At 43.7% G+C, this 72089-nt stretch overlaps 4 protein-coding genes across 13 annotated transcripts in view; 2 read left to right on the top strand and 2 right to left on the bottom strand.

Annotated features, from left to right (window-relative positions):
* Poli (DNA polymerase iota) overlaps positions 1–663 on the bottom strand; it is a 5076-nt gene extending 4413 nt beyond the window's left edge. For all 3 annotated transcript variants that reach the window (XM_078197186.1, XM_078197177.1, XM_078197196.1), the window contains exon 1: positions 1–663. This exon is cut by the window's left edge. The gene's annotated coding sequence lies outside the window, so the exon portion shown is untranslated.
* Positions 664–688: 25 nt separating this feature from the next.
* On the top strand, positions 689–4952 carry Su(var)2-10 (E3 SUMO-protein ligase Su(var)2-10). 8 transcript variants are annotated; one of them, XM_078197118.1, is made up of 10 exons: positions 689–966; positions 1282–1454; positions 2332–2498; positions 2718–2816; positions 2899–3034; positions 3084–3398; positions 3499–3600; positions 3680–3920; positions 4000–4419; positions 4728–4952. In XM_078197118.1, the coding sequence occupies exons 2-10, from the start codon at positions 1431–1433 to the stop codon at positions 4934–4936; spliced, it is 1713 nt and encodes a 570-aa protein (XP_078053244.1). In that variant the 5' UTR covers positions 689–966; positions 1282–1430; the 3' UTR covers positions 4937–4952. The 8 variants fall into 8 exon arrangements, with proteins under 8 accessions (XP_078053244.1, XP_078053235.1, XP_078053227.1 ...); XM_078197109.1 differs by having other exon boundaries at positions 1076–1454; XM_078197101.1 differs by having other exon boundaries at positions 1064–1454.
* A 590-nt stretch (positions 4953–5542) lies between these two features.
* On the bottom strand, positions 5543–9520 carry Nachrbeta2 (nicotinic acetylcholine receptor beta2). The gene is made up of 12 exons (XM_078197216.1): positions 9263–9520; positions 8958–9115; positions 8834–8878; positions 8650–8759; positions 8298–8478; positions 7991–8147; positions 7795–7922; positions 7552–7727; positions 7208–7360; positions 6766–6878; positions 6395–6507; positions 5543–6055 (listed from the first exon to the last, which is right to left on the bottom strand). The coding sequence occupies exons 1-12, from the start codon at positions 9312–9314 to the stop codon at positions 5819–5821; spliced, it is 1623 nt and encodes a 540-aa protein (XP_078053342.1). The 5' UTR covers positions 9315–9520; the 3' UTR covers positions 5543–5818.
* Positions 9521–28583: 19063 nt separating this feature from the next.
* On the top strand, positions 28584–35851 carry LOC144470502 (uncharacterized). The gene has a single exon (XM_078181722.1). It carries the CDS (start codon positions 28584–28586, stop codon positions 35790–35792), a length of 7209 nt encoding a protein of 2402 aa, XP_078037848.1. The 3' UTR covers positions 35793–35851.
* The last annotated feature ends 36238 nt before the right edge of the window (positions 35852–72089 follow it).

The raw sequence follows: 72089 nt of genomic DNA, 5'->3' as shown, positions 1-72089 counted from the left end.
TTCACATGGTAGCCATGTTTTTAAATTGTCATAGATATCTCCATATATACATTACATATTTATAATTGCACACGAAATTTTACTGGATACAAATGTCTTAAGATAGACAAACGCGTTGCTTATTCTGCGATATAGGCCAACAGATTTTTCCACCAGAAGATAATATGATTTTCGTAACACCAACTAATAACATCTGTTACGCCATTGGACGATCGCCGAGGAGAAAAGATGTCAATCTGAAGTGTGTTTTTTCCCTAGATGGGAATCAATCGTTTCATCGAATACCTAGGTAAATTTTCGCATAGATGTAATGAAGTTAAAATCAAATTGTTATGAAAAGTTATGAACAGTTTGATCTTTTAGTAGTTTATAATAATAGAATTCATAATAGACTAAAGGTAGACTAAAGGTTAACGTAATGGTTCATTTCCATGATGTTTCTATGAAGCTAATTACTAGAATCTGCAACGACATTAGAAATGTTACTAGGATGAAAAGATATTTATCTGAATTGTGTTTTTCCCCTAGGTATAAACCAATCGGATAGCTGAACAGCTAGTGAAAATATCACATCGTTATAGTGGAGATTATCTATTATCTAAATCTGAAAAGATATGACCGCCATAAAGGGTTATAGGTTTACGTAGCATTGTATATTGGTGTTTCCATTATACGACAGTGTTTTATTAATGTAAGATGCATTTAGATAAAAGATTAGTGTAATAATTTAAATGCAACTTCGTGTCTTTGAAAGTAGACAGTCGAATTATAAAACGGAAAACATTATAAATTTGCAATATAGTTCTCATAGATATAGCAGAACGTAAAATGTTTAGTGCGATACATGCAATCTAACAGATGAAACATAACCAGTATGTGCACGTAAAGATTTTCCATTACCGTGTAGATTTCATAAAACAGTGAAAAATATAGAGAGAATTTAAACGAACAACCTTAATGTAAGATGTGAGTATCTTATTTAGCGCATGTTTAAGAAAGTAAACGTCATACCACGAAAGATCTTACTCGGCTTCTTTAAATTGTACCGATTTTACAAATTAAGCTCCGAATCCAGTGCAGGCGGCCATCTTGGAAAATCTCTTTTCACATTTCGAACGAACGAAGTGTCCAATATCGATATTTGCTTCGTTCTTATGCCGTTGAACAGAAAATTTTGCAGAAGAATTGAGCTTCCCAACGAAAGCCAGATTTTTCACTGCGATCATACAATTAGAACGTAAAAATCGATTTCGCGCCATTAAACGGTATTATTCACTATAGCTACATTTAAACGCAAGAAAAGTATACGATCCAGTTGCAATTGAAACAACTTGTACATACTATAAGAAACGGGTAGGAGAATTTTTCTGTCAAAAACTGTTGGAAATAATATAAGCAAAACGGCTTCGCAAAAAAAATCGTCTAAGAAGATGGCGGAGACCAAAGAATTAGAGGTGAGTGAAGTATTAAAAGTGGTGCAGTGCAGGTAGATTGCGTGTGAAATTTTTAGAGAAAAGTCGGCGGGTCTGCATTGTGAATTTATCGTGGTTATATAGGTGTTATTAGTGATTTACAATTCGCGTTAGTACATTGTATTAACAAGTCAATAACAGACGTTTAGTACACTGCCGTACGTGCTCGTACACCATTGTTGCGATGATTGTTTTCCTTTCGGCGTGAGATATTACGATAATTAGCTGGCTTTCTTTAATTACATTCGTACTGGCAATCATGTTCTATCTGCCGCACAATGATCCAGAAGACAAGCAATTCCCTCCTAATTATAGGTAATCTTAATTTTCACCTCGGTCCGTTTCAAAATCATATTGTGACTGTTTATCATCGTCTCGACACCATTTTCGAAAAACTAGTATCATTTGAAAACGTACGTGTTTTGTCACAAGTGTATCATGACACATATAAAACTCACTGAAAATTGTGAAAGTAAAAATGTATTTTGGTATTTGATGTGTTCGTCTTAATGCAACATGTATATTGACGAAAATGGAAAAAAGAAAATTCAATGTTAATTTCTTGTAGAATAGAAAAACTTGAAGTATGATTTTTATGCCTAGTATTTTCATATCTGATTTCATATTTTTGAAATTACGTTTGTATACTTTGAAGCAGTATATGAAACATGCATATTAATTACCTGATCAAATCTGACAATGTATTTGAGGCATCATATTTTCTTCTGTTAGAGATTACTTTTTTTATTGTAAGTAATTCTATTTCTGTTTTTTTTCTTTTCAATCGAGGTAAACATTTTAGGAAAAGTTGTATGTACAGTAGTTGAAATACATGAATATTTTAATTTTGTGATTGCAGAATATGGTATTGAGTTTTCGAGTATCTGAACTTCAGATGCTTCTTGGTTTCGCTGGTAGAAATAAATCCGGTAGAAAAACAGAGTTACAAACACGTGCACTAGAATTGTTACGTTTGAGATCCCATCCAGTTCAGCTCAAAATACGTGAACTATATAAAACCATACAGTGAGTATAATATTAATGTGAATACAAGTATACGTTCGAAATTTTGTTTATTTGTAAAAATTATTACTTTTATTTAACAAATACACGAATATATTTTTTCTATTGCATTTGTTCTTTTATATGTACTATGGCATACTATTATACTTTAAGTACTATACGTATCAAGATACATCTGTAACAAAGCACTATTACCATTATTTTGTTCAATGATTTGTTTAGAGCTGATCAACTTGCATCACACCAAATGTACGGTCAAACGGGTGGTTCTGGGGAACCACAAATTGATCAAAACATGCAGTCCAGAAATTATTACACGAGGTGAGCCTTCTTTAACCTTGACCTACTCTGTAAAGAAGGTAATTGTGTCGGATGTTGTTACTTTTCTGTATTCACTTCAAAGGCAAATCAGCCAGCAGTTGCAACAGTCAGCAGTCTCCAGTGGGAAAGACCTTCCCCCAGCACATCAGGCATCCCTACCAACACCTAGAACAAATCCAGTTTATCAAACCACAGGCTACACCAGTGTAACACCACAAGTTAGTTTAACAAACTCAATGTGGATTGATTGAAAACTTTATTTATTAGCATACATCTGATTTAATATTACAGCAGACAGCAAGTGCTGCTTATAGTCCATATCCATATCCTCCAAAAGTTCTACCATCACCATTACAAATACAACCTAGAAGTCAGTATCCTGTTCATCCAGATGTTAGACTTAAAAAGCTGCCATTTTACGATTTACTTGCTGAATTACTGAAACCGTCTGGCTTGATGCCTCAGGGATCTATGAGGCTTCAGGAGAACTCGTTTATGTTTCATTTAACTCCACAACAATCGACAGACATAGCTAGTTCACGGGATTGCCGGGCCGGTAGTAAAATTGACTATAGTGTACAGGTATCATTGGTTAATTCAGTTCTGCATCAAATAGAATTACCTATCCTATCTGTACTTTATAACAATCTCGAGTAAATTCATGTTACTTTCTAAAACGCAGGTACAAATGCGATTTTGTTTACAAGAGACCACATGCGAACAAGAAGACTGTTTTCCACCTAGTATTGCAGTGAAAGTTAATGGAAAACTGTGTCCTCTACCTGTGAGTAAACCAAGAACAGTATAATTTTATTTTATGATAAAATATTCTACTATTGTCCAATTATTCTCAATTCGACCAGAATCCTATACCCACAAATAAACCAGGAGTGGAACCAAAGAGGCCGCCGAGGCCTGTTCAAATTAGCGCTTTAGTCAAATTATCGCCAACCGTAGCGAACCACATTCACGTCACGTGGTCAGCCGACTATGGAAGACGGTACGCAATTGCAGTGTACCTAGTTAGAAAATTATCAAGTGCCGAACTATTATCAAGATTAAAATGTAGGGGCGTGCGACACTCGGATTACACAAGGGGCTTAAGTAAGTAACAGATACTCGTCCTCAGCATCTCGTCTATCCTAGAGAGTAACTGGTATATTATCAATTTTTTTTTACACAGTTAAGGAAAAACTGAACGAGGACGCGGATAGCGAAATAGCAACAACGTCACTGAGGGTGTCGTTAGCGTGTCCATTAGGAAAAATGCGAATGAGCACGCCCTGTCGCTCGTCCACGTGCTCTCATTTGCAATGTTTTGACGCATCGTTGTTTCTGCAAATGAATGAGAGGAAGCCCACATGGAGCTGTCCAGTTTGCGATAAGCCGGCGTTATACGATAATCTCGTTATCGACGGTTATTTCCAGGAGGTTCTCAACTCCAAAAAATTGCTACCAGACGTCAACGAGATTCAACTTCTTCAGGACGGTTCTTGGGAAAATTTGGTTTTGAAGAAAGAGAAAGACAAAGACAAAGCCGAGTCTGCGAAAGTAGTTACAAACTCGCAGGATCGCAAGATCGATGTGGACACGGTGGATCTCGGTGAGTTACTTTCCTCAGCCATTAATTTATTTATTTTATTTATTTAGTTTTGATGTACGTATTATTTCTTTTCGCATTTATACATATACATGTATTATAATCGCATTCATCCGGACGTTGACTATTATACAACATTTATAAGAATTTATTGCCCATTTAAAAGACAAACATAGATGATCTTAAAATCTGGAAAGCCATGATCCTGGGAAACAATTTTTGCTTACGACGATGTTTGTTAATTTAAGACATACTATCAGACATAAAAGACGTTCAATTATTTTTAGCTAATATCTGGGTTTGCAATTTAGATGAAAGTAATCCTGCGCCGCCGAAGGAAAAGAGACGAGCCGTTGTAATTGATTTGATATCGGACAGTGACGACGACGATGAAAACAATACGCCGACACAGAGTACAAAGAAGCAGGCTTGTGGAACATCTTCGCCAAAAAAATCACAGACCAGCTCCATCAGTAGTACTAGCGACTCGCCAGAATTGATGATAATTGATTTAGAATAAAGCAAAGTTTTTTATATTTATCTCTACACATGACACTATCAAATGTTCGATATTCGTTTGAGTCGCCTATAGAACAAATATAAGTCAACCGTTGACTTGTTCCGCGATTGTCGGAATTTAAACTGTATTGTTCAGGGGCTAATATAGGTAACGTCATGATCTTTTTACTTTTGGTACTAAAAGAGAAAGAAATGCTCTAATAAGCGAGTTGAGTTATTTTCAATTACATTCCGTCATTAGCATTCGATAGTATAAGAAAATCATACAAAAAAAACGACAGAGAACATTTGGGGATGCTGATGGGTTTCGTCGAAATGGAAAAAAGATATTTTAATACAGTTTTAATCGTTGCGGAGTAGTGATTCCGTCAGTATCGATCAATGGAATAAAAAGAGTAATCGTTTACTTCGTAGCTCAAGCCTTTTATTAACACGTTAAACGCCATGCAGGCACCTAGGATTTCCCATTCAGGCCCATTCGGTTTGCAGGGACCGGCCGTAGACTTTAGGTTCATATTACACGACCGCGGGTCTCGGTCCTTGAGTACTGATGTGAGGACTAAGCATTTTGCTTAGGCGACGTCGGTTTTTGTACAGTCGAGGCTTAAAAAAAAGAAGATAATATTTAAAAAAAGATTAATGTAATTTATTGACACAGGACAAACACAGGTGAGTTTGTTTTTACATTATCCGGCTCATCCGTCCGTGATCCTCTTGAGGCCGAGTCTGGGCCTGAACTGAACGACTTGCAAACCGGGCTGGGCGTTTAACGTGTTAACCTTGGTGTTAGGTGTCTTGGAGTTCAATGCAATCGATAATGAGTATTTATTTTATTTTCTATACTATTCGATCCTTTATTGATTTTTCGTTTAGCGGATCATGGTTAATAATTATTTGTTATTGGACTTTCGGTTCCTTTCTGCGGGATCTCTTCTAAGTTTGGATACATATAGTTGCGGAATGATATTCCGGTGAGTTGTTGGTCCACGGGTTCTCTTGTATCATATAGACTAGGTGCCTGGAATATTATACCGAGGGTTCCTCCGATACACGCTAAAGTAAAAACCCAAAGAAACAGTCGGTCCAACACCATTGCTACGAATTTCCAATCTTCTATTACCTGGGAAATATTAGAGCAAAATCTTATTGTTAATAATTCGTGAATTCATTTGTTTATACGTTGACTGCCTATCGCCAAGCCTATTATTACTTATGAGTTATTCCGGGGTTTCATTCACTTCCTATTCCTTTAAACTGTAGAATTATAAGTGGAGGATAATTTATTCCTTAAACCATAATTAGCGAAGCAATGTATTTTTTACTGATCATCTTCAATTCCCCAGTCTCCTTGAAATTCGAATGAAATCCATTTCTCTGTCTCATTAACATGGCAGTCAACTCGAAAAAAATTAAACAAACCGTGTGCTAGATGAAAGTTCTTACTGTGAACTCTACTCACTTCGTTGTCCTTGTCCGCATCTTTTATATGTTGAGCAATAAAACGCACACCCTTCAGGGCTGATATGACGTCCGGAGACAAGTGTCTTGGCATAGTATTCTCACTATCAGTAACTGTAATCATAAGTCTCATTGTTAGCGCATCGTTCCGCTTAAACAACATTACATTGTGCCTCACATTTTCATGTATGAGAATAGCGTTTATTTTCGTGATTAAATCATTTTTCCGTGTCATGTGTTTTTGACAGGATATCAGGCAACGCGATTATCCAGTCTCGTTTGTAATAGTTCTTGGGAACGCCAAGAACGTTGTTGTTTTTTGAGATGCTGAAATAAACATTTTTTTGTATGGAGCATTAAAAAATGATTTACCTGATGCGTGTGGAAAGTGTCGGGCGTCGTCCTCTCGAATATTTTTTAACTGCGAGGTAACGCTCTCGAACCTGTCCGGACTTCCTTTCAATTCCAATGGATAATCGCTCACGCTGTAGAAAATTAATACCAGATGCCTCTGAATTTGATTGCTCGCTACCGCGAATGACTTCATAGATTTTTAAGACGTATAATTTTATGTTTGTACAGAAAATTGTTGCTTTCTTCTATTTTAACTATTACTTTGGATACATGGACAAATTCGTAAGATATACGAAAATATTTGTCTTATTAATAAGTGTCAGTATTTGTCATTTAAATCTGTCTATTTTTTAGGAAGCAAGCTCCGCAATCTAGTAAATCGTTTCATCGTACGGTTTAGAATGTATTTAGAGTCTTCATTCAAGCTTTCGAGGATAACTTTCCTGCATGAGCTACCCACCTAAAATCTATTTCGTTAGTATAGCCGCTGTCCATGTAAGTGTCGTCGTATTCAGGTGTTGAGTACGGTGTCCGACGCATCATCAGCATCCGAGGCATCCAATTTAGAAATACTTGTCTAACCCAGTCAGACATGTTGTGCGTGGATGGAGATCTATTAAAAGAGAACCAGAATTTGACAATGTTCTCGACGATAATTAGCTTTAACTCTGAACATCGAAGCGTTGAAATTAAGCCTAGCTATCGTTTAAAAGCTGTCAGAACCTTGTAGAAGAGCCGATAAGTTTGCAATGTATGAAAAATGTGAATTAATGCAATTGGAAAGTTTGATTGAATTTTAGTCACCGGAAGTGGACGTTTAGAACGCATACGGTGATCCATATCGATAGAGTGACCAATATCATGGTGAACAGCAAGTATTTCCCTAAAAGTGGTATGGCCAGCGATGTCGGCGGTATAATTTCGGCTAGTAGTAAAAAGAACACCGTCAGCGAGAGCAGAATCGAGGAACACAGCGAGACCTACGTGAAAAACATACTCAATATGAGTCATATTCTGTAAAAGTGGTTAGGTAAATGTGTTTTATACTTTTTCGCCCGAGTCGCTTGGCAGGTAAAAAACGAGGACAGTGAGAAAGGTGATGCCCACGCAGGGGATGATCAAATTGACCGTGTAAAACAACGTCTTCCTCCGCATCGTGATGTTAAATGTGATATCTGCATATGGAAAAATTAAACGTAGAAGATCGAAGAGGATTATTGAGACCAAACAATGGAAGACTAACCAGAATATGGTTCTGTGCAGCATGGATAATACTCTTCGTTTCTGGAGGCTGGAACTTCGAGGATGTCCCATTCTACCGACAAGTAGAAGTCGCTCAAATCGATGCCCGACTCTACCATATTGTTGCCTTGTATCTGCTTCATGTGCTTCAGGTCTACCTGTTGGCAAAAGTCTTTACAAAGCATCTCTTCGAAATACTATCCTAACACTAATTATTTGCACCTACGGGACGATTTGTCCTGCCTCAATTTATTAGATAATGGAAACGAGATTCGTTAACGGTGGAGGTATAATATTGGAGTTATCACCTGAGCGCCGTTGTACGTCCAAGAACCGAATTTCATGATGCATGATTGCTCGTCGAAGGGAAAGTATTCCACGTTGATCTCGCAGGATGATTTATAAATCGCCGGAGGCTTCCAAGACACCTCGCCCGTGTACTTCAGTGTTGCCTTCGTCATCAGCGTCACTTCGTAGTTACCATCGGCACTGAACAGCATCAATACAAATATAGAAATAGATTTATTATAATAGTAATAAAAATTTAAAAGTGGTACGAACGAATGCTTGCCATAAATGTGATTTAGGTATCAATTACTATGTTTAAAATATTAAAATTCTTCGAAACGACTAACTTATCTAAATGATCATGATATTTACTTATTGTATAGAACGATATCTGGCAGCCAAATGTTTTCTGAAGGCACGTAAAGCATCTCCACGCCGCCGTACTCCTCTGGGTCCCATTGTAATTTATAATCGAACCATTTCTGCAAAATGAAACCGTATAAATTACAATACAATCCAAACAATGATCCTAACAGACTCTGTAAGTAGATTATACCTGTTCCACCCAGACGTTCGTGGTCATCACCTGGTTTTTTAAGTTCTAGAAAAATTAGCACCCGATTAGTCGAACAATTCTGTCGCCGTTTTAACAAAATAATACAACCACAAATGTTTTTTACCATTTCTATCAGTTGTGACAATTTTAGGCCGAGCCAAACTGTCAACGTTTCGGTGTTATTGATGACTGGGCGGATGAGTCTGTTATAATTAGACAGCAGGTCATCGTAAAGCCTCTTCGTGTCAGGGTTCGCCTCGAAGGTTTTCATCCCCGCGGCACCTGAAACCAAGATCCCATGAAATATTAAAAAGGGCGTATACAAGAGGACGAAGGCTGATCGAGACAACAACAAGCTCCGCGAGGGTGACAACAGGGATCCGCCCGATTAAAAACGACAGTATAAGAACGGTATTAGAGCAGACTCACCGTACACGATGCTAATGTAATTTAGAAATATCCCGAGCGCACATATTCGCATTTTAATCCCCGACTATTTACAAAACTGCGTAGGGGCGAGATGGCAGTGGCCACTCCCAGCAAACGAATTACGCGTGGTTCACCTGCTGACACCGCACACCACGGTTCCGCAAGTTGACATTATCACGCCGAGAGGTTGTTTAGTGCGAAGAAACCGTTCCCTCCCGGAAAATAACAGTATGAAACGCGATTAACGGGACACGAGCGTTCTGCATCCCACTGGACCAAAATCGATATCTGAAGTTAGCGCCATCGTGCACACTGCGGTCCACATTTCCCAGTCTCCGTTTGTTATCAACCCCCGATTGCGCTTGCGTGCTTCCCTCAGCGCGGAAATGTATTTTCAAATAGCTCGGTCAACACGATTAATAATTAATTAAAGCGTTCGGGGACTTTAATCGGCTCCGGATAAATTTTACACGTTTTCGAGAACGACTCAGTGAATTTTAATCATTCTTTTGCTACGAAATTGTAAACGGGCGTGACTATCGATTAGAAGGGTGGCTCGTGGTGGGCTCTAGGGGTTGCAGTTTGCATTTACCGACGTCGGGGAACTCTGTCTTGGTAGCTGGCGCACTCTTCGTTAGGTTTGGGTCAACTATTTGCTCACACCCCTTTGATTCTTCTCTGGTAATTAAATTTGTTTAGCAATGTGGTTTAGCATGCCTGGATAATAGAATAATTAGATATATCCTCAGAAGCATAAAGTAGAAATACTTCTGTCATATTTAAAGGAAATTAATTAATAGGAAACTAATTATAGTTCATTGTTTCTACTAAAATCTGAACAATTGAGTCAATAATTCTCCTAAATAGAGTAACACAGGATAAGATATAAATTTGTTTGAAACGTCCTCGACTTTAAAACTTAAATTGTGTACGCGGTTATTCCTTATCCAGGTTCGTTTCCGTGGTTTTGGTTTCTCGCAAGATGATGGAGTAGAAAACTTTCTCTTCTGCGCTGTCTAAATAAAGTTACTAAGTAGAGGAACCGATGGGTACAAAGGCGGACATGTTTGCAGATGTTGCACGAATATTTCGGAACTATTTAAAGGACTATTATTCACTGAGAAACGCAACAGACACGGAGTATAGGGTTTGTGCAATACAGCATGCAATATGTGCAGTTTGGGAATAGTACAAGAATACTTGGAGTGAGAGAGTGATGTGGAAAATGTTTATAGTTTCAGAGTAGCGTCGAAATAATTACAATTAATGCGTTAATAATTTTCTTAGAGGAAACAAAAATTAATAGAACGCGATTCTCCCAAGTCATTTAATTTAGTTAAAGTGCAAAGTACAAAAGAATTAAAACACGCAATTATTCTCTATCGAGACCCCATTACAATTAAAGGGGTCGAATCCGCAATCAGTACAATCCATAAAATCTCGCGCAAGTTCTGCCAACCCTTCGAACTTTCCCACATTGTTTTCCCATCCGGAAGACAGGTTAGCAGCAGATTTCCCAAGGAAACCCGCGTTTCCGCGCTTCTAATCCAAACCACCCCTTTCGACGTCCCCGGTGAACGACGATCCACCGTGATCGGTATTTCCCCGCAACGAACGAAGCACGCGATAGGATGTCCCGCGTGTCGGCTCGTTCAGAAAGCACAGTAATTATGTCGAACGAGTAACGGGGGAAGTGCAAAGCACACGGGATAGTTTGTATTCGGAAGCACCCCCGGAACGGGGATATATCCCGAAAAGTGGCGGGTCGGCGGTGTAAACGGGCCCGCGGAACGATCGATCCGTGGCCACACAATGTCTCGCACACGATTATCGATCAAGGATACGTAAACAGGGCGAGAGGATCGGAGTACCCGCGAGAGAAAGAGAGATGGGGAGAGAGAGAGAGAAAGATAAAGATAGAATGGTAGAGAGAGCGAGATAGTGATAGAAAGAGGTAGATAGATAGATAGAGAGAGAGAGAGGGGGAGAGAGGTTGGTAGATAGATGGGCAGATAGAGAGAGGATGAGAGTAAGAGAAGAGAAATAGAGAGGGTGTAGTTACGCGCGCACACGCGCCGGCCACTTAGCGTATGTTTGTTTAGTGCCTTTTACGACTATATCGTGCGGGGCATGTGTTAGGTTACCGAAGAGCCAGTGTCTGGCATAGTCTGAGGGTTGGGTGTACGCGGCGCCGCACTTCGAGAGGGTCATTTATAACTGTTATCGCGAGACTTACTAGCCCACTTACTACCCTACGTCTATTCTCCGCCCGCACTTCTATTCCGCCTCTAAGAAACGCCAGCGAAAGAGAGAGAGAGAGAGAGAGAGAGAGAGAGGAAGAGGGAGCTTCCACTAGTTCGCCGATCCCGCTGGTCATTCTGTCACGGTTTTTTAGCAGCTCGTCCTGTATCGCCGCGGAGACAGCCCTTTGAGTAACGACACCTCTGAAACCGATAGATTCCGAGTGGATCCCCTGTTTTCGCGCGTCGAACCCCTGGCGCCACTCGATGAGAACAATTTAGCAGACCCTCCGCAGTCCTTTTTCGCGAGAACGTCTTTTACCATCGACAAATATAGATCGAATATTGTGGTCCTAAAGGAGGACTCGGGCTTCCTTTCCAGCACGCTGCTTCTGCGAGCTCGTCTTGAAATATGGGGGCGGTTGTATTTTGTATCGGGTATATGTACGTTGGATGTTTCTCTTTGGATTTGCGCATTGAAACAGCAATGGAATACATATGTTTTTCGTCTTTCAGGTCTTTGCACTCGAGTAACATCCACCATCATCTATAAGACAACAAAATCTGTGCATGATCAACATGAAAACGCCTTCTATGAAGAATGAAAATGTTTGACAACGTAACAACGATCAACGGTGACAAGATTGCAAGAAGATTCATCAGCGTATCCGGAAGGGACGCGGCGTAACGCCGTAGTCTCGGAGTGCATTCTGCATCTGCCCATAGATCGTGATCAATGTTGAATAGGGAAGCGGGAGGAGCGGTTACTCACGTTATACGACGAAAGCATTTGGCACCTGAAGCCTCGCATTTGCAGATTTGTCCGCGTCTCCTCTAGACGTTCGGAATTCCTCTCCCGCCCCTCCGGGAAAATTGTAATGCGCCGTCTTCTTGCGGGCCGGCAGCTTTTAAGGGATTTATCGAGCTCCACATTAAATGGCACTGATCTTAGTAAATCCAGATGGAATTCCCGTGTTTCCGGCACTTGGCCTGGCTTCCAGGATTTGGCGGCAAACCGTGGCGCCTCCGCGCCAAAAATCGATTCGCTCGCATTAATCGTCGGCCCGCAGATCTGCCGACATATTTCCATATTAGGATTAAGTGCTCTTTCCTGCCTTGCGAGCAACACGCGGGAACGGACCGGTTGTAAAACTGTGGCACGCCACGATGCTATAAATAATATCGGCCGCGGCTGCTTTGATACCTGGCTTACTAAGAGATTCCATTAATCATTCGTTTATAAAATGTTTTCGACAATCGTTGCGACAATTACAGTTCTATCATTAGCTTTATCCAGTGGCTAGCTATATTTTACAGTGCCAAGTGATAGCAATTCAAATGTGAGAATTTTCACAATTAATAATCTCTTATTGGTCAAAGTGTAAAGACGGCGGTCTTTAAATAATTTATATTTGTTAAACACCGAGGATATTATGAAGCATTAGCCCGAATCCTTCGCGGGAAACGGTCGAGTTCGCCGAACGTACCTAAATGGAAGCAATTCGCAGGTGCGCCGGTGTATCCGCGATACTTCAGATTATTATTGTTATCCTTGGTAAAATCCACGTCAGTTGTAGCATTAAACGGGAAAGTTTACCCATAGTTATCACACAGATTTATGTAATGCCGGCATATTACCGTCCGTAAACACGGTATGTCCAAAGTTCGCATTCAGTTGAGTCAGTCCACCGCTCAAAGTGGCTTTGCGAGAACAAAGGATTAGAACTATGTGTACGGCTATTACGGTTACAAGTCCCAAAGCTAATGAAAACAGAATTGTAATTGACGTCGCGACAATTACACGTTCCGCGTAAAATACCGTGCCACCGGCCTTTCGCTGCGGCCGCGGTCGAGCAACTACGAAATGTGCCCCGCGTTCCGCGTCCCGCATGTTGGCGAATCGAATGATATTATATGTATATAATATAGTAGGTTCTAATTAATTATAATAGTTTAAATGATAGTAGTCCACCGAGCGAAGTATATAAATTGACCTCCGCAAGGGCGAGACGAAACCATTTCGACCATTATAATTGTTGAGGACAGAAAAAATTGCCGCAAAGGCCCGACGAGTTATATGCCGCGTCGGCGGTGCGAAAAAAGCGTTTTGTTCCGTGAAATAAGGGTAGAAAGAATAGCGTGCAGGAGCTCCCAAAAGTGTCGACGAGCGACGCGTTAATTCGCCTGTGCCGCGCACTTGGTGGACTCGCCGCGTCGGAGGTGCTTTTCATTGTCCTGGCCGGCAAATCCTCTTGTAGCCAATCTCGGTCGTCTCAGGACGAGCTGGGCGGTCGCGAGCGTCGATTGTCCCGGTGCAACTGTTAAACGTCGTTGCTTGCTTACGATTTCCATAATTCCACATACTTCGCAGGCACCAGCCCGGCTCTAAAGAGCCAATATCGGGCAAAGTAGGTGTGTACTTTAATTACTAGAGATAATTACGTCGTCACCGAGTTCGGTGAGGGATGGAGGTTTACTATGATAACAGAGTATCCAATATCCTGGTGAGTTACGTACCGAGAGCACGGCACAACGGCTGCCGATGTGCATGTATTCCGCACGTACGCTTCCACCCGGCCATATTCTCCCCCTCGATGTATTTACCAGCGCATGCTGGCCGGGCACATGCCGAGCGGTCGCGTTTGACCTCCATCCGTTATTAATATAATTATCCTCCCGATTATTGTCTTACGGTTGCTGCATTTAACTGCAGCCGGGCGCGTCGCGCGGCACCGATACCCCCCAGCGTTTTCCCGCTCCTCCGCTTTCGGATTAGCCGTCGTTTCCGGTCCCCGTCAAAGGCTGCGTCTTTCCGGATCTCGACAATGCTCCGCGGAATCATTTGTCCCGGTATCTGCCGGCAAACTCTAGAAAATACAGTGTACAATATCATCGTTAATAGTCGGACAACTTTTAATCCTTTGCGACCGTAATAAGAGTACAGTATTATACTGGATCGTAATTAGAAAGCTTTCTTTAAATCTTGCTATTGTGTGGAATTACAAAATTTACACGTGGAATTTTCAAGAGTGAAAACGACCATGCGTTGGAAAACAACTAATGTCCATAGTTACAATTAAATGTGTACACGTCATATGTAGGACAATAAATAACGTCCACCTGCGAGGCCAGCTACAATTGCGACACAGCTACGAGCACGCGTACAGCGTCCACGAAACGGTTTAGACTATTCATATTGTTCGCAGATAGAACAATGATACGCACGGTAGAGACTATTTTCCATGGACCAAAGAGAATCGTATCAAATTGTTCCTAAAGATAAATGAGGATCGAAGTCGTTTAATTAGAAGCCTGTGTAATCAAGTGAGAGAACAATAACCAGAGTTCTATGTAGAGTCGGCGTAACTATTCGTACACAAAATAACTTTTTTCTAATTTGTCCGAGAGACGTACATTTTTTCTAACCAGTCTACGAGGTCTAAAAAATATATTGTACTCTAAAAGGTCGTCCACGATTCAGCAGTTTCCCAAATTTTCCCTGCAAGGGAGGGTCGGTCTCGGGAACACCTTCGTGAGTCGAAAGGGTTAACCGGAAACGATGGCGACGTCGACGCGGAGGAATCACGCGTTCCAGAGCTCGGTCTGATACATTTTCCGCGCGTGCAGCGATAGGACGAAAGCCACGGGGTGGCACGCCGGAATAATTTATTTAGCTCGAGCAATGTAATAATGGCGGGGTCGCGCCGAGTGCAAACTGCAGAACGCGTTCATTACTACTTTAGTTGAAAGTGTATGGTGTGGACAAACCGGAGGTCGGGATATAGGGGGTGGCCGACGCCAGAGGGTGGCCGGCGAGGGGTCGTCGGAGGTCGCCGCGGGTGGAGACACATATATACAGGGTGGTTAACATCGTACTGGATCGGCGAGTCGCAATGTGCGGTTCACCAGACGGTGATATTACCAACGTTAGGTACACTGCCCCCCCTCCGAAACTCGGCGGGGGGTCTGCGGGGCAGCGCCGACCATAATTTTCGATTCCTGTTAGCCCGTTTTCAACTATTTTCATTGCGACCGGCCAACCGTTCACCCGACAAAAACACCGGCTGTTTTATAGGGTCGAGTCATGGGTACGATCCGTGGATGCACTCGACCAGAATTACCTCCGAAATACCGGTTTCTGGACGATGCAGTTTTATCGCGAAGACTGCGATAAAGTCTTCCGCATCGAGCTAGAATTCAATGAGAACCTCTAACCGTGTTCTATGTTAGGTTCACGTTGAAATTCAGTCACCGGTGCATTCGGTGAGATGAGTTCACAGTAGAATGAACCTTAGTCACCGGTAAGACCCGTGGATGCACTCGTCCAGAATCGTTCTGGATCAACGTGAAACGAATCGTTTCCATTCCAGGGTTCAAATTAGTTACCGAGGAATAAAACGAGCCCCTTACGGCCGTGCAAACAGCGCGGAAGTTGTTTTTTTTTGGTGGGAGCGAAGCAAAACATCGCGGGGGGGAAGGGTAACGATCGACTGCGATTGTTAGTTATGAGTACACACGGAGCCCCGGACGAGGCAGTCTCTCGGGAGTCGCGTCTGAAAATTGGAGAGCAATGGTCGTCGAGCTGGTTCACATCCCCGGTACGAGAGAGACCTTCGATCAATTTACTTTTTGCGGGAATTAGTAGCTGTCATCGGGATACCGTCGGCTTCTTTCGATTGCGCCGTGGAACGATATTTTTAATCGTTAAACGCTACCATCTTGAAGTCCGTCGGACATTTTACGTAAAGCTTCTTACGCGGTAAAAAAAAAAGCCGAGGCGAATTCCTCCGTGACTCGCGCGAAATTCCGCTCTTCGAGATTCGGGAATGAGTTTTGCTTTGGACAATAGATGCTCGAATCGCCACTGGGAGCTTTGGAAACGCTAGTTTCTGTATAATTCACACTTTGTGTGCATTCTGCGCTATACTAATTAATTTGGTTGCAGCTAGAAATTGCATTCAGTTTGGAACGTTATGCACACGAAACAAGGAAGCGAATGGTTGGTCCACCCGCAGGTAGTTTAGTCGTGTCTGCAAAAGAAAAAGAAAAAATTAGCTGTCGGACAACAAACAACGAGTCGAATAAGATGTCGCGTAAAAATGGCATTGGTGGCAGAGTTAAGACCTACTTGAAACGGGGTAAGAAGCCCGCAACAAACAACGAAATCGTATATAACTGTAGCAATTCGGCCGGTTTTTTTTTTTCACGAAATCCACTTAGTCCGTGGGTGTCTTTGCGTCGCGCAATTTGTGCGGGTTCACGGCGCCGCGGGACCCACAATAAACCTTCGGTTAAAAAACAATTATTTATCCGGGCGGCGAGCAGCCCCGCGGGGGCGAGGGCCAGCGAGTCGAAGTTATAAATAGCGCGCGGCGGGCAGCGGCGACCGTATTTCTGGCCGGTGTGCGGGAAGGATAAAAGGGGAAGATCTATGAGAAAAGAGGAGTCCGCGGAAAGAAAAATAAATCTGTTTTTTCAGTCTCGCCCTCCGTCCATGGAGCCCGCTTTTGTCTCGGCCACCCCCCCCTCGCCGTCACCGCTGCCGGAAAAGAGTTACAGCGTCGCTACCAAGTTACAGGATGTGATTAGAGGCAGATCCGTAGAAACGCGACCCTCCTACGATCTACTCGCGAATCCGTTGTCCTTTTCTGGACAACACCGACAGTGATCCATTTCCACTGCACTTTGAACGCTGAGTGTTTGTCCGGGGCTAGCAGGATTTTTGCATCGGGATCGTCTTCCAGCTTTTAGTCCCGTCGAATTTATCGCGCTCTGCCGGTCCCCGATTAAGCTCTACATCGTGATTTAACCCGTAGCCGGCGGAACCATTTTAACTGGAAATCTACTAACACTCAGCTTGCGGAACCTGTAAACAATTATTCAGATATATTATATGCATATATAATTATTCAAATGATGCGGCAAACGATTATATTAACGCTACTATACTTTATTTTATTGTTGTTTTAATGCTCCTTTAATGATATTTTAATTTAAGTTATTCTTATTTTAATGCTATCTTAATTTTACTTTAATTGAATTATTTAAAATAACAGATATAATAAAGAATAAATGTGTTATCGTTACTTTTATAAAACTAATATGGAATAGTTGCATCTAGTGCTCCGTAAATCTAGAATCGATTTAACATTGCTGTAGGAATTGATATTCGTGAAAATGCAACGTCAAAGAATTAGACGGACGGTTCAGAGGATTTACAAAAACGTTTGAAACATTTTTCCATTGCGCGATGAAATTTTACTTTCCGATGCTCCGAGGCCTGTCGAAAATCTCTCTCTCTCTCTCTCTCTCTCTCTCTCTCTCCCTCTCTGCGTTATGTCTCTCGTATTATTTCTTGGAAAGCTACGGTTGAAATTCATTTCCTCCTGGCGAAATACGTGATAACAGTTTTCCATAAATTGCTGAAAATAATTAATTAAATGGAACAACGCTCGAAAAATTATTGAATTACTCAAGTACCTTGACATCTTGCATTACAGATTTTGTTGTTTATGTACGTTCATAAGTGCTCCTAAAATACTTTAAGATGAACAATATTATACAATATTTATTTCGTTTTATTATTCCATTTGCAATATGTCTACGAGCAATAAGTAAACTGATTAACTGCTGGTTAATTCATGGTTAATTAAATGGAACTGAACGGTTAGGTCATGAACTATATATAAAAAAAAGTATGTGTCCGATCACTTTTTAGTCAAAACGAGCTTCTGTTCACTTCCACCAGAGGCGCCACCATCGCCCCCTGAACCCTGTAATTTCTGTTTATTTGATTACTAGGCAACGCGAGCTTCCATTTAACACCACCAGGGGCGCCACCATCGCTTGCAGAAACTGCGCCATCGTTCCCGTCAGATCGAGCGCAGCTCGACAGCAAGTGGTCAATTATTTGGTTATTAAACTAATTAAATCAAGTGTTGCAACTCAAAGTTAACAAAATATCGGAAATAATGTGACTGGAAGCCTGATGGTTCAATTTCTGAAGAAGCTCCGACCCTATCATAGGATATAGGTAAGTTTGAAATATTGCTTTCTTATTCTTTGGCGAATTTCATATGGCGCGTTCTTTGGCGCCGGGATATTAACAGATTGCTTCGTATAATTAACATTTCGGACTTAATAAATCATTTCAACGTGATAATGGGATGCTTCGGCTATTGTATTCGGTTTTGCCTGACTGGAATTAGATGTGGGAAATCTTTTTTTATCCTGTTAACGCGGTGTTACAGTCTTTTCGAACGACTCGAAGTGCAACCCTTTGAAGTTGCAGCAAATCACAGGCCGCCATTTTCTTGCTTCTCGTAACTTTCGCGCCAAATCGTAGGGGGGTAGGATCGCGGGCTTCTTAGAATTTACAAATGTTTAGTTGATATAATAAATTTGTCATTGTTTAATCATATAGAAACGTGAAATAAACGCGAGGGAAACATAATGTTTCTTTAGTTAACACGAGCTTCCTTCATTATTGTTACAGATTTTAAAATGATATGCGGAACAGAGATCGAGAGGCAACGCGGTCGGGCTTCGTCATGGAGGAAGGGATGTAAGTATAATCAACAATATGCAAATTATATGCAATACTTCGCAGAAAATAATAACTTTATGGACATTGTTGAACAAATTTTAACGTCTCTGTTCTTTTCTTTCTTTTCCAGGACTCTAACGTAGCTCCCTACTCCCAGCAAGTAGTGAGTCAATATTTCAAGAATTTTTTTATTACGTAGAAATTCTAGAACATTTTGTTGAGTACGGTGACCAAAGGATTGCTCTTTAGAGTCGCGAATAAAAGTAGCAACGGTTGAATTAGCGTAGCGAAAACGTAAAAAATAAAACAGAAAAACGGCGGAGAACGCGCAAGAATCGCGGGAGATAATAATTGTTTAAGTTCCCGGGATCCGAGCAGAAGGAGGCGATCCAATTAGCTCTGTTTTCGATGCGGCCCTCGTTTCTCCCGTAAGTCGAAGTATTACCATAAATTAGCCGGCCGAGCCCATTTGCGCGTTGTTCCTTGAAAAATAAATCCGGCTGTCGAATGTCTGAAGCGGCTCGAACAGCGAGCAACGGGTATTAACGATGTAAACGATAATGTAGAACATCGTCCTCTGATTCTGTTCCGTGCTCATTTGCATGCAGCTTAATGCGGCCCCGCCGATCGTTGTTTTACTGCAGACAATGAATTTCAAATCAATTTATGCGACTACAATCGCAAACCCCCGTGTAACCCATTGACCGCCGCCCCATAAACCATCGATGTTTATCCCGCTAATGACAACATGTTTTAAGCAACTAATGCACTGTCCGCCGCGACTAGCGTAATCGATAGTGACACAGGAATCGACTTGACGGCGTGTTTGCTTTCCAAAGGATCTACCGTTTCAATGACTTTTCGATTCGCATAATTTCTGTGATTTTTTCTCGGGGTTAACGATCAATTGTCTTTCTTTTTCTGATAGGCATTTTTATTTCCGCGACGATTTCGATGTTAGATCGAGACGTAACGAAATTGAAAAATAATTCGGGAAGGGTTAATTGCGACTACGGTCGGCGTCCGTCGTTCGGAAACACTCGGGTCGCGCCATGATCCTCGGGGATTTTGGCGCGCGTCGCGTGCATGAAAATTCAAGGCGATCAGAAAGCGGTCGTTACCGGGGGGGAGTCTACTGTTGGTAGCGCGAACGAAAGTTGCATAAACGGAGCGGGTTCGACACGTCTTGTCGCGACGCGTGCACGGCTGACGGTAAAGAGTCGCCTGCCAAATCTTTCCGTTCGTGCGCGTGCAAATTTTTGCCGGTGGCCCCTCCAACCCCGATCATAACGGGCTCGGAATATGGAGCGAATGCGAACGATCACGCGGAAACTTATGCAGTTCGGCGGGCCGGGGGATGGCCGTGGCGGAATTTTTGGCATCGCGAACGTGATGCTCACGACGTGTGTACATACATATGTATGTCGGCGCTGGGTTGCTCGACGGCGATCCCGTCCGCGCTCGACGACGCCTCGCGGATCGTTTTACTCGCGGGAATCTTTGCGTTACGCTATGTAACGCTAATGTCCCGGGCGGCGATCGATCTCAATTAATCTTCTCGCGACGGCGCCCCGCGATCTTTGACGCGATCCTTGACGCGCCGTTCAAATTCTTACGAGGATAACGCGGGGATTCGTTCGCGTTGATCGATGGACAAAGAACTATTTTTCTTCCCGGATTTAATAGTTGTATTGTCGCAGCTTTTACGCTAACGATTTTTCGAGGATGATCGTAGATTAATTTTCTTATGACAGGGGTGAAGAGGTCGAAGTTCCCAGCTACGAGAATTAGTCAACTTCTTTCGTTTCATCGATGGCGAATGAATCATTTTTGTTTGCATAATTGATAATTATAAAAACGCCGGTTTTAATGGTACCTCAGTCGTTAGTGTTAATTTATTTTCTTACGACGGGGGTGTATCGAATATTTACTCGCGCTGAAACTGCGAGGCGAAAGGGTCGGCATTTTTGTTTACACGTTTAATTCCCTTTCATGTTTTATGCTAATCTTTTAACGACGAGCGTAAATCAATTTTCTCATTATAGCAGTGTAAAGATTGAATTTTTAATCTTGCTGAAGCTGCGAAGTTATGTCAGCATTCGTTCTGTTTTGATCGACAGCGAAATAATCATTTTTGGTTGCACGTTTAATGGTAGTTATATGTTTGTAATGTTTAGTTTATGTTTTATGCCGATGTTTCTCGAATAATCAGTGTCAATTAATTTTCTCATGACAGCTAGAAAGATTGGGTTCCGAGTCGCGCCGCAGCTGCGAGGATAATTCAATTCATCGCGTTTGATCGATGGTGAAAAGACAATTTCTGTTCGCATGCTTAATAGTCTTTCATTAGCATGTTTAATAGCGATCTTACATCGTTGATCGGTGACAATAAATCTTCTTACGATTAGGTACTGCAATCTTCTATTTAAAGACGCATTGCTTGGATAGTTAGACAGTTGAATTTTTTATTGCAATTGTTTAATGCATGTAAATTATTGTAAGTAAATTAAGTAGAAACGGTGAGCAATGGACAGACATTCGACTGCACACGGCAGCACGTCCATCAAGCTTGCAAAACCCGATTTTTCCAAAAACTCTGAACGAAAAATTTCAATCTGCCCTGCCGATTGATTCTTCTGCGAGAGATAACACACGCGCGATGCGCTACAAAAATTCCAATATACATACTTTTATCAAAATTTCTTTTTCGTACCAACTCTCTCTCTCTCTTTTCGTTTTTTCGAGATAAAGTGCAAAAATTCAGGCTTCCAATTTGAGTCAACTATACCTTCCTGTGACGAATTATTAGATAAAAGAAAGTCCAGTAAAATATATGAATCTTTATGGAAGCACGTGAGAAATGCATTTTAAAAATTTTTTTTAAATGCTCAGAGAAAAGAGTTGATAAATGAGCGTTCTTTATTTTCTCTCGTCAAGCGTTCTTACTATAATCTAGTCAACTGGTCTCTCTATCATCTAAAAAAATGCAAGTTTGTTTTGGTCCACTCCTAAAAATGTCATTAATTTTTGGTAAAAGTACTCGAATATTAATTGAAGTTATGATTGCTATCCTTATTAAACTTAACTCGCAAATATATCTCGTATAACATCTTAACAAAGATAAGGGTGAAACCGCAGAGATTAGAAGTAACACAGTGTTCGCGCGAGAGTTATCCAGATTTAAGTAACACACGAAATGGATGCTCGGAAGGAAAATCTCGCCGCGGCGGTGTAAATATAAAATCGAGGCGCCCGAGGAATTTGAGAACACCGATGCCCCGGGATCCTGTAGGTTTTATCACGTGGGGGCCGGGTTTTCCCAGCGGCCTCTTTACGGTGCCTTGCCCGGAGTAAATGTTACATCGGGGGTAACATTCTTAAGCGTCGCTTTGCATCGAAACGTGCCGCGTTCGCGGGACGAGAAACGAAACGGGACGAGAACTGGCGCGGGACGAGAAACGAAACGAAACGAAACGGGACGGGCAATCCTTCCTCGGGATCACGGTTTGCGCATTCGGAAAGGTATCCCGGGGACTCGAAAAATCTCGGCGTCGTCGGCGGAGGGGGGGGTCGGGCCGCGTCATCGGCACAAGGAATCCTCGAATTTCATTATTCAGATGAGCATCGTTCCGTGACTGATCGATCGCGAGGCAAAGTGAGTGCAGAATTACATGAATAATCTATGTCGCCCTGAGTGCCGGATCCTCCTCTTTGGGGCTTTCAGACCATATCGCCTTTGAGCCAATTCATCCACTTCCGGTGGAGCGCGGCGCTTCCTTGCACACCTTTACCTCCACTGCCTTTTCCACCGGTCCTTTTTCGGCTCGCCCCTTTGCCGAACCCTGCGCCAGCCCCCCTCACGTCCACAATCACAGATCCGACCGAAACTTCCGATACCCTTATTAACGGGATCCTCTTCCTCGATTTTTGTTTCTAATATTTTCCGAGAATCCTTGAAGAATCCTCAAAATGAAGCATAAGTGAATTGTGTCCTCGTATCTTGGAAATAATTAGGGACGAAAAGCATAGCGCACGGTTGTCATAGCACAAAAATCGAAGCTCTTTTGCTCAACAACTTTGTTTTATTAAATTTTATATAATAACAAAAATCTGCGTCACGAGTCGGACGAACAAATGAAACTGCCGTTGGCGGAGATAAGCAGAAGGCGTCGCGGTAAAATCGCAGCGAGGACGGTCACGTATGTTTCCTTTGGAAGCAGGTGTGTAACCGCGTTCCACGGCTACCGGGGGATGGTCCGGCCTGCGGAAAGAGGAATCGGTATCATTTATTCGATCGGCACACGTACGATCGATCATGTTCCCGGGTTTTCACTCTTCTTTTTTTTTCTTCCCGTGGCGCCCCGGCGAGAATCTCTTTGTCGGCCACGGGGGCCAGAGACAAAGAAAAGTTCTCCGGGAGCGTGTCCGGCGCTCTGCCGGGCGCAATCGTGCGACAGTCGCTCGCCCCTAACAAAAGCGCCGTGCGCGCGCGCGGCCCGGCACGTCGAACCTTGTTAAGGGGCAACATCAAAGTGCGGGCTAAACTTAATTTTCGGGACCGCGGCGTACGGGACCCGGTGGCTCTGATGGAACGTTAGAACGTACCGCGAGCGGGATAAAGTAACCGTATCGGCGCAATACAACCGGAATGATGGGGCTCATTTCCTTGGGAAACGGCATTACCGCTGACGAGCTGCCGCCGCGAATTCGCGATGCCGGAACTTGAGGGGGGGGCGATTCCGTACGATTCGCCGACAGTTTTACGAATTATTGCCGGAATTTCGGGGCCTTGATGTAGTATCGTTCCTTAATGGAGTCGTTTCATAATAGGGCCACAATTTTCCAATTTAGCAATGCTTAGGGGTCTTCAAATGCGATTTCTCATCGCATCGTTTTGCAACGATAGCATTTAGAGGAATCTTTTAGGTATTATAAGCAACGTATTACATTTCTCTTCTTTATTAAATAAAAATTCTAGTATTGAACCCCTGGAACTATGACAGACTCGCGTATATCATTTCGTATCAAATTTATTCTAAATCGAAAGAAAATTCGAATCATCTGTCTTTTAAATCCGAGGAAAATCTTCTCGTTTCATTAAAGAAATTATCAAGGTTGAAGAAGCCTTGATTAGCCTTAGTTCCGATAGAAATTGTAGGGCAAAGGGTTGAAAGCTTAGAAATTAGAGCACGTACCCCACCGGAGGATCGATCTGCAGCGCAGGTGTTCACGGTTCCCTTCGTAGTCGGTCCACTCTCGAATAAAACGCGATTCCCGTGGAAACGGACGCTCGACATATTCCAACGGGTCCCGTAAACGGATCAGGTGCGTAATTAAAAGGGGGGCGGGGTGGGGGGAGAAAAGCGGATGTAACGGAGAGAAAGCTTATTTCTTCACGCAAAATCCCAAGGTGTCCGGCCAGGCGCCGGGTTCAACTTACTCTCCTCGACTCCCCTCGGTATGATAAGTCCTCTCCCGGCTCTCCCTGTTCGCACGGTGTAATAACCATTTGCTCAGAGTTCTTGGGCAGCGGCCGTTTCCCAAGGACCAAGTGGCAACAAGGTTTTATAGCCGGTCCCAGGAGGCGATGAAATTCCTCGTGCTTCTCCTCTGTCTCTCTGTGTACGGTCTCTCGCGTGACTTGTACCACGTGGAAAAACGCTTCCGAACACTTCGGTCACGACCTCCGCGCTCTCTCTCTCTCTCTCTCTCCTCCGATTCCGCTGAACGGCCTGTGAATACAGGTGGACACGATGGGGACCCGCCTTTCTCCTCTTTGTCTTCCAGGCGGCCGACCGTAATTGCTCCTAATCCCTTATTTAACGTGTTTAGCAAGACGGGGGTTAATCGGTCTAATTAAGGGAAAAAAAACTTTGAGCACCGTCCTCTTAAGCCGGCGCCTCGGTGAATTACAAGTGTCTTCGATGGCCGAGCTGGAAATTTTGTCGATACGAGTCGCAGAAAATTTCAAGAGAGATCGACGTTCCGTTCGAGCAGAAGCTTTGTTCTCGGTTCGAGCAAAGAGCTTCAACTAATGCGTAAAGCGTATTCCGACGCGGATGATTATTTCGCGGCAGATGGCACTCTGAGAAAGATTCCGATATTCATGAACGTGCTTCGCGCCGCAATCCCCGCTGAAGCAAGCACCGGGCGGCTGTAATTATAAAACCCGTCGGGAGATTAGTTACGGTTTCGGTCGACTCCGGAATTAGGAAAAAGAACCGCCGAGAACAACGACTTGGCAGCGGTATTCACGCATCGAGTAGCTCCGTTCTGTTACACCCGCGGGCCGGTCATAATCTTAAACAAGTTATAAAAAGCCGGAGCTCCTAAAGAAGAAGGGTGGAGGAGGATGGGAGGGAAGCCTGGCGGGCCCGGGTCGTGCAATAGCCGGATAGTCCGTGGAAATTCCGCGCTGTTCTTTTCGGCAGAACCCCCATCCCCTATCGCAGTATTCCCGCCGCTGCGTCTACTCCGCTTATTTGCTCCGGTTCGCTCGCATATTCGAGTTCCTTACGTAGCCGAGACGAGAGGGGATGGCCCCCCACCCCCCTCCTCGCTTAATGCCAATCGACGCTAATAAAAGGCGACCATTAGCCGGCGCCTGAGTATCTTCTAAACGATCATCTTCTTTCGGCATGGGACGAGCTTGGCGCGGCTTCTTAGCCGAAACCCGGCGCGCTCCGGGGACTAGACGGGGGGGTTTTCGACCGAGGTTTGGGGGACGGGGTTGCGCAAGGAGAACCTCGATGCTCGAGGGTGCGAAACGCGGACAGGGGTGGGGGGAGGGAGGGAGGGAGGGAGGACAGACAGAGAACCGAATCCACTCCGAGAGCACTTTCCATCCCACGGCTATACACTCTCCTCTGACTCGGTTTCGGGGGGATTGGAACTCGTGGTGTGGGGTTTGTGAGGAGCCATGGGGGTGGGGGTGGACGGGGTTGCATACAGTGCACACCATCGATTGCTGGATGCAGTATAGCCATTGGATAACTGAGGCGCCGCCGGTACGGAACAGGAGAGGAGCCGAGAGGTTACTGTTCAGGGGTTTGATCAACTGGTCTGCAGACCCTATTTCCTCTTACTATCAGGAGGAAATTGCCACTTCATCAGCTGGATAGTGCGAAAGATTAATGTCCGTCGCTCTCTTGTCATTTACACAGCCGACCCCGACCGACAGCCCCGGCCGCGGCTCTCTGATGGAACTCCGGGAAAAAAGAACCCCGCCCCTCCCACCCCCTCCCCGTCATAATCCGATACTTCGATGCCGGCGAACACCGTCTGGACCTACGGGTCCCTCCAATCCGCAGCCGGCACGGTTTTTATGCTCGACTCTTCCTCGCGAAAGCGCAATTATTTCGTCGTAACCCGGCGATAATTTCTTGTTCTGCTTTCAGATGGCTGAGTCCTTTTGGGATGCTAGAGAAGAGAAAGGGACGTTTGGGATGTTTTTGAATTATTATTGGGGCGGGTTGTGAATAATTTCTTTGTCGGGCATTTATTGTCCTTATTTTGGGTTTAATTAGTTTGAACTCTGACTTATTTAGTTGAAGGAAGGCTCGTTTCCTTAGATGATTTATAGGGGTTGTTAAAAGGGTTGATATTATCCTGTCCTAAGTAATTTTCATTCATTTACCAGACATTTACTTTGTCTTCTCCTCAAAGCTTCTTCCTTTATATTTCTTGTCATTTTTTTATTTTAACTATTGTAAACCCCCATTTATTCAGTGATAGAAAAGAACTTGGGTTTTCTTGATGATTCACATTGCGTCTTTTTATCAGTGCGTTGGTCGAACATTTCGAACCCTCTTTCGAATTTCTTCGCTTCCTTCGATTAGAGTACAATGTCCGTCGTTCGCGCTATTGTCATCGATGCCCAAACATCGCAACGCTCACACGCGCACGCACACATTCGTCGCATGGGGTTATCGCACGCGAATAGCGATCAGCTGTTATGGTTTCGTAGGTCGATGCGATAGTCGAACGTGCTCGCGGATTCTTTGATCGTTCAATCTCGATTTCCTTACGTATATATTTATAATTATTAAAATCGCACGAAATAGTGAACACAGATTATTCACCCTCTCGTCTTTACACCTGTAGGTTTAATTAAATTAAAATAAAAATCATCATTACAAGTCGACGAATGATTTAAAACTAGCTTTCGAAACTCCGTGCAATAAAGTTACAATCGTAATTAATATGTTTCTTAATCTGTTCACCCTTTACAAGCTCGCAAGTGACACGGTCCTGCCGAATCTTTCTCGTCGCGCGATTAGGCAAGCCAATAGAGGCTGGTCGCGATAATGAGTGGGGTAGGGAGACGAGGGATCGTCTCTCGACGATCACAGAAGATCGCGGAGATCATTGTTGATCGTGCTGGCTATTGTGTACTCGAATATTGTGACAAGCCGAAGTGCTGTGCGGACGTGAGGTTCCACGGTGTAAAGGTGCCGTGAATCGAACGAAGAAGAATCAAAACTTCGTTCAAGATCTCTAAAATATGAAAGGATTGAGCAACGGTGAGTCGTACTCAATGATCTATAGCAAATTTTCGCGAGGCGGCTCGGAAGTGTTGACTAAATACAAATTTATTAGGTTGTATAATAAGACAAATTGGAAAATATTTTTTTATATGTATCTGTAGAGCTATTTTGATAAAATTTAGCTCAAATGAAAGCTGAAAGTGTCTATTTTAAGACAGGGTAAATTATATTGCAATAAAATGACGGGATCATTTTGAGAAATTAAAAGAAATCGAGCTATGATATCATAGGGTTTACGATTTAAAAGGGAAAATTGAGATAAATTTTGAAATACGTTCCTGCACAGGTATTTTTATGAAATTTGGCTTAAATGAAAGCTGCAAGTGTCTACTTTAAGACAGGATAGATTATATTAAAATTACATAATGATTAGCCCTTATTACACAACCTAATAGATTAAATCATATCGATATCGGACCGTTGCGCGACGTTTGAATTACAAAGGTATCGAGGACCGTCGCAATGACGGCGATTGCGTCGTCGACCTTCCGTCGACCGTCATCTTGTATACTCTTCTGTCATCGTCGATCGAATACGCCAAATCGAGTTACTCTCTGCCAGCAAATCCAATAATTAAATTGTAATCGCTCCGATTACTTTCGTTAGACGGCTTACCGTCTCGCGGCGAGAACGAGCTTTCGACTAGCAAAATTCGAGAAAAGACATTTCAGACTACCCTCTGTCATCTAAACAAATCCTTCCAACTCCTGATATTAATGAATTATTTAGTCACTCGCCACAACATCGACACCGCTCTACAAACTATCATTTGACCGTGTTTCTTCGTTTGTGAATAGAGAACGCTTGGGTCGAGGTGATAATACTATTTACTGATGCCGACAGGTGACGACGAGCCAGAGCGAAGGTGACACTATGAGATAGAGGAAGCCGATAAAATTGCAAGAGCGACGACTAAGATCTAAACAATTAGTTAATGGATCAAGAACGGTAGCAGGAAGAATTAACATAAAAATCTCGAAATTCTTGAAATGTACAGCGACGATAATGGCGACGAGAAAAAACGGAAGCTTAGGAATCACGAGTTAGTTTCTATGGTACAAAGAAAAGTTGAAAATTGTTTACAGGATAGTGCAGAAACAGATGATCTAAACGCGAAAAATAAAACGATTTCGAATGTCGCGCGCGATAATAGTTACGAGAATTTAGTCGCATTTTTTTCTGCACTAAGTGAAAAAACAGCGTTAGACTTATCGAATTGCGATACCGGTTCGACCATGGCAGAACAGGAGAGCGACGCAGGTAGAATTATCTCGCAGCAGCCAATTGCGCATAATAGCAACGATCGCGATGATTTAAGCAATAGCGCCGTGGACATAGCCTGGAGAAACAAGCATTACAGTGTCGTGCTCGCGTTGTTGAAAGCAGACTCGAATTTTCCTAATAATTTTGATTTAACCGCGTTGAACGGGGGACACACTCGGAGGGAGTTGAAAGAGTTCGTCGAAGTCAGGGGGATTTTGCACAGATTGATCGAAGGGAATCGTTTAGAGGATGTGAAAGATTACACGAACATCATCGGCGGGTCGCGGCTCTATTTGAATCTGAATAATCAATCGGCGCTGTTCACAGCGATTCAAAATAAAAGATTCAAGATCTACGCGTTCCTTCGGTCCATCCAATGCGTGTTCAAGGATAAAGACGAAGAGGACTGCATAATTAAACTCTCTACAGGGGAGAAGGAATTGCTTAGAACGGAAATGTCGTCTACGTTTCCTCAATTTCATCAGATGCATATTTTTTACTTAACATCGAAGTCGAGATCGAACAATCCCATTGATAAATCACTCATCGAACACTTTTATAGATCCTTGGATGCCATCCCCGAGGTGTCTATAATTCTTAAAGTGGTCCAACACGTGGACTGCCTCGACATAATCTTCGATTTCGACAACGGAGATATCGTCGATCCTGCCGCGGCGAAAACGGAAAGAAAGACCGATTACAAAATCGGTAGAATTTACGTAGCTGCTGAAACGGAAGAAGATAAATTATTGGGCAGTTTGGCTAATAAGTTGACGCAACTCGCGACGCAGCACGTGTACAAGAACGATTGCAATCCGTACGGGAGTTTGGAAAATACTAAACGGCAATTCATCGCGGCGATAACAGCGAGGATGAGAGAATACACGGAAGACATAGTTAGAACGATGGACGGCAATACGAAGGAGACGCCGCTCGTAACTTTGGCTAGAGCGTTTACCTGTCCGGAGGATGAGCAACAGAGTGGACTGATCGCGAGGGTCCCGCAGATCCTTGCGCAGCATCGCGACGCCGGAAGAGATTGGCTGCTGAACACGAACGCGGAGGTCAAGTTGCTTTTCGATTACTTCGTCGATCAATTGCATCGATGCAACGAATTTATCGAGAACAGCTTCTTAGTCGATCCGAGGTACAGCATCCAGATTCTTAACGAATACCTGGGCGAGGTGGACGATCTGACGAAACACGAAATAAATTTTGAAAATCCTATCGATGTCGATGAATTTTTACAGTCGAACAAACAAGTGTTTCTTTTAAGGACCGACAACACGCTGGCGGGCGTTCTGAGCGTTTACGAAAGCTTGACGGCGAAAGATAGAAGATATTCCGTACGAGACAGCCTGTTTTCAAAATTTAATTCGTATGTGGAGCATCGGGACAGCATTCACGAGCTGCTGTGCTGCGCGGCGGGTAGGGTGCTGTGCGTTCGATACACCTGCGATTCGGACAACGAACCATTGTCGGACGTTCTAACCGTTTTAAATGGGATATTGGAGCGAGAGGCGAACAAGAAGGTCGTGTTCGTGGTATTGGAAAGCAAGACGCATGAGTTGAACGAGATGAAGCGGGTGTTTAAGGACAAGTGTTACGAAGAACCGACGATCCGGAAGTTCACGTTGGATGATCTAACTCGCGAGTCGCAGAAGAAGCTGTTGAAGCGGGAGGTGACGTTGCAGGAAGAGACGACGAGCTTGAGGAAGTTGATTGGCAAGCTGGACAGAAACGCGAAGCAAATGATCGGCGCTGAGATGCTGGAGGGACTGATCAGCAATCGAGTGATCAGGATAGGTAGCAGACAGTTGGGCACGACTGATTTAGAGGCAGCGTATTCCGAATTATACGAGGAGGTCGATATGGAAATTTTCGTCGATAATTTACTATCGGAGTCGAGTGATATTTACATTATCAGTGGGATACCGGTCGGAGAGAACAAGTTGATCGAGTGCTTGCTGAACTCGGATATAGATGTTGGCAAGAGGTCGAAAGTCGGCGGTCTCGAAAGTCGAATGGCGATATTGAGTCGGGACGGTATCGGAGTTATTAACAACGATATACAAGTGACCGACGACCGGTTTGAGAAGCGAGATTTCAGGCGCGTGTGTCGGAACAATCGGGGGAGGAAAATTTATTGGATCAGTCTGACGCACGAAGACGGCGCATCTAAGTTCGTGCTCCAACAAATTTACGATCCTGACTTTTACTTCAAATGCGGCAGATTTAACAATCAAGTTGTCATAGAGAGAAACGTGAAAGAAGAATTAACGAGTGGCGCATTGTCTGAGACGTACGTCATCGACGACAAGTCGAAAGAGGAGTTCGCGAGGTGGCTGAAATTCGGCGACGAGACGCAGCAGATACAGTTCGAGAGGAATTATAATAAACGCAGGATTAGGTTCCTAAAATCCGAGAATAATGCGCCGGTTAACTTTCAAGAGCTGATCTTGGAAAACCCTGACCAGACGTTCCATTTATTTAAGTTTGAACAGGAGCAGCTCGTTTGGTGCACGACTCACGGCTCGTTGACGAATTTAAGCAAATACAGAAGCAAGACCCATAAGAACACCAAAGGTTTGATAGACCCGGATAAATTGTTCGCTGAAATCAAAGACAAGAGAGTGGTGATCATCGCTGGTGATCTAGGAACGGGGAAGACCACGACTTTGATAAAGTTATGCGAGTTGAAGTACGCGTTGAAATCTGGCGCGGAAGGGTCGATGCTCGAGTCGCATTGGTGTATCAAAATCAACCTGAAAGACCACCTGGATGCGATAAGAGACATCAATTTAAATATACCTGCGGAGGCATTGAAAAAGATCGTACACTTTCTGTCACAAGCTGATAAAAGTGACGATTTTGCGAGAGGATTGTTAGGCGTCGCGCTGGTGAAGCATAATTTTGGGAAGCCTTTGTTGATAGCATTCGACGGATTCGACGAGGTTCTGGACAAATCGGATAGGAATAAAATCGTCGCGTTGTTGGCGCATTTGAAGGATGCAACCAGAGCGAAATTCTGGATCACCACACGCCTCCATTATCAGCAGACCTTGGAGAGCACGTTGTCAACGTTCGCTGTGAAGCTCGGCCAGCTTGACGATGAAACGATGGGCGAATTCGTTGCGAAATATCTAAAGAATCGGTTGACTCTGATCTTAAGTCGCGAGGAGTTTCGAAGCGTCTTTGGCAATGGCAGTGAACAAGTAAAAAATACGAGGGTGAGGGAGTACGCTGTAGCATTGTTAAATAAAATGCGCGACGTGTTTAAAGGCAATACATCGAAGCATGTAGGAACACTGTTGCGGCTTTGTTTAATGTTAGAAGGTTGCGAGGGGCATTTTAAAACCTGGGCGCAAGGTAGTCGAAACCCAGATTTTAGCTACCTGGGTGATCACGTGTGGGAGGTGTACGAAAACTATATCAACAGAAAGTACGATATATATTTTAAAAAAGCGAAAATCGAGGAACGGCTTAGACAGGAGCAGGATAAATTAACTATCGACGATTATCACAAAGCACTGAGCAAATCCTTCTTTCTGCGATTAGCATTGAAAGAATCTCTGGACAGGTTTCGCGACATGGTGCTGTCGGTCGGGATCGTCAGATCCAACGGCAGAGATATCGACTTTGCGCATTCGACGTTCAGGGACTACTTCGCCGCTAAAGTGATCCTAAATTGGACAGTAAAGTGGAAAGCAGCGGATCGATGCAAACTGATGAACCCGAAGAAGCAAGAATACTTTTTCAAGGAGATCCTGGTGAAGTCGGACTATCGAGTTATACGAACGTTTTTGAACAGTAAATTCCTGAAAGAGAGGATGGCGAACGTAAAACTGCGGGAGGAGTGTTACGACAAGAAGGTTCTGTTCGTCGCGGCTAAGGAAGGTTACACAGGCGTCGCCCGTTTCGTGTTGGATAATTTGAGCAACGCTGGTAGAATTCTAGATGCTAGGGTGAACGATGGTAGAACGATCTTGCACGTGGCAGTGATTTCGAATAACTTCGACATGGTCAAGTATCTGGTGAACGAGAGAAAAATGGATTTAACTGTTAAAGACAAATTCTGCATGACAGCGTTGCACATGGCTTCCAGCTGCGGTAATTTGGAGATTGTTAAATTCCTGGCGAACGAGAAGAGTGTCGACTTGTTTGCGAGAGGCACCTTCGGCATGACGCCTTTGCACACGGCCGCTAACTCCGGCCACTTGGACATAGTCCGATTTCTGGTCGACGAAAAACACATGGACGTTGAACTGAAAGACGACTGCGGCATGACTGTACTGCAAACGGCTGCCAACTCCGGTAACTTGGAGATGGTTAAATATCTGGTGGAAGAGAAGAACGCCGATCTAGAAGCCAAAGACGAATACAACCTGACGGTCCTCCACACCGCCGCCGAATGCGGTAATATGGAGCTGTTCAAGTTCCTGATAAACGAGAAGAACGCCGACTTCAATGCCAAAGACACCGACGGCTTGACGGTCCTGCACACAGCCGCCACGTTTTGCAACATCGAGATACTCAAGTGTCTGATAAACGAAAAGAACGCCGACTTCAATGTTCGAGACAAACAAGGCAGGACAATCTTGCACACGGCCGGCATCTTTGGCAACTTGGAGATGGTTAAGTTTCTGGTGAACGAGAAGAAGGTTGACATCAATGCCAAAACCTCCTGTGACAGGACTGTGTTACACCTGGCCGTCGACTCCGGTCACATGGACTTGGTCAAATTTCTGGTGAAAGAGAAGAAGGCCGATTTGTCTTGTCAAGATAAATTCGGCATGACCGTCTTGCACATTGCTGCCACAACTGGCAATTTGGAGATGGTCAAGTTCTTGGTTGATGTAATCGACGACGACTTCGCATCCAGGGATGAATTCGGCAGGACAGTTTTGCAGACGGCTGCTGATTCTGGCAATGTAGCCATGGCTACGTTCCTGATGAATAAAAGGGAGGAGAGCCTAGAAGCTAGAGACGATTGCGGCATGACTGTCCTCCACACGGCTGTTAATTCTGGCCACGTCGAGCTGGTCAAGTTTCTGGTGAACGAGAAGAAGGCCAACATCAATGCCAAAGATGACGGCGGCTTGGCCGTGCTGCACACGGCTGCCACCTTCGGCAACTTGGAGATACTGAAGTTCCTGATCAACGAGAAGGGGGCCGATTTCAACGCGAGAGTAAGCAATGGCAAAACTGTTTTACACATAGCCGTGGACTCTGGTCATTTAAACGTCGTCAAATTCCTGGTGGACGAGAAAAAGGTAGATCTGAAGGAGGCAGACAAATGCGGCGTGACGGTGTTCCATGCGGCTGCTAACTCTGGTCACTTGGAGATGATTAAGTTCCTCTTGGATGACAGAAACGTCGATCTCGAAGTGAAAGATCGATTCGGTATGACAATCTTGAACACGGCTGCCAACTGCGGCAGGTTGGACATCGTTAAATATCTGATGAACGAGAAGAAAGTCAACTTCGAGTCCAAAGACGTTTATGGCATGACAGTTTTGCACTCGGCCGTCATTTCCGGCAATTTCGAGATAGTTAAGTTCATGGTGAACGAGAAGAACGTCGATTTCGAAGCGAGAGATGACTCTGGCATGACGGTGCTTCACACGGCTGCCACCTTTGGCAATTTACAGGTGGTCAAATTTCTGGCGAACGAGAAGATGGCTGATCTCAACGCTGTTGCCAATAATGGCAAGACAGCTTTGCACATGGCCGCCGACTCTGGCAATTTAAAGGTGGTCCAATTTCTGATAGACGAGAAGGGCGTTCATTTGCACAGACTCGGCGACGGCAGAACACTGTTGCACGCGGCTGCCGACTCTGGCAACTTGGACATGGTCAAATTCCTGATCAACGTAAAAGGGGTCGATCTTAAAACCAAAGACTACGAGGGCGCCACGGTGCTGCACACGGCTGCCAAGTCCGGCCACCTGGACACGGTGAAGTTTCTGGTGGAGGAGAAGGGCGCCGATTTCAATGTGAAAGACAACCATGGTAAATCGGTGTTGCACACGGCCGCCATGTTCGGCAATTTGGACATGGTTAAATTTCTGATCAATCAGAAGAGCGCCGGATTGAATTGGAACGTTAACAATGCCATGAGAGTCCTGCCGAAGTTCTCCGGCTTCGATCATTTGAGGATAGTGAAGTTTCTGATCATCGAGAGAGGCTCGAATTTCAACGCCTCGGACAGAAATGACAAGGCGGCGTTGCAGATGGCTGTCAGCTTCGGTGACTTGGAGCTGATTGAATTTTTGGTGGACAAGAAGGGGATTGATTTCAAAGCCGAGGGCAACGGCGGCACGACGATCTTGCGCATGGCCGCCGAATGCGGCAACTTGGAAGTAATTCAATTTCTAATAAACGAGAAAAGGTGCGATCCGACTGTTAAAAAACTCGACGTGCTGACAGCGTTGCACACGGCTGCTAGTTATGGCAAATTGGAGATCGTTCAATTTCTGATCAACGAGAAACAGGTCGATTTCGAGGGCAGAGGTAACGTTGGCAGAACGGTTTTGCACTCGGCAGCCGACTCCGGTAGCTTGCCGATAGTTAAATTCCTGATCAACGAAAAGCGGGCCGATTTTAATGTTAAGGACAACAACGGCGCGACGCTCCTGCACGCGGCTGCTAAATCCGGTCACTTGGACACGGTTAAATACATGGTGGAGGTGAAAGGGTTCGATGTGAACGCGAGAGACGACCGTGGCAGATCTGTTTTATTGAATGCTGCGAATTCCGGCAATTTAGACATCGTCAAGTATCTGATTTACGAAAGGAAGGCCGATTTTAATAAGCGAGACATTAACGGGTGGACGCTTTTGAACTGGGGTCACGTGTTCGGTTATTATAGGATAATTGAATTTTTAAAGGATAGGGAGAATGTGGTCCCCTTGAAAAAGTTTAAGTATCAATAGTTAGCTAGTCCAATGAATATTTTTAAGCTGAGCGATAGTAGCAGGTACTAGTTCAATTTATTTACTGTGTTAGTAGATATAGAGCGAGCCACGTGGTGTTCTATGAGATGGTGGTAGAATCTGGCAAGAATATATTGTAAATGGGAAAATGGCATTAAGTAAGCAAATGTTTTTTAATAAGAAAACTCGGTGTTAAACCCTAGTTCTAATTTTTATTTTAGGCTACCAGTTGGTAAAGTATTAACAAGGCTATAATTTTAATAACATAAGTATCTTCTGAGAATAATCATCTTTGCTAAGATATTTTTATAAGCTGTCAAGAAAGTGTTTCGTATAGAAATTAAGTATTCTTCGGTGATTTTAATTTTTTTAATTAATTTCATGCAGTTCCGTAGCTGAGGAAGAGTCCTTCAATTTACTGTACCTCATTGCTTTGAGATTAATTGAAATTCAGAAACTTAGGCACGATAAGAAAGATGGTATTATGGTTATATTGTTAAATTTGTCGATTAAATTGCAAATATGTAATTTGACGAAGGCATTGTCAAAGAATTTTCCATACTATCATATTTATTAATCAAACCTACATTTCTGAATTCGAGGTGATGTGAAGAGAGACATTTTCCTTACAGCTTATTAGAAATATTTGGAATATGGTGGTTCATTTTAATAAATAAATTCTGCATTCGACCTCGCAAATTTTTATTCTAAAATTAGTCTGAAAATCCATGCCATTTTGCCAGTTTTAATTTTCGTTGTGACATTAATTTGTAGTTTGTAAAAATCTGGCCTGTTCTTCCGTCATCTCAACCTGCCAATATTTATTTAATCAACGAAAAGCATTAACTAGAATATACGACTATGTAATTAACTAGCGATACCTCTGCGCCATCGCAACGAAAATGGACGGACAAAATTGTTAAACGACTTGTTACACGTGTAATTTCGATTATTCGCAATTGAATGAGAAAATGTCTATTTTGCATAAAAAATAACGCAGCGTATTTATCACCGATTTTAATTAACCCGTGGAGACTTTATCGATCGTAAAGAAATTTCTTAGGAGAAATAGAGAGATATTTATCGTGCGCTTACATTTACATGTACTGTTATATTATTATTATTACTATTAGCATAGTAAGCATTAGATATTAATAGTAATCGTTACTATTGCCATGGTTAAATGCAACAGAGTGTAAATAAACTGGACAAAGTGTAAATATAAATAGTAATTGTCGCTATTAATATTACTACTAGTATCGTTGTGTCGCTGTCAATTGTAATAGTGTAAATAAACTGGTCAAGGCGTGGATGTTAATTACTACTATTATTGTTATTGTTAGCCTATTGTTAGCCTATTGTTATTGTTAGCTCATCTACCGGATAGTTCTTGAAAATGAAAAATGGTGATAGATTCTTTATGCACTCAGTATGATTTCGAGCATCACTGATGTCCTCTTGCCAGTATGGCAACTTAAAATACCATTTTCGAAAAATATATCTCGAATGATACGTCTTAAAAATTGCGATTACATTATTGGACAGAGCTTAGCGGTATACCTAATACAATAAAACGTAACAAAGTGCACATAAATCGGTCAAATTCTGCAAAAGGTTAAAAGCGTACAAAGGGGTCAACGATCCAATCAAAGCAGCGATCTCGCCTGCTGATGGATAATCGAAGACTGCGTTAGCATACATCTGACAGAGCAATTTCTTTGAGCGATCGTTCCCCTCCGCGCAGAACTTCCATAGTTTCTCAAACAACGCTCGTAATTACAGCCGCGCCGTTCTACAACGTCTCGTCGTTTTCCGTCGAGTTCCACCGGTAAGTTGGCGAACGTTTGTTAACCGTGTTACACCGGGGGAACTCCCGCGGCGGCGTGTCTAGTACGTCAGGCTCTCGAGAATTTTTATCGCGTTTAAAGCCGGGACGCGTATAAATACGCCGAAACAAACCCCGATATACGCGAGCAGAAAAAGCATAAACTCGGGGATGGCGCGCGCGCGCGTGTGCGTGTGTGTGTGTGCGCGGGGGTGGGATGGCGGTGGACGCGGGCCCGGCCCGGCCCGACTCCGGCCTAGGCGCGCAGTTTCACGCCGCAAGAATCAAAAGCACCTGCGTGCGAATTACGAGGCGCGACTGGTATATCGCGATATCAGGTCAGAAATACGAGGCGACACGTAAATCGCGCGTTTAATATGTAAACGACCCCCATCGATCAGAAAAATTGAGGCGCGTTAGCCGGAGACACTCCCCTCCCCCTACGATAATATATCAGATCGCCGGATATCACTTCTGCCCGGGGAGAATGATCTCGTTCGTTTCCCTCTGGTATACCTTTTTTTGACCGATTATATTATAATCTTTATGACGGGGCAGCCGAGGCCGTGGCGTATCGCGTACAGTTATTGGCAGCGTGTAAATCAAGGGGAGAAGTCGATCCGTGACGCGACGCCGCCTCCGGAATTTCTCCTAATAAAATACGGCTTTTGTGCCTGTTTAATAACCTTGATGTATTGTCGGTGATGCTGCCACCGACAAGGCGGTGCTGTCAGTTCTCTCCGTGGGGTGATCTTCATTACCTTGATCGCTTATTTCGACCACTTTAGTCCAACGAATACCCTGACAAGTTACCTTTGCCCTTCGTTGACATTCGAACAAGAAAACGTCGGCTTGTTAAGAGAGAAGGAAACAATTTTTTGAAGCTTCGTTCCTTCGTAAAAGAAGCGAGAAAATGATTTCTCTCGCTTTGTTACACCGAGAAAGAGGGAAACAAATTATTTTTGTCGCCTTGTTGAATCGAGAAGAAGGTCAGAAAATTACTTTCCTCCCTCTGTTTTAAGACGCGAATTATCTCTGTCGCTTCGCTTAATTAAGAAGCGAGCAGATTATTTTTGCCCCCTTGCTGAAGCAAATTCTTTGAACGAAGTATATTATTTAATCGAGTATTAATATTAATAAGAATATTGTTATATATTGTATGAATGATGCGGTAATTAAAATGCAGTAATCGCTATCACTAGTATATACTACAATATGTTCTCGTTAATATCAAGACTCGATTGAATAATATACTTTATTTAAGTCGAAAGACGAATATTGCGGAGCCGTTGGGCAAACAATTCTGTTTGTCGTTTCTGGCCGATGCGAATCAAGGGACAGGGGTAGTTCCGACGTGTACACAGCGCGGCAATAATTTGGGTGGCATCCCGAACGAGATTCCTCTCGATACCGGGGAGAGTCCGTGAGCGAAAGATCGATGAAAGCAAAACACGCCGCTCTGGTCGGAGAGCCGATTTTTTCCCCTCCTCCTCCCCCGCCGCCGTTGCCGCTCACCTTCCTTCCTTCCCGGCTGTGCCGGCTTCCTGGCTCTCTGGTCCGCGGCGAACGTGTCGGCGGTTCTTAAAGAACAATATTTTCACTGGATCTCTATAACCGGAGGAATACGTTTATCGAATTCCCGACTCTATTTTCTAGGTTTCGTTCGTTTGAAGTTTCGCCGCCGTCGCGAAATAACTTTACCCACCCTGTTTTCTCGCCGCTGCGAAACGGATGCCACCGGGCCTCTCTATTTAACACTTTTGGTCGGCCGCGGTAACTTGGATCGAATCGAGGCGATTTATTTGATAAATAATTAAAATGTAAGATAATGGAGCAACTGAGCAATTGAAGTAGAAAATAATACAACCTTGGAATGTCTAACGATTAAGATCTAATAAAAAAATAAAATAAAAATACTATAAGCCAGAAAAATGATTTTAGATTATAGTTAAAATAATTTCGAGTGCAAAGGATTGATTTAACAAGCACCCCAGTTACCAGCAGCCGGACAAGATCTTGATACAAAATAAATTCGAAGAAATTCATTTTTGAAAGGGTGAATTTGATCCTCAAAAGAACAGAGCTGTATTATGAAAATTAGGGTTGCGACTCGAATTTCCAGAAATCTAGATAAGTGCGCAACAATGATGTTTATAAAGTAGTGTAAACCGGTCGCTTCTCTTGATCCAGTTGTTACGAGGCTCACCCCCCGCTTTGCTCTAAGCCTTCGCTCTCGGCCGCCCAATTACTTCCGCGCGCCATTATTCCCGATTGTCCTCGAAGAAATCGCTTATCCCCCTTCCCCCACCTCGATAATGTTTACGATGCTCTGTATTAAGACGATCCGGCCGATTATCCCGATTCTAGAGCGTTATTCCGTTTGTTCGTAAAGCCGGGTCATTATTGCGGACTTCGTCAATGCGCGTTTAATAGCGACTAAACGGAGGCTTAATGTTTCGCTGAGGGAACGTCGTTTGTTTGTACGACAAGGAGAATATCAATGCAGCTTGCCTCTGTTGTATTATTCAGCTCGGAGATGAAGAGATGGAGACAGAGAGGAAGAGAGAGAGAGAGAGAGAGAGAGAGAGAGAGATGAAGAGAGAAAAAGAGATGAAAAGAGAGAAAAAAGTCCTCGGGTTTTCTGTTCTTTGATTCTGCAACGTGACACTGTTTAAGACAATTGGGTGAATTGAAGTTAAAGCTCGCTTCCCTCGCGATCTTCATTTAGAAATTAAATCATTTAGTACCATATCAGGATCACTGATGACTCGTCATAGCAAACGATGATAGTCTTACCTTATTAGGCAGTCTGGAGCCCATTTTTCGACTTTGGGCGAGTCTTCAATCACGTTCCCGTAGAGCAATTTGGACTCCAGATAGCTTAAGTTGAAGCTGAGAGTGTCTACTTTAAGACCCCGAAACGTACATTCCTGTAAAACGGCCTGGGATTTTTTTATGATTTTTTAAATTAACTATTTGACGGAAGTAGGCCGCCTGGAGCCCATTTTTGGTCTTTGGGCGAGTTTTCAATGACTTTCCCGTAGAGCAATTTGGACTTCAGGTAGCTTAAATTGAAGCTGAGAGTGTCTACTTTAAGACTCCGAAACGTACATTCCTGTAAAACGGCCTGGGATTTTTTTATGATTTTTGAAATCAACTATTTGACGGAAGTAGACCGCCTGGAGCCCATTTTTGGTCTTTGGGCAAGTTTTCAATCACGTTCCCGTGGAGCAATTTGGACTCCAGATCGCTTAAATTGAAGCTGAGGGTGTCTAATTTAAGACCCCGTAGCGTACATTCCAGTAAAACGGCCTGGGATTTTTTTATGATTTTTTAAATCAACTATTCGACGGAATTAGCCTGTCTGGAGCCCATTTTTGGACTTTGGGCGCGTTTTCAATCACGTTCCCGTGCAGCAATTTGGATTCCAGGTAGCTTAAATTGAAGCTGAAAGTGTCTACTTTACGATACCGGAAGCTACATTCCCGTAAAACGGCCTGGGATTTTTTTATGATTTTTTAAATCAACTATTCGACAGTATTTGGTAGTCTGAGTCTCATTTTTGGACTTTCGGCGAGTTTCGTCGCATCGAGGATTTTCATTTTGCGAGCAGTGTTGCATTACATGCCCCGATTTATATGAAAATTTAAGGAAAAATCGCCCGATAGGAATGCGTTAATATTAATGTGAATCAAGAGTGACTCGAGGATTCTAGCGCAACGTTCTCTCTGCCGCAGTCCTTCCATCGTTCAATACAGAATCAAGCTCGTCATGGAAAAGCTGGCCAGAGCATTCGAAACAGAGAAGACGACGCAGCTCGTCCCGGGATTGGCCGAAGCCCTCGATCTCCCGGAGATACGATCCTGTCATCGCGGCTCGCCGTCGGTTTTAGGATCGCTACTGAAAAAGTTTGATCGTCCTATACGGCACCGCTGGGTCCCGTTCGCCAGGTGAAAGCCGGCAGCGGCGCGTTCATACCGGCGACACTAAATTACAGAGTGTACACGGGGTCGCGTGTACAGGGTACGCCCGGGTAGCGCTCATCGGGTAACATTTTCCCGAGAGTGCATTTACAACGGATATTACATCCAACCGGTAGAAAAACGGCCGCGGGTGCGACGCGAGATTAAAAGCTATCGCTCGTCAGTGTCGATGAACTCATTTTTCCCAGACGAGGCTCGCCGAAACCCCCGATTTCCGGATAAATATTTGAATCGCGGCGCGTGCACCGCGTCCGACCGCGCTCGACTGTATGCAACTGCGTCCAACAGCGGGCGACCGCGTGCAACCGTGTGCATCCCGCCGCGACTTCAATTTAAGCAACGCCGATCGAAATGATTTTTCGTTTCTCTGCAGATCACGGTCCGCTAGGGGGTCACGGTGTGCTCGCCTCCGTGTTTTTACGCCCCCGTGATCCGATAATTCATACGGGGGTTTCCCCGGCGTCGAATCCATTTTTTTTTTATTTATTTATACGTACGCTTTCGGCCGGTACGCCGAGCAATATCGCGGCTCGGTCGATTTCGTTACGTTCCCGATGCCCGAACCCCCTTTGTAAAACATGTTTTTAATTTCGACTCCGGTCCGGCTACTTTTTGAATGGCTTCAATATTTCCCAGGACTACCCTCCCTCCCCCCTCCCCCTCCCTCCTCTCCGGGGTCAGTTCTCCCTATTACCTCGCGTTTCCCTGGAAATACCGGCCCGTCGTTCACCGGTCTCTAATGAAACACGGCACGCGGCGGACCGGACTCCGCGCGAGATTGACATTAAAAATCGAAAAGTTGCTGCGCCGGAATGAATAACATTGCCGGGCGTAGAATTTTCGCGACGCCCGATAGCTTTTCCGAACGCGGAAACCGAAGCGTTGCCTTCGATCGCTTTTGATTTTTTCGCGGTGGCGTTTGTTGATAAAGGAACAATTTGTTTTACGGACTATTCGCGAGTCGAAGGATACTGTTATTGGGTGCAGTGGTAAATGAATTCTGTTCTTTATCAGAACTTTATTTTGTTCTCTTTATTCATTTATTTTGCTAGGCTGTGTTTTCAATTTTTATTTCCAACTTTTCTCGTCTTTCATTGATCACCGTTTCTCGTGGACTCGGATTTTTAAAATCACCTTGGGTACCTCCACTCTACGTCTATATTTTTAACACATTCCACTGGTGGTACACGCTTAAATAGCCTATTCAAAACGTTAAAAAAATACTCTACGACAAGTTGGAATCCGTGAAATAATTTTCACCAAAAGAATAGAATAGATCCATAATTGATAAATAAATAACATATTGATTTTTAAAGCTTGACCAGAATGAAGATTCGACTAAATACAGCTCGGCACGTGTTAAACATTTTCGGGACACCCTGTACGTGACCGTAGGATCGTGTCGCAAGCCAAAACATTCGGCTCCGCCCTCTCGTCGGATCCTGCGAGGCCCGACACCCCGTATTAGCACTCGCCCTCCCCGGAAAACAAGCAAGTACCTTCTTCAGTAACCGCGTCGCCGAAAATCGCGAGGGATCGGGAACTCCGATGGGGATGTAGCAATCGTAGGATGCGGGAGCCGCTTCATCTCGCGGATAATAAATTGCGGCCGCAGGGGGATGCCGGGTGGCGAGCTGTTCTCGCGTGGGTCGTCTAGCAGCTCGTCGTCGGCCCGCGTTCGAAGGGGTTGCGCGGAACGCGTCGGCCCCCCCTCGACTAACACATTAGGTGGCGCCTGGTATAGTAACGCTGTTATAACAGGTATTGCTTGTTCCTCGGGTTCCGTGTCGCGCGCGAACGAGCCCCGTTTTATCCGTCTGGCATTCAATGGGACCTGAACGCGCTATAGATGAATCCAGGCTCGCTGGGACGGCTGCGTCGACGGCGTCGACGGCGTCGTCGACGGTGTCGGGCCTCGAAGCCGCAGACTCGTGCTCGTTAATTGCGATCTTTTTATTCCCACTTGTCCCGGGACGCGTCTTCCTCCCGCGTACAGTTCCGCTCAGAAATTCGGCCCGATGGATTTTCATTAAAGCGATGCGCGCATTGTGCGATCCGTCTGGTTAGGCTAGTTTCGAAATCTACGTGTGGTTTGATATTTTCGTTTGAAACAGGGGCTTGGAAGATTTTATTTATTTATTGATTTATTCATGTTCACCGGGGGGCAAGATAGAACCCTTTGTTACGGAGAAATAAAAAGGATTTTATATAGACATGCACGAGAGCGATAAAAGAACGGATGTAAATGTGAAATATAGCAGGAGAAGGAAGGAAAAGTATTGTATAGTGGGTGTAGTAAAAGTGTATAGTATATAATAGATGAGAGATTTGATTAAAGATACAAGAATAAAAATATAAGAATAAAGGTGAAAGGCTGCAAAAAGCTTTAACTAGTCGATCATTTAATTGTTCAATCATTGCCTATTTTAAACGAGTCTGGTCACTGTTTCGGTCCAACGAAAAGAAAAGATCTCCGCGAATATCTTCAACCCTTGCTAGCAATTTCTTCACCCCCATCTCGCCGTCTCAATCTTTTGCGCGCTACTGTACGTAGCACACATAGAGTAGCAGTCCTGGTAGCGACAAACCAAACTCTCTCTCTCTCTCTCTCTCTCTCTCTCTCTTGAGTCTCTCGTCTCTCGTCTCCTCTCTCCGAGCGTTGGTTTTTGTTCCGCTCGCGGTGAAGACACGGACACGGCATTAGGAGAAACGAGCGCGCGCGCGCGCGCAGCGGAGGCTTTTCGCGGCAAGTGGTATGTGAAAGACCACGCGTCCGCGGTCGTCGAAAAAAGCGCGTCGTTCGTTAGGGATTCTGAGCGTTCAACGAGTTGAAACGAAATTAATGCTCTCTCTCGTACGTCGCGGAACACGGCCGAGTGCCGGTCCGCGCGCGAGAGAGTACACGCTTATCGGCATCGAGTCGACTCGAGTTCCCGGAGCTTATACGCGCCAGGTGGCTGCTCTATGCGCCTGTATATAGTTTCTCTGTTTTTCACCTACACCCCTTTCTCCTGCTTCTTTTTCGTCCCCCATCCCCCTTTGCTCTCTCTCTCTCTCTCTCTCTCTCTCTCTCTCTGGTTCACGCCTCGATCCACCACTGGCTGTGTCTCTCTTTTTCCTTCCATCTCTTTATTTCTTCCTCTCTCTCTCTCTGTCTCTCTCTTTTTCTTCTCTCTCTCTCTCGTTTCCTCTCCTCGCGGTGGATTTCGTTTTTCCCCGTTTTGTTCCCACCGAGTCTCGCCTTTTCACTCTTTTTCGCTCCCGGTTGCTGCTCTTCCTCCCCTCGGCCCTCTTCGCCACTCTCTCTCTCTCTCTCTCTCGCTCTCTCCCTCTATTTCCAACCCCGTTCCCAGCGATCCGGCCGCTTTCTGAAATACGATCCTCTACGGCTGTATTATACTTGTACTTATTGCGAACGTGGAAACGTTACTTGTTTCAGATTGCTTCACTTGAACTTTTAGTGGCCGCCGCGTCGATTTATAATCGCCCCGGTGATGTAGCTCTACCCCCGTTTTCTATGGAACGGACGTTATGTACCGGGTGAGCCGAATCCGTGGACCCGGCTCGTCGATACAGCGCGGCTGATTTAGCGGCGATCGGTCGACGAATCGAGGAGGGTTGGTACTCTTTTTTCTGGGAGATGGAGTGATTTGTTCGCAGGGATTAGGGAAATGCGAGAGGCTTCTTTGCGATTTTTATATAAAATATACATTTTTTAGATGGTTAGAAATTTTTTGGTTAGTAATTATAGTTAAATGATTTTTGATTGTAATTATTAGAATTATAAATTTGTTATGGGAATAATTAATTATTAAACACTATTAGAACTATAAATTGAACTTTAATCAGAACTTTAATTATTTAAAGAAAGGTATAAAATACGTCCTTTTCATTTAAGATATTTCAGGTAACTAACACGAATCGATTCAACAAAAACAATAACGATCAGAAGAGATTCAATAAATCATCGCATGCCTTCACATCTTAAACATATTCGGTGGTAAATAATAATTTGATTGATTTTTGCATTTCAACTTATTTGTTGAAATTCAACAGTAATAATTTCTAAGGGGAGAAATTACGTTGATATTTATAGGGAGCACAGATTCACTTCAATACTTAAATATTAGAAGAAATTAACCCCTCGCATTACAATTCCTTTCTCGCTGTGTTAATTAACACTTATTCACCCTTAATACTTCCCTCAATAACTCCTGATAATTTCTCTTCCTTGTGTAGTCTTTAAAAAATTATTTCCATTTACTTCGATGTAAAAGACACTAATAATATTCATACTTAATAAATCCTACATAAAATCTCTGTTAGGAACTCTAACTCGTTATTAAGCGCAAGGCTTTATAATATTCGTATTTAGCAGACCTCGCGCGAAATTTTTATCTCAAGTCTTTCTCATTATTTATAATGATGTAATATAGCGGAAGGAGTTAAACGGAATTAAACGGCACGGTGAAAAGTAAAATTGCCGGTTTTTGGAAAGTAAGGGGGCCTGCAGTTTAGACGACATCGAATCTGGCAAAGCACCATTTCCTGTCCGCGTTTTCCATTTGCTTTATATTCCGCCCCCCCCCCCCAGCGCTCGCGGGACTGTCATCCCTTTCTTCAACGATAGTTGAACGCCGCCGCCGGCTGAAATCGCGCCGGAATTTATATCCGTTATAAATATCGATGATTAATCGTGACCATGAATGCACCCTGCGGATTCGAGTGGCATGGCCGTGTCTGACCTATCTCGCCGGAGCCCGGATAGAAGGGAGAGAGAGAGAGAGAGAGAGAGAGAGGGTCGACGAATTGCGAACGCGCAATCGGCGCTTCGAGCTCGCGTCAAATCATTTTCTTTCGACAATAAGAAAATTGTATTTTCCACCCATTAATTCATCGACCATCCTGTTATATTTAAATAAGAACGTTAGGTTATGTCAGGTTATTTTACTGTGCGATTTAATTAATTCTTTTATGCCTATTTCTGATCGCTATTTCTAATTGTCATCTTTGCTTTATTTAATTTCGAGTAGAATTATTTAATTCATACAAATGCACGTAATATTATATTAATATATATATATATATATATATATAAGTAAATTATTATTATATTCTGACTAGTAAGAAGATTTATTAAAAATCCAACGAAGCAACCCACCCCAAGGCAATATTTTTCGTTCGCCTAAAAAACATTCTACCGACTGATAAAACTTTTCTCCGCTCGGAAACAATGAGAAATAATTTTTCAGAATTATCCTCGAGTCTCGAAGACAACGAGAAGGTTGCTCGGCGTTATTAATTCGCGTCGATGAAGCAGACGCCGGCAAAATTCGACGCGGCGCGCAACAATCTAATGCATAAATAATTGAATATTCAAAAATCTGTCGGGGAGGGGGTTGCCGGCGAAACTGGATCCGTTGTTTCGTCCCGCGGGACGATATACGAAGGGATTAGCTTCGCGAGATTTATACCGGCCGGCATTAACAATTTAATATGTAGGAATTTCACGGGGAAAAACGCGTCGATGCATTCTCTCGCCCGGCTAATTCATTCCCCGGCCAAATATAAAACTCCGACGCCGCGTTTTATAACGTGTAAATTGTTTTACGATCGGCCCGTAGTTTAACTGCGTGTGGAACGGGGTGGAGACGAGAGGGGGGGGGGGGGGATAATTCGGCTCGATACGGCGATGAAGGCCTTTGTTAATGAAACCGACATCTTGATTAGTTATTTGGCCCTATCCGTTGATCGGACACGCGCGTTCCCTCCCGCGGAATTTATTGGACCCCGCCGGCGGATAAATCAAATTCGGGACGGGTCGGGCCGGCCGCCGCCGCCGCCGCCGCCACGCGCGCGTTCCTGAAAATCGGCGGCGCCCCCATTACGTTACAGAATTTATCTTGCATCGGTATTTACATTTAATAAGGAAATTTAGTGCCTCCTACGCCACGGGATTTAATGAAATATCGAGTGCTGTCGCTCCTCCCCCGCCGCGCCCCTCCAAATTACCGAACCCCCGTCGAATACCGACCGGCTTCGTTCCCCATATCTTTTTTTTTTGCAAACACGTCGATCACGCGGGCTATGATTTCGAAGCGAATCTTTTAAATTATCAACCCTTTGCACTCGATGACTGTGGGGCGCTGTTAAGAAAATATTATAGCGCGTTTAAAGTAATCGTTACTTCGTCGAATTGCTTGGAGAAAATTGTTAATGCAACAAGTGATTCGCAAGAAAAAATCTCAAAAGTCAATCCCATATGAAATTTCAGCGTTGAATTTTTCTCTGAAATTTTTGTAAAATTGTCACTGAAAAAACAGCGATCCTATCGAGATCCAAAAATTTAGGAGTACAATTCGAACATTCAAAAACATTGTTTCCTTTCCTAGAACTCGATACTCGGCTTCCAAGTGTGTTTCATTAATTTTTAATTTCACTTGGCCCGCAGCTAAATAACGTTACGAAGCCAGCGTGACAACGGAGAGCTAATTAACCAGCCGGCGGAATAATTTCTCCTAAAAAATAGACCAGCCAGAGAAACTAGCGGGAAGAAAAGCGGGGAATAATATTGCCTAGGATCCCGTTGAAGTTTTTTTCAAGTAAGTAAAATATTGTTGAACGTCCGGAGAACGAGTTAAGTAATTCTCTCCGCAGGGTTAACCGGCGGCAAGTCTTGTCCGCGAAAGTGTGTGTGTGTGTGCGTGCGCGTGCGCGTGTTTTGCGCGCGAAGGGGGCGAAGAAACAAAAGAAAGTCATTAAAGTTAAAGAGAACAATCCGAGGCATGGAAAGGAAACATTAAGTTCAGGTTTCCGTCGTTTTCTCATTAAAAGCGGCCGCGCGGGAACACATTAACGTCGTTCAAGGAGCTAAAGTTTCCGACAACAGAGCGAGACCCGTTCCGCGGGGTCGCGGGTTGCCTGTCGCGGACACGTTGCGTCGGGCTGTCAGAAGTATTCGCCGACCATAACTTTCCGCGTAGCGCTACGTCCGGCGGGCGACGGTGTCACCTGTCCGACTTTCCTTCGTTTTCGATTATTAACGGAGGCCCGCTAATGATAATTGATTATCAAGCACCGCGAGCCCGTGTTCCGTCGCCGCGCCCGGCTTTCCCCGAAAAATATCCGATTTTTAGCACGCCCGGCGCGGATGGATACCTTGCAATTAACCGCGCGTCGTCCGAACGGACGACCGCGTGAATTAGAAATGCGGGGCGACAATTATGCGACAATTAATTTAGGGCTAAACGCGTCGTCGCGGAATCAAACGAAATTATGCTGGAATTTTCAGATAAAATTTCGACGTAACAGGGCATCGATATGTTAGAAAAATAAGCGTTCAAATAAGAGACTATATAAACATTAAATGAGAATTGAAAAATGTCCTTTGGATAGGCAATAAAATTAAGAATAATTCTTTACGACATCTGCGATCATGAAATAAAAGATACGAAATCAGCGGTGGTCCAGCTTCGGTGTTCGAGAAAGACGAAGCGTAACCCGGCACGGCTTTCCAGCGGAAAAATTAAATAACGCCCGCATGATTAACTAAAGCACTTCGCGGGAACATTATTATTAATTTATTCGCTCGAGCAGACTCGCTCGCGACGCCGGCATGACAAAGCTCTGGTGCGCAGAGGGTCAGGAACGCGGGACTGTCGCGAATCACGGTTACGCCAGCTGTGCAATCGTCTCGGCGAAGTATCTCATCTCGTAAATACATGGAATCGCGCCGGGAAGCAATCAATTTCATCCGCGGTGTCTCGAGAGTGCCGGGCTACGTAGCCGGGGAAAGACAAAAATGGAAGGAGCAGAAGAAAGCTGAAGGAGAGAAGAAAGTAACGGGTTTCCCGTCGATGAGACACGGCGCGCCGCCTTATTTACCGGGCTGCTGCATCCTGCAGTGGCGGTCGCACCTCCGGTAATTGCCGGTCGGTTGATAAGCTGGCGCCGCGAGGGCTATTTACCTGTCAAAGTAATCAATGCAGCACCCGAAAAAGTTGGACGCCCGCGAATCGCACCGCTGGCAATACGAAGCCATACGAAACAACGCAAGGCGATACGAAGCATCGTGAAGCAATACGAAGCAATTCGAAGCAATACGAAGCAATACGAAGCAAAGCGAAGCAATACGAAGCAATACGAAGCAACGCGAAGCAACGCAAGGCGATACGAAGCATCGTGAAGCAATACGAAGCAATACGAAGCAATACGAAGCAACGCGAAGCAATACGAAGCAATTTGGAGCAATACGAAGCAATTTGGAGCAATACGGAGCAACGCGAAGTAATACAAAGCAATTTGGAGCAATACGAAGCAACGCGAAGGAACCCCTGGCAATACGAAGTAATACGAAGCAAAGCGAAGCAATGCGAAGTCATACGAAGCAAGGCGAAGCAATACGAAGCAAAGCGAAGCAATACGAAGCCATACGAAACAACGCAAGGCGATTCGAAGCATCGTGAAGCAATACGAAGTAATACGTAGCAATACGAAGCAACGCGAAGCAATCCTTGGCAATACGAAATACTATTAGCAAAGCGAAGCAATACGAAGCAAAGCGAAGCAATACGAAGCAATACGAAGCTATACGAAACAACGCAAGGCGATACGAAGCAATAATCATCGTGAAGCAATAAGAAGGAATACGAAGCAATACGAAGCAATATGAAGCAATACGAAGCAAGGCGAAGCAACCCTTGGCAATACGAAGTAATACGAAGCAAAGCGAAGCAATAAGAGGTCATACGAAGCAAGGCAAAGCAAGCCTTGGCAAGGTGAAGCAATTCGAAGCAATGCAAGACGATACGAAGCATCGTGAAGCAATACGAAGCAATACGAAGCAATACGAAGCAGTAGGAAGTAACACGAAGCAACGCGAGGCAACATAAAACTACTTTCCCCAATAGAATCCTGACACTTCAATCCAAATTGTTTAAATCATCTTTATCCTTCCTTTTGCAAAAAGCACCCCCACCGCGCACCGTATAAAAATCTTTTACGGGATCCCGCGAGGCTTTTCCCTCGAATGTTGACGAATACCGGAAGGGAAATAAAACGGATAAAGGTTTCGGGGATCATCGTGTTTTCCAGCGGGGAACTTTCACGCTTATTTATGCCGAACAGCGGGGGGAAATGGAACAGGGACTCGCACTATATATGCTGCCGCGAAAGACTCGCACCGGTCTCCGTACACGACATCCCATTTTAGAGGGGGCACTGGTTTTCATAGTGAAACTAATAAAAACCGAAATTTCAGGGCCGGGCGACCCGCGCGCCGCGAGAGACCCCTTTCGAATCAAATATTTGTGAAGAAGGTCGTACCCAGGTGCGAAAGAGGTCTCCGCGGTCGCAAAAAAATTTTACGAGCTCGCTGTACCTTGTCAGCGCGCGCGCGCGGCCACGGTATGCTCAACCCGGGAACGCTTCAAGGGTTGTTCGTAACTGGGGTCCCCCTAAACCCACGGGGCGACCCTTTCGCGTCGCCACTTCCTCGATCATGCTCGGCCAAAATTTATCGCAATCTGCTCCGGATTTCCTGCATCCTCTTGCGAAGGGTCGACGTTACCTTTCTTTACTTCACCGTGAGACTTTTCATTAAGCACGGATTATTCGGAAAATAGGAGGGAAAAAAATTGGCGTTGAGAAATCGGCGACTGCTGTGGATTTTTATGTCAATATTTTATCTTTGTATGAATTTTCGTGAGTTATTTTTTACGAAATTACAGTCAACCCTTTATTTGCTTCTATTTAAATTTTTTATTATTATTTAAGGTTTCATTAATTCTTCTAGATACCTTGTATAAGATACAAAGTGTAGATTTAATTATCTCGTAACGAGTAGCGTTAGGTTCTTCCTCGCGATCCGCATGGCCTCGCGAAGGGGTCGAAGAATGGCAAGGAGTCGGGATAGGCCGGAATAATACGTGGAAACGAATGCGCTCGCATGAATGCGATGTTCGGCGCTTCGCGAATCAATTTTGGCTGGCATACTCTCCGGTATATTCCCGTTGCTGCAACGTTGGGTCCGCGCTCGCTACGTATGACGCGGTACTTTTCCAGTTTCCCCATCGTTACTATCACGCTCTCCATTAGCATGCATCAGCATTATTACTTTAGCGGGCATTATCCAACGGCGGCGTTACCAGCGCAACGGGCATACAGACCGAAATACGTAAAGCAGCGAACGAAGGAACAGAGTCTGGATCATGGTAAATGGAAGCGCGGAACGATGCGAGCTTTTGATGAATAACGCCGGACCCGAAAGGACGGGCGCATCACAGGGGGTTGCCGGGGGTGTGGAGGATCGAACCCCGGGTCCCGTGACTACCAACTCTCTCTCTCTCTCTCTCTCTTTCACTCTCTCGGTCATCGTTAACCGCTCTTCACGGCGATTAAGTAAATTGTCCCGATCGCGTGGCTACCGTTGCGATCCCCGCTGTCTAATGATGCCGACGTGCCGCGCGCGCGCGCGTTTCCTGATACTTCGGCCGTCGATTAAAATCCGTTACCTTGACCCGGGGATCGCGTTCCCGGGGCCTCCGAACGCCAATCGAAAACTTCGCTCGACGGCAATCTACAAAGGGAATTCGCGAGGCGACCTTTAACCTTGTTGTGTCGGCAAGCGATGCGCAAGGCTGGCTAGAAAGTTTTACCGCCACTTTGCTGTTGCCCTGAACGATTTTATGCTGGCCCTGGATTTCTAATGTCACCCGAGCGACGAATTAGGCCAGTGGGGAAGGTTACTGTCGTCCATTTCTTTTACTCGTTTTCCGATGTAATTATTTTTATATTTTTCAGATATGACGTTTTTATATTCCACGATACATGTAACAGGGGAATAGAAATATTAAAAGTTCCTTCTCTCAATGTTTATATATATATTTTAATTGAATTTATTCATTTTTAAATTAAATTTATATATCTTTTAATTAAATTGAATTTTATCCCCGTTTCATTGGAGTCGTCCTATAATAAATCGCAACGGCGAATTTCCAATTTTAATTTCACCTGAGCCGGGGGTTGATTCGAAAAATATCCACGTTGTACTTTATTCAGCGCGTAATCGAATGGCGGGATGTTCCCGCGGGGGAAAAAAACTAAGTCGGAAAAGCGTGGCGAAATTTTTGTTCCACCGTAGGGGAGGTTTCTTTTTTCGAAAAAAAAAAGAAGAACGACTCGGGGGAAAATGTGGAAGGCGCGGTGCGCGCCCGCGAGTAGTGGCTAATGTGTCTGCTTATGGCGTACATTTTCTACTTATTGTGCGTACTAATGCCAGAGCCCTGCTTTGCGAATCTTCAAACTCGATTTTCTCGGGAGGCGGACGCCGACTCGTGCGAGAATTTTATTCTGTGTTTCAAAGCTCCCGTCTTACCGCGGTTTTTCGTTCACGAAAGAGAATTTTTGTCGAGTTGTTATTTTTCTACGACGTTGATCTGCCATATATGATTCGCTATAATTTAATTAACGTTGCGCTAATTTTAGAAGGTGGAAGAAATTGAAGGCGAATTAAAAGAAGGATAAATCGTTGCTGGTTTGGTAAATTAAAAAAGAGAAGTCTTTTTATGTTTCATTTCTAGTTAATTATTATTACAGTAGAAGTTTAATTGCAGAAGTAGTAAAATTCCTGGCAATTATTTTCTATAAATTCTACATGGTTAAATCTGTTCGCAAAGCAATGCAAACAATCATATTCGCTCAAAGCATTCACTTGAGTTTAAAAATCTCTTGCTCAATTTTTCCAACCTTGTTATGCTTTTCATTGCCAAATAAAATTGTCTAAACGTTTTATACCATGAACACATTTACTATACCATAAACACAGTTTCGAATAGAGAGAAAGCAGCGAGTTTTTTTTGAATCCACCGTGGATACTGAGCAGTGGCGGAAAATATTCTGTCGGAACGGATAACGGCGGACGGGAGCGTAAGCTCGCGATTATGGAAGTAGTAACAGATTACACATGCCAGACGGGTGTGCTCGTCGGACAGCCGGGGTTAGGCGATAAGATCGCCGCGATTCTCGGCGAACGTCGCCGTGCGACCGAAACCCGGAGGACTTGTGTAGCAAAAACACTTTCGCGAGGCGGGGGGGGATCCGCTTCTGCCGACCACCTGAAGTTTAAATCTTCTCGAGATGAGATTCAACGAATCCGCGGCGATATAAGTGGAATTTATGTCCGCCGGTGTCTGACACGGCAAACGAGACCGGAGAATGAGCGCCGCGCATAACTTAGAACTTGTATAAGACGCGCGACGCGCATACATTACCAACGAAAACGGGATGAACTTTGAGTGCCCCATGAATAACGGGGAAAACCAGCGCGACTCGTTCTTTCATGGAAATAATTATTATTTCGTTGGATGGACCCTCGTAATACGAGCTTCATAAACACTGGCGACGCGATTATGAAGAAGCTTTTAACTCTTTGACGTACAATGGCAATTGTTTCTCTTCGTACTTGATGAAACGATAGGATTTTTCGCTTCGGATTTAGCTATTTTTATTTCGAGATTTTGGTGACTTTCCTTGCGATTTATTGGCAGTGATTGGTAGCCGTATTTAATGAATTTTATATGATAATATTCGTCACGAGTTTAGCTAGTTATTATAGTGCAAATTTATTTCTACATTTCCTGCAATAATTAACTATTAATGACAAGGGTTAGCTCTGATCTGGCCCATCTCCCTGCGAACGAACAATTGAAGCAGGACCACTGCGGCTCGTCCGATCAAAGTTTTTGCCAGCGCACCGACCCCTCGGATTCATCCAACAATAATTAGCCGGCAAGAACAGCTCTACCGGGCAAGAAACCGGAGGATTAAACGGCGAGCAGGAAATCGATGTTCGCAGAATATTCGGACGCTAAAAAATGATGCGACTGTAAACAACGGGAAGAAGGGGTGATTAAGGATATTCCACGGTCCCGGGGGCGAAACTGAGAAACTGTTGGGGCGCGCGGAGGTGGGACAAGGGTCGGAGGGCATCGGCTTACGTGATCAGAATTAATCGCGGTTATTTATTGGCCGAATAAATTCGCCGTCGATCGGCGAATCTCTCGCGCGCGTCCCCGATGCAGCTGCGCTCGCTAAAAATGAGGGGACGCGGAGGCGAAACGGCGCTGGTCTGAAATGGCGAAAACATTAATTTCATTCAGCCGACTGCGAAACCCGACCGTGTCGTTAACATTCCATTCAGCGCGAATCGCGCCGCGTCGCGTTTCAGACCGACGTCGAGGCTCATTTCGGATTCAAGACGGCGTGAAAAGAGAGAGACACGGCGGGGGCTCCGCGTCGCAACGCGTGGACATTCGTTAATGGCCACGGATTCACCGCGACCAATGCTCCTGTTAAGCCTTTTCTCCTATTTGCTGATGAAAAGCTTCGTGACCATTCAAATCACCCGACCTCTAGTCTTCCGGGTGGTTTTGTCTTTCCTTGGAAACTTCTTCTTTTATTATTTAGAATTTTTTTTATTTTGCTGCCATCATTTTTTGGACATTTTTGTTGTGGTCGATTGTCTGTGCGCTTTGTTGCAACTATACTGTTCTCTCAGACAATGCATTCCATTATAGTCCTTGCTACACAGTGGAGAAATAATAATTGAAATTAGTGCATTGGTATAGCATCGTTTATATTAACATTTATATATTAATGATTAAAATTAAATATCGTATGTAAATTAATATTAACATACTCAAATTGTACAGTATTAACCCTTCGCAGTCGGAGCCATTTCAACTGTAAATCCAAAATATTTTTTCAGACTTACAGTGTTTTATTTGATATAACTTAGAATTGAATTTTGCGACTCGCGCGACAGTTAACAATTTTTCGAATACGATTTCGTGGCATGATAACTTTTAGCGGCGCCTTAGACTCGACCGCAAAGGGTTAAAATTAATATTACAAATACTGTAGCATAGTTCTCGAATTTCCAAGGGTAATGGCGCGTCGCGGAAATATCGACGCCATCTTCAATTTTTAAGAGTTTGTTAAGCAGTGAAAATATTTCCCTGCGAATTCTATCTTTTTCCGTTCGCCTTAAGCATCGTAATTAGAAGAAGCGAGAGCGAGAAAGAGAGAGAGAGAGAGAGAGAGAGAGTGGAGGGCAATTTATGGGCAATATCCCGTATCCTCGACATAGAGACCTTATACGATCCCTAATTGGGAAAAATAGTCATCAAGCCAGCAATTCCCTTTGAAGTCTGACGATCTCGAGAATTTATGGCTTTATAATGCCTCAATCGTCCCGTGGAGGCAGGAATAAACATCACGTTCAGCTTTTTTAGAATCTCATCTTCTTTAGAATCGTTGCCCATTTTATTGAACAAAGTACTGCAATTTTTGCCTGATCTCAGAAGAAACTTTTCTAAATTTTTATTTAACTCATATAAAATTCTCTTTCTTGTGATTCCAGATAATAGCAGAAATAAAAAGATATTTCATTTATTCTACTATAAACTAGTCTCTCTAACATATCAAAAAAATTCGTTTCCTATTTTATTATTAACCCCTTGCACTATAACAACAAAATGTCGATGAAACTGATAAAAATTTCATACAATGTTAAATACGAATATTATATTATTTCTTATTAATATTACGAATATTATATTATTTCATAATATTATTTCTTCCAAATCGAAATAAAATTGAATTCTTCTGCCGCCAAATTCTAAAAACGAAAGTGAATGAGAAACAATGGAAGAAATAAAAATCGTCTGGCCTTATTACGGAAAATATGAAGGATAAATAATTGCTGATCAACGCGGCGTGAAAGGGATCGTAGGTTAATATCACTTTATTACCCGATCGGACGTGAATCGAGAAACCCGTCGTTCTGACGTTAAAGCCGTCATTTGTTATTAAATTATGCAGACGATTTTCATTCGGTAGGTTTCGCCGTTCTACTAATTGCTCTCGGAGGCGTGTTAAAAAGCAAACGCGGCCGCATAGCCGACCGAGGTCTCTCAACGTTCAATAATTCGGTAACGAATTCCGCGTCGATTGAATCGGCACCCACTGCTAAATGAGAACAATACGATACGGGGCGCGCGACGGTGTCGGCGCCGAGATCGATACTGTCGGTTGAATAACACTTGTTCGATAGAAATATTTCGTCGTGCAGCGTTCGTTAATAGAGAGGCGAAGAGAGCGAGACGGAGAGCAAAAGAGAGCGAGTCAGAGAGAGAGAGAAAGGGAGAGGGATATTGTCGTGGGAATAGCGCGTCTTGTAGAAGGGTTTAACGAGACGCCGGATGTTTTTCAGGTTTACAACGTTCCACAATGGGGGCCCGGCTCCTCGGGGTCGTGTCGCTCGTTAGCGCAACGTTATTTGTTAAGAATTTCGAGACCCGTTTAATTACTGTCACCCCGCCGGTGTCTCCTCTAACGGTGTCCGTCGACGAATCGGCGGCTCTCTCTCCACGTCGAATGAAGACATTAAGTCGGTTTCGGGTCCGAAAGCCCCGCGGGGACAACCGACTCTCGGTTTATTCAAAATTTGAATCGCGTAACGAACCTCTCCTCCCTCTCTCTCTCTCTCTCCGTGCGTGCCGTGTTTTATTTAAACACGCCGCCGACGGAGGCGTTTTCACCGCGACCTAATAATTCCGACGTTGATCCGTTTAGCGACTAATTAAATGAGGAACGGAACGAGCTCGTCGTCTCTATCAGCGAATAAAGGCGCGGAGAGGAGGGGGAGGGGGCTAGTTGTAATTTACATTGGCCCGGTTACAGAGGGAAAAAAGGAACGGCCCCGCTGCCCCGGGTAATTTACAGCCGCGCGCAGTAAGCCTGGATTATTCGATACAGCGGCGTAAATTCATTTTGAAGTAGCCGAGGCGAACGATAAAGTTGCTTCGTTTCGACCGAAACTTTCATTTCATGTTTTCATGGTTAATACGCTCGATTTATTAGCGGCGTTCACGTCGAAACGGTAACTGCCCCCTGTTTTACGGCTTTATTCTTCCGTTTATATGGATTTCTAAATTGCCGGATCCCCGTTGTTCTCGCGTACGTTTGACGTTCGGTTAGGCTACGGATTTAAAGGGTTTAGGACAGGTTACGTGTTAACGATCACTGTAGATTTGATCAAACTCGTCGAAACGACGGGATATCAGTTTTGTAATTTACGATTGTCTACATTGAAAGATAGCAGTGGTTGAGTCCCAAAGTGATCCAAGTCCTAATTTATAAGAAATCAATTTCTAGTAATAGCTAGTATTGTAGAATATTTTTATATTTATAGTTATTATATTTAGAATATTTATATATTTATAGTTAGTATTATTATAGAATATTTATAGTATTATAGCTGCAACTAGATCGCAGATCTCTTCACGAAATTAAAATTTCCCCCATCGATTGCATCAATTACTCTCTCCCTATTAAATTCATATTTATTTACGCACTTTAGAAACGGGTTGAACCCTTCGGCACAATGAATAGCCTGCCCTTAGACTACTTATTGGCTTTAACCGACGACCGAGCCGCAGATAACGGCATAAAGAATTCAAGAACACACAGCGCGCGCGGCTCGCAAATTCCGTGACTAGGACAGCCTCAATTGTAAATTCTATTAGGCAACATTGTTTATCGTCGCGGCGCGATCGTGGCGATCGGCTGTGAAAAATTCATTCTTCGATTCGAGGGGGAAGATGCGTCGTTGGGTCTCGTTGTTAGAGTCGCGGACTAGGCGGTAGCCGGGCAACGACTAAATGAAAACACGTCGTAATGAGAGGCGTTATCGATCCGGGGTAATTTATAATTTACGAAAACGGCCCGGATGAGATTTCAGTCCACGGACCGGTTCTCGCCCGGACCACGAGATCCGCACGCGATACCGAATTTGCATGCGTAATTGGATAATGCGTGATCATTTTTACGAAGAAAACGAAGCAGGAGATCGGCTCGTCGATTCTTCGCGAACCCTTTCCGCGAGCGCAAACACTTTTGTACGCGTTCTCGGCTGGCGGCTGATCCGTCACGCGATTCGCGATAGGCGCGATCCCATCGGCTGCTAATTAACGAATTACCAACGGCAGCGGCAGGCCGACTAGGAAACCAGCGCTCACTTTGTCACCGCGGGCCCGCGATATCAGAGCTCACTTAAGTCTCCGGCTTTTAATCCGATTTGAATCACCGGTCTAATTTGAATAGATGGCCCGCGATTGCATCTACGCTTGTCCGCGGGGCTAAACGGGACCATTACGATACCCATGGCTGCCACGCACGGAATCGCGCTGCGAATTAGGCGAATTCGACGCGAATTGATACGGACGAGATTTTCGGGAAACGATCTCATCTTGTATCCCTTTCGATGGTGAAAATAATATAATAAATGTTTAACAAAAAGATAGTAAAAATATTAGCACATAATTTACATAGAATTATTATGTTGGCGCGTCACGAAAGTAGACGAACCCTTTACCTAGGTCGCGTTAAAAATCGTAGCAGTCAGCAACCATAGCTCGACACGCTTTCACACGCCGGTTTGCAACGATACTTTGTTCAGTCGGTCTCGAAAAAGTGTTCAGCACCGCCTTAGAGCATTTTACAGCAAGTGGGTCCCCCACGAGTTGCTTCCAAAACACCGTCTGTGTGTCGCCTGTTCCCAGGCCGCCGTGAATGCCACTCGTTGGCAATATCATTTGCATTTGTCCCTGCTCCAGCTACTCCCGCAATCTTTGCCTCGCCTGCTCCCTTTTTCCGTTCGCGGAAAAAACGCTTCGCTACCGTGCGGAACGGCCTGCCCGAAGATTCGTCACGGAGACTTTCGCGTCGGCGGTTGCGGCGAGTTCGAGGGGCGACGTTCGTTCCGAGGCATGGGAGTCTCGGATTCTATGGGAATTTCATGGGAACGTTTCTATTGTAAAGGGGAAAAGAATTAGAGAAAGAAGGAGAGAGAGAGAATTGTGATTAGTTCTGTTTTTTGAGAGTATATTATATTATTTTATATTTTATTAAAATTGTAGAGAGAAAAGAATCTATTCCTATTTCTCTCAGAGCATATTATATTATATTATATTTTAATTTATTTAAAAAAGAAGAGAGATTAGAATCTATTCCCATTTTTCTCAGAGCATATATTATATTATATATAATATATTTTCTCAGAGCATATATTATATTATATATAATATATGCTCTGAGCATATTATACTATTATAGTATTACTATAGTATAGTATTACTATAGTACTACTATATTATACTATTAAATAGTAGAGAGATTAGAATATATTTCTATTTTTTCAAATAAGTAAAAGTTATTTTAATAAGTAGCCAAAGAATTTTTTACTTGTTATTGTTTCAATTAAAAAAGGGTATCTTTTTGTCGTGCACAAATAGATAGAGAGACAGAAAAAAGAGAGATAGATGTTTAAGAGAGACTTTGTGTAACTAGCCAAGCTACAACACCTCGGGCACGATCGTGTTCCTAAGTTTGCCCGCCTTCAATTATGTTCCCGCGGTCATCGCGTTTATCGGATTTGCGAATTCAGCGATGAGATTATACGGGGGGGTCGATAACTCGCGATTGTACGTCGGGAATGCTGCGCCGTCGACTTTACCGAGGCAAATTGCGTTTACAACGCCGTTAAATGATAATTCCGGGTGTTATCGCTTGTTTATTAGATTCCGCTGCGGTATCGTCGTTGCGGCGATCTAATCGATATAATTAGCATTTTTCTGTGCAAAGAACCAGAATGAGTAGAGCGAGAATCTTCGTGGGAAAATAAAGATTTTCTGTGATTCCTCGATTTCATTTAAGTCTAACAATTCTAGTCAAATAATTTAACACTAGATTTACGGAATCCGTCAAAATGACGGGTCACTGATTTGTTAACGTACTATTATTCAGATTTTAAAGATACATTTATTGCTTATTTATCGATTATATTTACTATAATTATTTATATTTATTTATTTATCGATTGCATTAACGATTAGAATAAATCGTTACTTTCATAAACAAATATAAAACGGCTGCTTTTATTACTCCGTAAACCTAGTGTTAAATTAAAATTATCGTCGCGTCTCCACGAAATTGAGAATTTTCGTCGCAACATTAATTCAACCATTGCTAGTTTCCAATCCGAGATGGCGGATTTCGCGGTCGCATTCGGCATGATCCCCACGACATCGGGCACGCAAAGGGGTTGAAAACGAGGGCAGCCGGCCTACAAAAAGACACTCGCCACAATATCGCGTCAGCAACAATCAGCCGCGGGCTAGAAAAACCCGGTAATATTACCTCACCGGCTTGCGAATGCGTTAATCCTTCTTTTCATACCGGGGAGCCAGCAGACGATAAGCGATAAAAAGAATCCCCTCGCATCCCACAATATCCGACGGCCCATTTTCCCTTGTCACGCTTGCACGTGCACCAGGCGACGTGCAAAACGCGTACACGCCTCTCCAAAAATATTAGGACCGATTCGACAAATGTGGAAATACAATAGGAAACTGTTTTAATCTCTTAGAATTATTTCAAAGTTAATTACATTAAATTGTAACAATATGGTATACATGAAAGCGAGCTAGGTTTATTTATTTTTAATTCTAGATATTTAAGGGTTTGGTGTTTTAATAACTTTAAAAATATTACTGACTAAATATTGTACTATTTTATTAGTTAGCAATATTTTTAGATTAATTACGGCATAGGATAGAAATTAAATTAAATATGATTCTGGAGATATAAATATAGTTATTATAATAATTTCTGTGTAATAAATTACTTCGAATTATCTCAGGAAACCCTTATTTAGCTAGTGACTTTTGTACCACCCTATTTAAGTCGCAGACATTAAGTAATTGAAGTATACATCGCAAATTGACTAAGCAGGTGTCTCAATACCTTCGCAGAGGGGTGCACGTCAGAGGGACAGGCGCAGCCCTTCCGCGACGATAGTTTCGCGGGGACGTAACTAGCCGGGAACGCGGTAGTTTCGAAGGCGGTATCGAAGGAACGGATAAAGGGCCGTTCCCGGGGCATAGGTCAGGGATCGTATATTTTGACGCGATTATGTCCAAGCGCTCGAATAATCGAGTTTACAAACTGCCGCGACTTTACTTTCCCGGGGATGATATTGAGTTTCGGGCATACGCCGGCCCGTCGGGATCCAACCCCTTGGCGGAGTTGTGCGCGGGGAAGGGGTGGGGGGGCGTAAGTAGGGCGGCAACCTTCCCTTTGAGACCGGCGTTGATTCGATCGTCGGTCCTAAAATCCCGGCAGACATCGCCGGAAAGTGTATTACCGATATATATCACCGTACTTAATACTTTCGCGCACCGCTACGACGGCCGGCCCTCCCCGTCCGACTCGGGCCGAGTTATAAAGTTACAAATTCCCTTCGGCTGTACCGAAGGGAATGCCGGCGGAGGGTTGCGCCGGCCCTAACGCCCCGCGGAGACGGAGCGTGGAGTGCTACCACGAACATTCCTCGAACTAATTCATTTTTCACGCTGCAGTCGTTTCTTTTTGCTGTCCCGTATGCCGATACTCGCGAATGTATTTCATTTATTTATTGTATGCTTTCGATATTAAAAGAAAATATTTTCAGAACGTTATAAAATATTTTAAAGATTTATTATAGTTCGATTAATATTTTTCGTGATTGGAAAAGAAAGGTGCGTTCTTCGTCAGATTTTTAGTTAGACGGTTGGCTCTTCTTCCATTTGCTTAACTTTGGTTCTTGTTAATAACTAGCATGTTACCAGTGAATTGATGCAAGGTGTAAGAATATTATATTTCGACGTTATAAACTATTTTTAAATATTTTATATATTTTAATTAATATTTTTCGTGATATGAGATTGGAAAAGAAAGGTACGTTCTTGGTGAGATGATTACTTAGAGGGTTGACTGCTCTTCCATTCACTTGGTTCTGATTTTTGCTAATAAATACTATATTACCAGTGCATCGATACTATGTATAAAAATATTATATTTCTAGAAAAATCTCCAAGTGATCCTAACAATCTCTAGTACACAATATTCCTGTCAGTTCTTCAATTTCTACAATTCTGCTCGCTCCCGTCGTTCAAGAAGGAACACTTTAAAGAAAGGGCGCTATACAGTCTGCATTGCCGGTAGACTTCAGAAAAGAATCGGCGTTCTGATTTGTCGACTTCTGATTTCAAAACGAAGCGGCGAACGCAAAGATCCAGGGACGAACTTTTCCCGCAAGGCCTGCAACTTTCTTCTTCTTCTTCTTCTTCTGCTTCTACTTCCTTGCTCGAGATGTCCTGGGTTCTACCGAATTCCGTGGTATGATTTTTTCGCGCTCGCAGCCACGCCTCCGGAGTCGCCTGCATTTCTTTCGGTGAAATATGGAGCGGCGTAGGAGTTTAGTTGCCGGCCGATTCATTTTTCTCGAGCGACCGCCGACTTTTCTCGACCCTTTTCCACGGATTTTACGAGTCGAACCCGGTTCGACGGCGCGCGCGCTGCTCGTTTCTGACCTTGCTCGTAAAGAGAGTCAAGGCTGTACAGGGTGCCGAGAAGCTGCTGGTATATTTGCTGGTCGGGTATCGGAGCTCTGGGGACAGTTTTTCTCGGACCTGATGCCAGGCGATAGCGAAAATAGGGGATGGACTCCGCTGGGATTCGAGACGTTGCGCGGAAACGCGAGAACTAATTCGGTTTTTATTGGTCATGGCCTATAGTTGACACTTGTTGATATCGATGATTAACAGGAAAAAAGATTGGCTAAAAAGGGGATTGATTTTCGGGGTTGGAAAGGAATTAACCCTTTGCAGTAGAATGGCGATTCTAAGCCACCATTAACCCTTTGTGGTTGTATCGAATTTATCAAATTTATGCAGAGGTCTGATGTAGGTTTTAATTTTTTAAAAGGAGTCCTAATATGCAAGATTAATAGGCAATAATACTAAAAACATGTAATAGTAAAATAAAATATAATTTAATGGTATTTAATATATTAAAATAATATATATATAATTTAATGGTATTTAATATATTAAAATAATATATACATAGTTTAATAATATTTAAAATATTAAAAACATTTTAAGGGATAGCCAAAACTAGAGATGATCTAATCTACGCACAAGTTCGAATTTTTAATAGTTGTATGCACTGCATAGCCGCGATATGTGATTGAGGTATTCGATAGCAACATTGATACGGCTCTGTTATACCGTTTTCGGTCCAGTTCTATCGAAATGGTGCCACCGAAATGGTCGTCATGTGCATTTGCTAACATCTAGTGTTTCGATTCGCTGAACCTATTACAGATAACTACGGTACAAAGCACCCTCGCGCGTATGCTCCTAATTAGCCCTTTCATAGCTAAATTATTCCCTTCAAAAACCTGCCCTGTGTATATCTCCTAATCATTTCATTAGCTGAACCGCTCGCGCGGAATCTATTCAGGCATTTTTCATTTTCCATTTCGCTTCACTTATAGTGCCTGTATCTTCTTGATAGGATTAATCTAATAGAACCAGGAATTAACTGTGCCATTTTTATTAGAATTAAATTATTCAGTAATTTATTAGAATTAAATTATTCAGTAATTTATTAGAATTAAATCATTTAGTAATTTATTAGAATTAAATCATTTAGTAATTTATTAGAATTAAATCATTTAGTTCGCTATTAGTATTTAATTTCTATTTAATTTTATTCCTATTTAATTATATTTTCAGTTAATTCCTATTTAATTTCCTGTATATATATAATCTATTATAATTCTTATAATTTCCTCAAATATAAATGCTGTCACCTATTGTCTATTTACGAAGGCATCGACTACGTTAATTCATCAACCACCCTTACGAAGTATTCGCCCTGATAATGCAGCGCATTAAAGAAGTTAATGTTTAAATAAATTTAGACTCGCACTGATTCGCCTCTGAACCATGTCGTGTCTTTCGAAGCAAGGGTACAGTTAAATCAATCTCGTTGGTTCGACACACCTCTGGCTGGCAATTAAATAGCGACCGAGGGGTTAAGGGTCGCGGGTCCCGGAGCTGGCTGCACGTCCGGCCATTTTCAATGGAAATCGGCCGTATCAAAGTTCGCGAGAATAAGAGAGGCCGGGGGGAGAGAGGGTCACTCTCCGGCGCGAGCAACGAAAGGTGTCCGTTGCAATCGCAACGGGACAATCTTCATCCGGCAGTAAAGTCTTCCCCGGAAGATCAAGCATCCGGACGCCGGGCATTTCGTCTGAAATCTTTCCAGCGGGGGCAGTCGCGCGCTGCTATTTCCTTAAAGCTTCAATTTATATAGTTTACAGTCGCGCCGGTCTCCAGTCGTTAGCTTCCATGTCGACTCGTTTCCGTTTCTATTACTGTCCTCCGCACGTACTGGGTGTCCCCGGTGCAGCGCAGCTGCAATTCCACGTCGACGGCCGCGTATGATCGAGATATTGTACAGCCGTGCGTTTTGTCGCGACGGAATTCGTTACCTTTCTAATCTCCCGTGAAACACAAGCATTTCCCGCAGCTGTGCGAGAAACCAGAAATCACGCCGCCGTTTCTTTCTTTTCTTATTAATTTTTTTGGGGCTGCGAAGTCCGCGTGCCGATATTTTTCAGATCTTTCGATTTTCTTTTTGCTGACTCGAATTATTAAGTTTCAATTCTTCTGACATTTTTACTGCTGCAATTACACGCGCTTCAATTCTTTTGGCCAGTTTACTGCTTCGAATTATCGCTATTTAATTTCGTCGACCCCCTTGCAGTTTCTAATTACCATTTTTTTTGACCTTTTTCTAGTTTAAGATTCTCACGTTTTAATTTTTCTGTCTCTCTATAGGTTGAAATAAGCCACGTTTCAACTCTTTCAATTTTTATACTTTCTTGAATTGACAATTTTGAACAACAAAGTTGCTCTAACCGAGTTACATTTTAATCCAATCGCCTTGTAATTCAATCAAGTAATCCAAACAATCGAATCGATTCGCCCGAGTAGTTATTTCAAACGCGAGCATAATTGAAACAAAACCTAATCGAATTACAATCCAGTTTAAATACAAACCAAACTGCAGTCGCGATGCAATTTAAGTGCGAACTGAGTTACGATACAATCGAATTAAATTTAAGTGAACGCCGTCCCGAATTACAAGGTAAGTCAATCGTAATTATAATTCCTCGGGTAGATCGAGCCGCGATCCAGCGAATCCTCTCCGACGCAGGACACCCTGTACATCTAAATAGGTTTCACCCTCGATTCCTCCCTTTACGTAGGCTACATACGCGACGTGTGTCCCTGTTACATCGGTGTGCACACGCGGCTCGTCGCACACGCGTGTTTCCTTGGCCGGGGCGGTCGGACCATCTCTACCCCGGCGTATTCCCAGTCACGGTCCTGATTAGCCTAATAGAAAACACAAACACAGCCTTAATGTATACCGTCGATATATCATCCTTACATCCACCGCTCCGCGATCCGCGTTACACCGGCGCTATGGCGCGTTCGGAGCGCGCGCGCGATGCTAAAGAAAGCAGCGAACCCAGAGCGAGAGAACTAGCTTGGGAGAGAACGAACTAGCGAGAGAGCTTGCGAGAGAGAGAGAGAGAGAAAGTTGGAGAGAGACGCGGCGAAAATACATATCCGCCGCCGAAACTGGGTTAATACAGGATGAGACGTCCGTTCCTACCATTGACACGTATGGAGGCTGGTTCTACAAGCTCGCGGGCAAGTATTGACTGCCGCGTCCGCGCGCAGAAACTGGGAAAAACGAGCGGTGTTATTCAACTACTGTGCGCACACCGGAGGCAAAAACACCCGCGGAAACGGAGGTGCTTCGCGTGATTGTGCGCCGTTTCGGGGGGAGAGGGGGAGGGGCGGCGGCTCTGTGTATTTCCCGGCTCCCGACGATGCTTTCGCTGCGATTCAATCACCGGATCATTGATGGCCGGCCGGGAGAAAAGGTATGCGCCCGGCGTGCGCTTCAATTCGCGATCACTTACCGCCGCGTAATGCGTTTTTTCGTGCCGCGAGATAACTTTTATTCGCGTTGGCTGACGGCGCTGGCTCTGCTTTGTCAATCTTTCGAGATATTTCATGTTGTTTGACGTCATTTGACTTCATTTGGTACTACCCGGCGTTATTTGACGTCATTTGGGACTACTAGAAGCTAAGATAAAATGAATTTTCACTTTGCGCAGTCTTTCCAGGAATTTATGTTGCCCGGCGTTCTACACTCCGGCATCATTAGACTCCAGATCTTCCGCGTTTATAACGAAAACGAAGGCAAGTAACATAATACCGGGAAGCCAGATGAAAGAATCTCAAAATACCCCCGGCGCAATTAAGGCTGGCTCACTTGGACGAGAAGTTCGCGAGTTTGTTGTGCTTTAATCAGAAAATTATTTCGCATAATTTTCACATGATCGTTCGTCGCCGCACGGTTAACCCTCGGACCATCGAGGTACACGGGTTCATTTTGACACGGCGTGACGAACGTTCCATCTAAATTCTAATTTTCCGGCAGCCAGTTCACTCCATTCTCCCGCCCCTCTCTGGCAGTTTATCTCGAGTGAAACTCTCGCGCAGCGTAAATGTTAAGAAGGGACGTGTAAAACATGCTTGTTTGTATTCCGTATTACGTGCGCGCAGTATTTTAGAACGCGGGGAGAGCCGTGTGTTATTTTTAATCCGTGAATACGTAATTTTACGGGACTGTTGAGGGCCTTCGTTATCATCAGTTTGTACGAGGTTCAACGGGGGGGATCGATACGCGGTTGCGTTAAGTTTACGCGTAGGTGTCACTCATGGCTGTTGAAACGATACAACAAATTTATATCGTGTACATATTTGAGCTTTATCGTAGGGTTATTTGTAGATTGTATTTTTATTCTATATATTTATTTTATATTCATTTTTATTCGAAATTCGTTCTACTCTCGTATTTATCGTATATTTGTTTCACAAATTTCATTTTTATCGCGGGTACACCTGTACAATTATTTTGGCTTCCATCGCAGTGAAATCAACCCTTCAAAAATGCCTCTGACATATTATCCACACACAGGTTATCACTAGAAATTCACTGGCACTAATTAAAAATAATGTCGCCGTATTTTCAAATTCTCATTTATTTTCAATTCTCATTTATTTGCAATAAATGCGTAAAGTCTAAAGATTCAAGATAAAACCGAATATATTTATTTAGCGCACCGATCCACAGTATCGTTGTAAAAGGACGCGATATCTTCGAAGAGGACAATCTTATTTCAATCAACCATTTTTCTCGTCGAGTTTCTCGCTTCTACGGCGCAAAGAAAGTCGCGGGAACAAGGTCCGAGCCATGGTGCCGGGCATGGTGTCCCTGCCAGCGATATTTTCGCGCGTGGAAACCGCCTCCGCCCAGAGAAAGTTAGATCGGCGTCGTAGGTCGTCGCGCGCGCGAGCGGGGGGTTGCTTTTGCCCTCCGCTTGCCGATAATGTTTGAAACAGCGTAATTCACGCTTCCATCCATTATCATAGTAGTTCCTTCGGGATTCATATTTACGATACGAGCGTGCAGGTGGGTACAATGGTTTCCGCCGGACCATTGTGACCAATTCTCTTTAGCGCGCGACGCCGTCGAAATAATTTCATACCTTCGGAGGCCGGTAAATTGTTACGACGTAGCATTATCCGTCCGCCGCCATTATTACTACCGCTATTATTATTATCATCATTATTATTGTTCTTAGTATTATTATTATTATTATTATTATTATTATTATGATTAGTATTATTAGTATTATTATTATTATTATTATGGCTGTTAATATTATATTCGAGCAACACGCCTTTCTTCCATCTTTTCTTTGCCGCCATTGTCTCGGGCCGGCCGGTCCCATTGTTTCGCAACAATGGCCGGTCTCCGTAGCCGCGGAAAGTACGTAATGAATTTTTATTTCTCCGATATTACTCACTTTCGCCGCGGCGAGAGGGGGGGCCACGGGTCGTCTCGGAACGGGGTCAGAAGAGGGCCGCGCGCCCGCGAAGGGTGTTTCAACCGGCCGACCGAAACAATTTATCATTCTGAAAAATCACGTAACGATGCTTTTATGCGGCGCAGCGGTAGTAATGAACCGCGGCAGCATAATGCGAAACCCGGCCCGGCCCGGCCCGGCCCGGCAACTAAACAAATATTGGACGCGGTAACCGGCGCGCGATATTATTGGTCCGCGTTATTAAATAAAGCTGCGAATAATATGCGAGAGAGTGGTACCTACGCTACGCGAATTCGTTTCAATCGCGGCTATAATGATGAATATATAACGGGTGGACGGCGAATCGAGGAGTCTTTGGTCATTTATTACAAAATATGCTTTTCTTGCCAGGGAGATCGTCGTCTTTCAACAGCTGTAACTTTGTTAAAAATTGTTGTAAAATAATGACCCTTGTCTCGAATCGAAGCTTGAAATGTCTACTTTATGGCACTGTATTTTAATTTTTAATATCGCGCATCGTCGCGACTGTAGGATTTTAAATCTGAGGACGTGTTCGCCAACACGAAAAGGGCGAAGCCTTTTCTTTACATTTTCTTTATTCTATATTTAATAATATAGAATAACTTAACAGCTTCACAGAATAACATTCGACATATTTTTATATTAACCCTTTTGCTTTGCCATCGCCCCATATATGTTTGTTTTTATTATTAAGTATTTGATGCCTTCTAAATAATTTAATATATTTCATATATTTTGTGGAGCCGTAAATTTGAGATTCAAAGCATCGTCGCCCCGTAAAAAAAAATCCCGTCTTACGGAAAACTGGTTGCAACGTCGAGAAATAATATCGCGACAGTAGCTGCAGGGTTGTCCGGCCGGCGATGAAAACGTTCGAGCGCGCGGAGCCGGGATGCATGCGCGTCGTGCGACAAAGAATTCGTGAAATTACGGTGAACGAAAGTTTCGCTCGTTCGTAATAAATAGAACGAAATTTCGGCCTTTACGACTTTCCGCGACAGTCCCCGTCCCGTTAATAACCCCGACCGAACCGTAATGAGAAATGGATGTGTTTCAGAATATTTTCGAAAAGTTCAACCGTTACTCACCGGAATACAAAATATGGAGCAAGCGCGCCAGCGGGGGGGCACAACCGACGTTGGCCGCTGCCGGCCTTTTATCGCTGACCGCGCGAGCGAGCGCGCGCCGGTCATTTTCGCGTACGTGCTCCCGCCGGAAGTGAAGCTCTGATTAACCGAGCATCCCCGACTGTGCTCCTCCGATCCGTCAAATAAAACTCCGAAGACCGCGCGCACAATACCGTTGCCTCCGTTTCATTGAATATCGTTGCACACGTTTCACCCTCCCCGCCCCCGCCCCGTAATTAGACGTATATCCGGCGGTAATCTTCCGCTTCTTCAAACTAGCGGAAACGAATTGCCCGCGGTCGAAGCCATCGGTTTTTATCCCCCCGGGGAACGCTTTATTCGATGCTTCGAGCGTTATGGAAGAAAACGCGGACGAAATCGCGATTGCAAATTCATGTTTTGCAAAGTTTAATCGGGTCTCGAAATTCTTAATTCGCGGCGAGAATTTCTTTTTATATAATTTTATATATATTATATATTTATATATATTTGAAATATTTATATATATATTTTTTTTTAGTATTTTATCGTCGAGCAGAATTATTGGGTAAATAAATTGTAGGGTAGCCGAACCCAACCTTTAATTCGCAGCCAAGAATTTCTTACATTATTTTTGACAGAGATATTAATTTCCAGAAGCGCCATTTTTAAAGATTTCTGCACACCTTGCAAACCATATATATATATCCAACATCCAACGAATAAACAGCGTTAACAATGCACTTTCCGGAACCTAAACAGTGCTTGCAAAGCCACGACAAGCTCGCAAAGAATGATTTCCACGTTTCCCTTCAACCAACAAGAAACAACAAGAAACACTTGGAAGAAGCCTTTGAACAAGATCAACGAATGAAGCCGAAAGTATAACAAACCCAATTTTAGCGACAGAAGCGAGAGAAACGGTGGACTTGATCATTTAAAATAGCTTCTCGTGGACGAGACGATAGGGTTATTTCCGTTTGCTCTCAAGTTGAGCCGTACGAGTAAGGTAATTTTGGAAAACGCGCGTCCCTTTGACGGTCGTCCGGGAAGGGTCAACTCTCTGTGCCGGGGAGAACGTTCCTCCTGCTGCTGCCTCTACCACTTCAGACGCTTAGGCTAATAACAGAGGTCGGGACGTCAGCGAAGGAAATGAAACTACCGGCGAGCTGTCCTCGCGGAAGAGGACGTCTGACGATTCGACCGGGATGCGGGCATCCTTGGCATCCCTTGTTTTTACGTGTCCCAGGGGACTTTAAAAGCTGCGTTATTGTGACACGTCGCGGAAGCTTTTCCTATGGATCATAGTGATTCGATCATGGCCCTTTAGCAACCGGTTGCCTTTTAATCGGTAGGCTTTATTTAAGATGACCAATAATTTCTGATCTATTATTAAAATATAGGTGTTTGGTTATACCACCGAAAGCTTCTATATTATTATATAATTTCTTAAAAAATATATAAATATTCTTTAATGCTAACATTATGAGAATATTCAAATTTAATATAGCCAAGCAAGGGCTTGAAAAGGCAGAGATTTTAACCCCTTGCACTATAATAACGAGTCAGACTCGTGGTATCGAATTCATGCGGTTTCTAATAAATATTAATATTATTAACTTCCACTGTATCGAAATGAAAATAAATTCCTCTGTCATCGAAGTCTAAAACGAAATTACATAAAGATAATAAAAGAAACAAAAATTGTCTGACCCTATTAAGAAAAATATTAAGGATAAACAAATGCTAATGAACGCAGCTTGAAAAGTATTGTAGTGGGGTTAATTGCTCTCGCGTGAATAATTTCTTTAAATTATAATTAATGTTATTAAAGAAGATATTGACTTTTCGATCTTTTCCTATTCTTCCAATCACTGCAAGGTCCTTCGCCATCCCTTCGGCAAGATTTCGCGTTTGCGGTCTTAAACCTGTTGTGTAGAACTTCCATACAGCGTTGGAGAGCTTGTCGCCCTTTGATTTGTGTGTAATGGTTTTATGATTGGTGGTAGACCGGTAAACCTTGCATTCGAAGTTCACGCGGGAAAGCCGCGGCATGGACCAGGATAATCCCTCGCGGATTATGGCGCCGCTTAAGAAGAATTCATTACACCGCCGGGGTACTCGTTGCACCGCCCACCCGTGTGATCCTTTATTTCCCCGACCGTTTAGCGATTCATCACAACGCGCGCGCCGGCAATTTATCAATAGGCTCTCTTTGTGCCGGCGGCCATTTTTATGCAGATATGGATATTTTTCTTTTTTCTTTTTTTTTTTTTTTCGTATAGCTCACGGGATTTGGAAGTCAGGAGGTTTGTTCCGGTAAGCCTTCTGTCATCGGTTACCACGCTATTGTATTTCATTTTGCGGCCGAAAGTTCAACTTTCCCAGGATTTATGATCTCAAGGGAATAAAATATATCGGATCGTTTCTGGAGAATTT

Source organism: Augochlora pura, chromosome 1, assembly GCF_028453695.1.
Source record: "Augochlora pura isolate Apur16 chromosome 1, APUR_v2.2.1, whole genome shotgun sequence".
NCBI lineage: Eukaryota > Metazoa > Arthropoda > Insecta > Hymenoptera > Halictidae > Augochlora > Augochlora pura.
This window is presented reverse-complemented; position numbering and strand designations above follow the sequence as displayed.

Coding starts and splice junctions, on each gene's coding strand:
- Nachrbeta2 (XM_078197216.1), bottom strand. CDS start 9,314: ATGCGAATATGTGCGCTCGGGATATTTCTAAATTACATTAGCATCGTG. Junction 9,116..9,262: donor TTACATTAGCATCGTGTACG/GTGAGTCTGCTC, acceptor TCTTGGTTTCAG/GTGCCGCGGGGATGAAAACC. Junction 7,361..7,551: donor GTTCTAAACGTCCACTTCCG/GTGACTAAAATT, acceptor CTCTTTTAATAG/ATCTCCATCCACGCACAACA.
- LOC144470502 (XM_078181722.1), top strand. CDS start 28,584: ATGTACAGCGACGATAATGGCGACGAGAAAAAACGGAAGCTTAGGAAT.